We start from the raw sequence: 72089 nt of genomic DNA on the forward strand, positions 1-72089 counted from the left end.
GCCAATCGCTGAAGATGCAGACTCTATGATCGTCGTTAGTATGGCAGAGGCATGGTAGCGGAGCTGAGCTAGTAAATACAATGGTAATCATTTAACCCATGGGGAACAACCCAATTGACCAAGGGGCACTCCCTGATACTGGTTGGTCACTAGTTCGAGTTCCGTGCTGGTCTTTCCCAACAAAAGAAATTCCGAGTTTAAGTCCCACGCTGCATTTTTCACTGTTAACTCCAATGACAAGAATTGTTCATAATGACTTCTGTTTCTTGCTTTTGGTGATTAAAATAGTACGTTCTCAAGCTCGGAGAGGGAGCCGAAGCTCAATGCATTAGTGGATTTACATCTTTCGATATACCTGCTCCACGTGGACCACTTCTTGTTTCCTTTACTTGATCTCAATTATCCTAGAAATATTTGTTCAGTTGGCATTTTAACTGGGTGGAGGTTAAGAACTGTTATTTATCATTCTTGGGTAGAATTCTTATTCTTTGCAGGATCTTGGGAGATAGTTTCATGGGTAACTACCACACATTGTTCGACTATGGAAACATGAGGATTGGATTTGCTGAAGTAGCTTGATCAACTTTATTGAGTGGGTTCTGTCTCTATGGGCAGTAAGCGTTTCACGTATCCTCGTATATACATCCTTGTTCATCTTCCTTTCCTCCGTGTTTTTTTGGAGAAGATTGTCATCAGGGTTTTAAAATTGTCCTTGCTCGACTGTTAGGAGTATTGTCTTTGACATGCGTTATTTTATTTCGAGTTAACTTTTTTATGAAATAGTGAACCCCACAATTTATTTTCTCAAGAATTGATTTAAGTTGGTCTCGATTGGATTCTTCTCATATAGGTTTACAACATTTTGAGTAAACGTGAAAATCCAGGACAGCATGAGGTTATGCGCAAAATGAAAAATGAGTTCTTAGTAAACTGGGACGGTCTGCGTATGAAGGATAAAGAACGTGCACTTGTTCTTGCTGCTACCAATATGCCATTTGACCTTGACGAAGCTATTATAAGGAGGCTTCCTTGGAGGTAAACTCGTCTGGACACTTAAAGGTTCTATCATTTACCTTATTTTTTTAATGAAATGCTAGCTAACTACTCATGAAGAGAGTAGAACAGTGCTCTCTTTATCCCATTTATTTAACATAGCACCCATGTGTCCTCTGTCAATCATGTGCTTAGGTTTACTTCCTTAATATAAGGAGTTGTTACCTGTTATGTCTTAAAAAGCGTACTTTATGTAAGGAAATATGTGAACCACGGATATTAGTGTACACCAGTTGATTATTAACGTTTACATAGTTGTACACCTGTTTATTGTCAATGTGTACATAGTTGTACACCTATTTATTGTCAATGTGTACATAATTGTAAGCATGATTTTTAATGTGCACATAAATGTACACATGTTGACAAGGTTTTAAAAAGCGAAAGCTTGGGCGAAGCGCTCTCATACCAAAGCGTAAAGCGTCGCGAAAGCGTAAATCGAAAGTGAGCTTTTTGAAATATATATAAATAAGAAGTTATCAACCTAATAAAACAAAACTATGAAGTTCAGACATGATGAAAGGAACAACTAGACTAACTAAGCATATGGCATACTGATATTGCATAATCTACCCAAGAGCTATTTAAATATACTAGCCACGAATGTCTGCATCATTCATATCATCATGTAGATAGTCATCGTCATCATGATCGCCATGCCCTACAAATTATGTTTATTAGTATTTAGTTAGAAAGCGCGAAATAGGCCCTATTGGGATTCAAAGGCCGAGTTTTCACTTCCTAATATAAACCAATTCGTAAAGCGGCGCTCTAGAAGAGCCTTGGACCTGAAGCGCAAAAAAACGCCCAAAAGCGCGCCCCAAAAGCACCTTTTTAAACCATGCATGTTGACATAGCTTTATACAATCTGGTGTACAACCTGGTGCACATGATTTGTATTCCTAACTATAGGTCTGTCTTGATCAAGATGTTTTCTCCTTATGGAAGGATCGAGTCAGAGAAATTTTTATGGCACACTCGTGGTCCAAAGCGAGGAGAGCCACGAGGTTTCACTTTCATTCAGTTCAGTACCAAAGAGGTATATCATCCATTACTTTCAACTACTATAGATTGTTGTAGTGTGTAGTTCTTTCTGCGAAGATTGGAATGCTTAAATAACAATTTAGCATAGAGCGAGCACGTTCACATAAACTATAAACATGGTGTACAATCTGGTGCACGTGTGAAAAAATGACTTCATAAGCTTATTCTTGCATAAGAAATTGGGTGTACAAATTTTTGCACATGAGAAAAAGATTGACTTGATAAGTTTATAATGCATAGATGCCTACTGACGCACTATAGAAAGGCTTATGCACTTGATAAGCTTATGCTGCAGCTGCATAGATTTTTATCTTTAAGTGTAGTATCCTTTTTCTGGAATTTTATAGGTGTGATTGTTCATTCTCATGGATGTATGTCATGTTTGGTTATATGGACGTTGGATTTGCTAGGATTTCTGTAAAGGTGTACATGTCTGTACAATATCATACGTTTTTGTTTATATAGCATGTATACTTTAATGTACAACGTATATATTTTTTATTTATGTGTTTGTAATATGTAGGGTATCAACCATGTTTGAGAAGGTTGTGTATGCTATTCTGAACCATGGTGAACGTTCAGTCATATTTTGGTAGATGTGCATATTTTCTTCACTAAAATTCTCTGTGATGAATGCAGAGATTGTTTTGTTTGAATAAATGCGTTACTTTGTTATTCTTTTGTAGATTGTACATACTTGTACGTTGTATTCTCTACATGTGTCCTGTTCTGTAGACCCGAATAGATTGTGACTCTTTAAGTCAGTAACTGACTAACTTTTTTACTTTAATTGTTTGCTTGCTTTGCTTCTTATATGGTTGTTGGTGAAAGGTTTATCCCTTCTTTTTTAACCCGCGATTTCTTATGTTTATCGTTTTATCCTCGATGCAGGTTGACTGCTAAACCAACCTCTGCAAATCCGGCTATTATCTAACTAGAGCTTGGCGTGGTTGATATTTTTTTTTGGTCTGTATAGACTAGAGTGGCAGTCTGGCTATCATTGATATTGGATTTTCAGGATTTTTGCAGATGTGTACATAGATCTACACCATTGTAAATTTAAAAAAAAAAATGAAAATTATATAGTCATATGGGTACTCTTTTTGTAGCTCTCGGGAAGGGCTTTCCGAATATATAAAGTTTGTGAATTTTGGACAAACGATTCGAAAGATAAATTATTTTTAAGTTTTTTTTTATATTATATAAAATTGATGACATCATCATGAGTCATTTTGGACTAAATTGTACATATTTGTACTAAATTGTAAATCAGAAGGGTTACTTGTGTACTTTCCATTAAAAAGGACTTATTTGTACCTAGTTGAATGGGTTAGGACTAACTAGTATATTTGGATGGGATTTTGGACTAGACCATATTTCTCCCAAATGGAAATTGTTTCGCGTGGCCCACCTACTTATCAGAGGAACGATTTTTTAGGGCCATGATTTTTTGGGGGACGGTGATGTACTTAGCCACCTTCCCTACGCTTATAAGGAGTGTCCTAAAGTTAGAAAATGACTAACTTATCCTTTAGCCTTGTTTAAATTATAACTAACCTAATAACCACCCTTCTAAACCTACTTTACTTACCTAATTAAAATCTAATAATAAACACAAAAACATAATTTTTTCTACTAACCAAATTTCATTTTAAACTCTTCTCTTATCCTCTTATTTTTATTTATTTTTTCCATTTCATAATCATTTTAAATCTTAGAAATTTGATATTAGAGGTACTTATTTCAGACTAATTCATGTCTGCTTTATATATTTGTGATTGATAAACTGAGTAAGTAGTAATCCTAAAAATTAAAGTTGCAGAGAGAAGTTCGGCTAGGAATTTTGTAAAAAAAACTTTGTCGAACTAGCTGAACCTAATGGAAATGAAGAACAATTCGGCTGGTTCGCAAAAAAAAAAAAAAAATCCTGACCAAACTTTTAATTTTCTATCCGAACTTTAATTTCCTAGCCAAACTTTCTGATTTTCAAGCCGAACTTTTCTCTGAAATCCTATATATTATGTTCGGTTACGTCGTAATTATTTTTCTCCTAACCGATTTTTTCTTTGAAACCAACAAAAAATTAAATTTGAAGTATGACTGGGTAGTTTGAAGGTTCAGATTCAAAAAAAAGAAATAAAAGAATTGAGTTTTTCCAAAACTCTTATATTCTCCTTCTTCTTTTCTCTCAATAACTTAATTTAAAAAAAAATTATAGATTTAATCTTACACTAATCACTAATTAACTTAACTTAATCATTACACTAACTAATCACTACACGAACTTAATTAAGAAGGGTAATATTGGTATTAACATAAATACTTGAATAAATAATTTGATGTCAGTTTATTTCTAAATGTCTTACCAAAAATAAAATCATGGTCCCCTCAAAAAATAATGGCCCCAAAAAAAAATCGTTATATCAAAGGCGGAACAAATCGTGAGATTGAACCCTAAGTGAGCCTATCAGTTCACGATTAAGGCCAAGCACTATTGTGAGGGATTTCCCTTAGTTATCCCCTATTTGTCGCGAAATCCAACCATTGTGGTCTTTCGTGTAGCTTAAGTGTAGGGATATCTGTTAACTACATTTAAAAGTGGATCACGTCTGATTCAGGTAGTAGAGAAGGAAAATCACACAGAATTTCAGTTTTCGTGAAGAAACTGCTTTACGGAAACTCAGTTTATGTTTGAGAATTTTTAATTTTACTCTTTATTTTTCATTTTAACTCTTTTATTTTATTAAAATTCTTTATTTTCTATTATATCTCCATTTTTATTCTCTTCAAATTCCTTTTATTACCCATATATAATATTTATCTAAACGTGTGGAAAGAAAATTTGGAAAGAAAAAAAAAACGATAACTGAGTTTCTCTTGGGCACTATACTAAGGGATGGCACATCACCATAGTTAGGTAGCCTTGAGAAAAGTGTTAAGCGATCTAGTCTCTATCGAGCGGTAGAGACTCGACCCCCCGGTCGAGTTTGCACATGCAACTATCTAAACTCGACCTCCTGCGGTCGGTGATCTACTGTGTATAAATATCACCATTTTCTTCAGTTTTCATTCACAAAAAACAAAAAAAATTCTTTCCTTCTCTAGAGAACAAACCAGAGAGCTTTTTTTCTCAAAAATAATTTCCAACAAATAGATAAAGAAAAAGAAACAGAAAAGACAAAGGAAAATCTACTGCATATAGTGATATCGTCTGAGTCCAGGATAAAGAAAAAGAGTTCCCAAATGTTAGGCAACTAGTTGGACCTGGTGTATTATCTATGCATTTATCTAACTATCCCGAGAGAGTTGGTTTTCCTAAACTAAGAGGTGGGTGGTCTGAGATAACCGAAGTGTTTGGGTTCCTCCCTGAAGTTGTTAAACAATCCATGCGAAGATATCCTTGGCAGCGTTTATATTCATTAAAGGAAAAAACCACATGACTCAAGTTGTGCGAGTTGTAGTAGAATGTTGGTGGAACACTGCAAATACGTTATTTTTCAAGGATTTCGAGTGTGGTAAGTTCTATTTTTCCATTCAATAGTTTAATTTTTAGTTTAGATACAAACTTTAATTTTTAGAGATTCAAATTTTAGTTTTACATACAAGCCTTAATTTTATGACCATGTTGTTTTTAGGGTTCACATCGTTAGATTTGTATATGTTGACGGGAATAAAATGTATAGTAAGGGTGAAATAGTAAAATTTAACCAACTAAAGTGGACATCAGAAGGATTATGGAAACAACTACTTCCCTTGTACTCAAATGATACTGAAGGAAAACCATAATCCATACAATTATACTCATATGGATTAGGAGTGTCTGGCTTGAAGTCTTTTTTGAACCGTTATGCTTGCAAGGGGATACACAGAGTTGAAGATTATCCCGAGCTTGAACATATTTTTGTGTTATGTGGTGTTAGGCCAAGTTTTTTCCCCAATGCTAGCTCAGTGGCATTAATTGGTTTTCTCGACTCCTTAGATGATTTAACTAAAGCGCCAAATTATGATCGGGGCCTGCAGTTTTAGCTGAACTATATTTAAGTCTCGGTGAATGCTCGTATAAGGATAAAGATAGCTTGAATGGATTTTGGTTCGTATTGGAGGTTAGAACTACAATCCCTTTCTATTATTTGATTCATTATCGAATTAATTGTTAAATTAGCGATGGATGTACTAACACAACAATGTTCGTCAATGTTATTTTTCAGTATTGGAGGTATACTTACTTTAAGGTCTGCGAACCTGAGTTTCACGAAACACGATTAATCTTTCCAATCGTGTACAAGTACAAAGCTGATAATTGGGTTGGTCAAATTAGTGATGGTAAAAATGTCCCTGCTATTCAAAGAATGCAACAACTGTGAAGAACTAGTATCAACATTATGTCAATGTCGTATACTTCTATTGATGAGTACCATGGACCAATATCACAAAGCATGCTACAGTTAAGCCTTAAGCGACTTGTGTTTTACGGTCCTATTACGGGTCATGGTATTTGGTACTACAGAGAAAGACGTATATTTCAGCTACAAGGCAGAAAGGTAAAAGCAAACAACCCGTTTCCAACTTCAATAATTTCACAGGATGATTCGATCACGTTGATAAATAATGGACAACCTTGGGAAGAAGCTGAGATTTGATCCAAACCCCAGATGATAAATTTGATTAATACAGTTGGTTTCAAAAGGTATGCAAGCTAAATATTGTTGTTCATATACAAAACTTAGGTAGTGTTGACTTTTCAGCAATTGGCAATTTTCCACTTACAGACCTTCCATCCAACCTCCATCACCGATGGGCGAAGCATATACGTATCCTAGCAGTCAAATGGGGTCGTCAAATATGCCTCAAATATCTTGGGAAGTCTAGACTTTATCACGCGGTGGAGATATTGTTACAATTCCACTTAGTAATGAAGGTCTGCATACTACGGTGTGGTGGCATCACCAGAAGAGTATCAGAACCAGTTGAACACTTTAACGCTTATTTTCGATGAATTCCAAAGTTTTCACTTGAGACAGATGCAGATACAGAGGGAGAATTTGAGTTATGAAATGTCTGAGACTCCGTTAGGAACAATTTTTCAAATGGGTTTAGGTCGTGATGGCATTTCCGCTGGTGATAGCAGTGTGTAAGAAGTCGTGGAGGTTGTAGAAGTCGTCATTTTTCTCCAACTATGGTGGAAGAGACTCAGCTACCAATAGCAGAAGGAGCAATAACAGCATACGCGGAGATGACGGATATCGCAATTTTTACCCCAACAAGTACTTCAGCATTTCATCCATTTCAAGCACCTGCTCATCCAATTCAACCATCTACGGTACCATATCAAGGTTATGAATCGCTTGATGCTACTCAACCACCATTTCAGACTCAAACTGGTGAGTTTTCGGTGGATCAAACAGGGGAATATATGTTTGGAAATTGTTAGTTTGATAGATGTTAATCGTTAGTTTCAATTGTGGTTTAATGTAATTGCACTTTTGTTTGATAAATAAAAATCTTCTTTTAAAGTTTTCTACATAAGTTAAAAAAAAATTAAGAACTTAAAACATATAAATTAGATTAAATTTGGGCAACACTTTTAAGATTTCATAACAATTCCATATCGGAACTCCTTTCCGTTGTCCCGGAGCCATTCTGCACGACACCTTTTTTCAATGTCCAGCAAGGTTTCATCACTTCTCATGTTTCGAGACGCTTCCCTTATCATATAGCAATATACTTGTTAACATTCTTAGAAATTATGGAGAACCGAGCACTCAACAGCATCAAATCACGATTTCATGAGGTTCGTTATTTCTTCTTCAAATTTCTGTAAAACGCGTCCCCAAAACGGAATGGACTGCAATGCACCATCAACAATTGGATGATTAGTGATGAAAAAATAATATCTGAAGATTCATTCATCTTCTAACGTACTAAAATTGTGTTGATGTGCAGCTCTTGCACTTCTTGCTCTTTTTATTTCATTTTGCACATTAGCTCGGTGTTCAACTCTTTGATTTTCGGCAGCATGTTGCTCTACTATGAACTGAGCCATGTTCATATTTTGAAAAATTGGAAAAACTAGTAAAATAGGAAGAAGGTGTGTCTTGAAATGAAATTAGAATTGGGTATTTATAGACGGATGAATTTATTTCCGTTGGATTAAATCTAAGGGACAGTCTAGTTTCTACCGAGCGGTCGAATCTCAGTCGCTACCGGTCTAAACTAGACTGTTTGGTTTAGTCTTGACCGAGCGGCCGAGACTCGACCTCCCGGTAAAAACTTAACCTGGCCCGGCTAAATGATAAATTATCACTTAGCCAGGTCTGTTTATCACTTCTCCATACCCATAGTGGGTGCAAAAGTGGCAAACTCATACCTTTGCCATGCTCACGGCTAGAAGAGCTAACCCCCACCTTGACGTGGCTATAGGCTGTCAAGATGCCATGCAAAGGCACTGTAAGAGCTTCTCCAATGGAATGTGTGTGAAGAAAAAAGTCTTCATCCACATAGGATACACAACAATTTTTACAAAAAATCATCTCCAACCCATTGATGTGAAGATGATGTGGCAAAAAAAAAGTTAGACATCCTCTAGGTCAACCTCTAGTTTTAGACATTCACTTAGAGGAAATAATTAAAAACATTTTACCACCTTAGGGGAACTTAGTGATGATACTGTTTGTTTTTTCAAGCGTCTGAAAAATTGTTTAGTTAGCCATGACGCTGGTAGTGGTCTTGCTAGTTTTATTTTTCACAAATTAGGTGTTGCTATTCAAAAGGGGTTGGTGCTCAGCTTGTTGCTCGGCTACCAACTAAACCCTCTTCTGTTAAATGTTAAAGATCTAAATAAAATATTTAATAAAAATCATTAAAAACAAGAAAGAAAATAATTTTAACCAATTATATACCTACAAATAAGTAAAAGAATGATACAACATTTTATGGGTTGGAGAGACAAAATTTATTTTCTCATAATATCTAGGATTTCATACTTAAAAGATGTCTTAAAAATGATGCCACACATGAAAGATCCACGATCACGATTGAAGAAGCTCCAAGACTTGGTCATGGATTCAAAGAATCACGATTAAAATGGAAAAATATTCCATGGACACGTACTATTTTCCTAGCCGCAAAGTAATTTATCAAGCTGTCAACACGTAGATTGCAAACGGTCTTCAGTTCTTGACACAGGTGCAGTTACTTCGTTTCCTTTACTAAACTGAGCTCACCAGCACCACAAACCACCGCAAAGTTTCCTAATTAAGCAAAGAAATCCCTAACTAATCATTGCCACGTTTCACCATATTAGGGTTCTTTGTCTTTGTCTCTCATTGACACGACACATTACCATCTGAAAATACTTTAATATCCTTAAAAAAAACAAAATCCAAACAAATTTTTCGCTGAAATTAAGATCAAAAATTTAAAAATTCGCAAAAAAAAATGAAAAAAAAATAAATGGGAAAAAGACATCCCAGCTGGAAAACCCTAGAAGGAACTGGAACATACCGCATCTATATCTCGTTTTGTTGCTTACTTCAACCCCCCTCTTCTTATATTGCAGCAAAAAAATCCTGAACTTTTCGAATGTATCTGATGAATCACTGAACATTCACTTAGGGTTTAGGGTTTACGATTTCAGAAATCCAAAAAAAACTAAAAATCATCAGATCTGAAGAAAAAATATCATTGAAAAATGTCTCATAATCAACAACAAAGACAGCAGGAGCGGCAAAATTCGTCAGACGAGGATAACAATAGAAGAAGAGAAGGAAACAGTGACGAGATTTCATTTGAACAGTTTCTTGATGGATGGTTGGAAAGACAACAGCGTTACTTGGATGAACTAATGCACGCAAATGCTAATTCTAAGGAAATTCCTGAAGAAGAATTAAAATCTTTAATCTCAAGAGTTCTTGGTCACTATCAGCAATACTACGAAGCGAAATCTACCGCATCGCGCAGAGATGTGTTCGTGTTATTCTCACCGCCATGGTTTAGTACTTACGAACGTACGTTTCTATGGATCGCCGGATTCAAACCAGGGCTACTTCTAAGAATCTTGAATAAGGCGGTTAAAAATTTGTCTGAGGATCAGTGGAGTAGAGTAAAGAGAATAGATACGGAGACTAAAGTGGCGGAAAGAGAATTAAATCAAGAAATGGCATCGATCCAAGAACGAGTAGTATCGCCGGGATTAGTTGATTTAGCGAGACGAGGAGGAAGATTAATTGATGGAGAAACATTAGATAGAGATTCGGAATTTCAGAGCATGAAAGAAGCGATGGAAGCTGTAGTGGTTGCTGCTGATTATTTGAGAGTTACGGTAACAAGAAAACTAGTCGAGGTATTGAATCATGCTCAAGCAATAAGTTTCTTAACTGCTGCGACTCAACTTCAGGTAAGGATTCGTGTTTGGGGTTCGCAAATGGAACGGCGGAGAACAAACTGATTTTGCTGATTGAGTTTTTGACATTTTCCGCTGAAGGAAAGGAATATATAGCTGTCGCCAAAGTGGTTTTAGATTTTCCAAGGGTTCAGGGTTAGCTTAATTAGGATTAGTCGGTCAGTGACGGTGAGGCTGATATTTTATATATAAGCTTCTCTGCTTGGTTTTCTTTTCTTTTTTGGTGAGCTTTTTCTTTTGACATCAATGGTCAAGATATCTTATATGGCACTCCTACTTGTGGAAATCTGAAAATTGTGATATATTGATATTGCTAAACTGGAATAAGAAAAAGATTATTAATCTGTACCAGTTAATTCATGCTTGATGTTATGTTTTGATGGTTATGATATTATCACCAATTAAGTTGCCACATAGAATTTGATATCTCTCCTGTTTGAGCTGGTAGTGCTGGCAGTACTGGAGGTCGGTAAAGCGCAGCTCCAGATTGCGACGTAATTATGGATGATGAGGTGATTTATAAGGTCTTTTTTCTGTCACTCTTTTCTGCATGCTATATTTGTTTTTGGGTACCTACATATAAAATCTCAAACCCCCTTAAAACCATCGGTTCATATGGATATGTAAGGTAGTACGGAATGGGGTCATCACCATTCTTATGCAGGGTGGTGATAGGATGCTGATTAGTAGTGCTGGGCAATCGCTCGACTAAGTTTTTGTGGGATCTAATACATTATGAGTACCGAGGGATCATGGACCAAAGAGAAATCGTGACATCAGACAGAGATTTAACGTGGTTCGGTCAACTCGACCTACGTCCACGGACAAAAACCCGAAGAGAGAAATATTATTGATCACTAATTTTGATGTCACTGGGATGATTTACAATTACAATGGCACTCTTTATTTATAGAGTGAATATGTAAATAATTAATTAATCAAGATATTATCTTATTCTTGAGTATATCTTAATTAACTATAACATATCCTAATTAATTAGAATATAGTAAATTAATTAGATACTTTCCTCTATAGAAAATAAGCTAAATTACGCAAGATCTCCTATTCGCGTAAACTTAGCTCGATCTCTGTCAATCTTCTGTATTACTTGATCTACGTCGAACCTCTAGTAGCTTGAGTCTCGACTACTTTATTTTGACTTTTGACGTATGACTTGAGTCCTGGTCACTTTACCTTAACCGTTGACTTCATCTTGAGCTTGACCACCTCGATATATTCTAACACCCCCACCCCCACCCCCGCAAGTTGGACACGGAGAGAATCAAAGTGTTCATCTTGAATACTGACTTAACGAACACAACTTCAATCACGTATTAGGTGTTATCTATAAATTCTTCGATATCTTGATCACAATTGGAAGAAAGTGATAAAAAGTGTTCTCGTAGAAGTATATTTGATCATCTACGTCACTTCAACTGAAAAGAATCACTAGAATAGCAATGGACAACATTATTTTTATGAGTAACGACATCAAACATGAAATCAAAAAGAAAAACATTGATTGATGTGAAAAATAAAATTTGAATTTTGAAGCGGAAGTGGAAGCAACTTGAGCGGATCTCCCCGCTCTGATACCATAATTCTCGACAGTGAAACAGAAAGATAATTGATTTCGATCTGCCAATAAAATCAATTGCCAAATATGCGACTTAATTGATTTGACAACAAGATAATTAACGTATCCATAGGGATATCCAACAGTGGAATTTGAATATCATTGGTTCTGAAAAAGTGTAAAGATGAACACAGTGATTAATATTTTGTTGATGTTAAAATAAGATCTTGGATAAAGATCTAAAAGAGATATATTATATCATCGACCAGACGATAGCGATTTCGATCTTGGTGTTAGATCCATATAGTGATTAATGGATTCTAAATTGTGATAAATATATCCCAAACGATATTGGTGAATATTTTCATAAGAAATGAGATATTCTCGAAAATGGAATGATATTTCGGAATCGGATGAATATTTCTCAGAAAATATGGAAAGAATTGAGACGTGATACATACGTATTTTATTTAAGGAATATTGGCTCATAAAATCAGAGCAAGCAGCGAATTGTAAGATCTTGGAGATCCTGGATAATGATCAAAATGTAGATACATTAGATGAGTTTTCGTGAGTGAAAACTGATTTCGAAAGATTTTAAAGAAACCCAAGATAAATGGATCGTGAGTTAATGAATCAACCCTTAATATATCCCAAAAAAAAAATATGGGACAAGAGCATGATAGATTGATAGAGTCGTGGTTGATAACAACCAGTAACAAAAGATTAAAAAAAATGGTTTGACAACCAGTAAAAACCAAAAATACCAAAAATAACTCATTTGACTTAATGGATTCCCATTAGTCACGGTTATAGATGAGAGACAATATTAATGTGTGCTTGAATAATTTGTAACACCACAAATAGAAAGAATATTATCGAAAATAAATGAAGATTTCCGGCGTGATATTGACCAGAAGTATGAAAATAGGAGATGAATATTATAGAACCCACGAATCTTATATGCAAAAAAAGACGTGAACATTATACCATGTCTTTATTGTTTGATGACTTAAGAACAGAAAGAGCATTGATTAGTTTAGATGTAAACAAACTGTGAATACTGAAACAAATCCTCTTCAAAAGTTTGATACCCAATTCTGATAACAGGGAAAATAAAGTTTTGAACTTCCCCGTGATTTAAGATGCTAACCCTAAGAAATCTGGGAAGCAGTGAAAATATCAAGCACCATATAAACATCAAACTCAAAACAAAAAAGATGCTTATATGCGAAAAACGAAATTTTTAATTTTGTAGCGGAAGCGATTCGAGCGGATCTCCCTGCTCTGATACCATAATAAATTATGAGTATCGAGGGATCATGGACCAAAGAGAAATCGTGACATGAGACAGAGATTTAACGTGGTTCGATCAACTCGACCTACGTCCACGGACAAAAACCCGAAGGGAGAAATATTATTGATCACCAGTTTTGATGTCACTGGGATGATTTACAATTACAATGGCACTCTTTATTTATAGAGTGAATATGTAAATAATTAATTAATCAAGATATTATTTTATTCTTGAGTATATCTTAATTAACTATAACATATCCTAATTAATTAGAATATAGAAAATATAAGACATTAATTAGATACTTTCCTCTATAGAAAATAAGCTAAATTACGCAAGATCTCCTATTCGCGTAAACTTAGCTCTATTTCTGTCAATTTTCTGTATTGCTTGATCTACGTCGATCCTCTAGTAACTTGAGTCTCGACTACTTCATTTTGACCTTTGACGTATGACTTGAGTCTTGATCACTTTACCTTGATCGTTGACTTCATTTTGAGCATGACCACCTCCATATATTCTAACAGGATCATTGAGGTGTAATCTTTTCTCCATACACGAAGAGGTTATATATACTGATGTTGGATAAGTATGTTTTCCAATTGTTCATGGCCAATCAATTTCCCTTCCAACCCGATTGAACGAAGGACAATTCACCATGCTCTTTGTCCTGCTGTTTGGGTTCTTTTTCTGGCCACTGGTAGGTGTAACAAGCATAAATGGTGATTGGGATTCTAGGTATATGGATGTCCAAAAGTCAAGAAATGCCCTAACCCAAGTGGTTCGCGCTTTTAATTAGATGGGAATCTAGTCATTCAATAACGAATGAAGTTAAAATTATAGTTTGTTAACCATGTTTATTTGTTTGATATCTGGAGAAGACTCTCACACAGTGGTGACTATACATGGAATGCAAGCTCAAAATTTTCCCTGGTGAGTTCAGTGTGTAGTTTTTAGGCATTTACCAAAATATGTTCAGTTGGTCCTTAAGATGGATGGTTCTTTATTTTTTTTTAAGCATAAGATGGATGGTTCTAGTGTGGTTAACTTCTTCATTTTTCTTCCAACTGGCTAGGGTACTTTGGGAGAAAGCAAGCTGTGGGAATGGCTTCCAAGAAGAATCATACTCGAGACGGATGCGCAGTGTCCAATTCAGTTGGTTATCCTTCCATTTTGTTGGTATTTTAGGGGGTGAAATATTGGTACTTTCACCCTTTATTACATACCGGGAATGGCGGCTTCTCATAATCCGCTTGACGCCCAAGTGCTAAATTTGTTTTTTTTTTCCAGGTATGAACTTGCTACATACACTGTGGATCTCTCCTGTGGGCCCCACCACGTAGACTAGCGGGGCCTCATAAGGATGCGTCGTAGCCCTGTAGGCCCTACCATGGGGACTTGCAGGGGTTCCATTAGGCTGTGCTTTCCAGAATTTTTCTTCGGGTGACATCACGGTAAACCCAGAAGGTATAGGTTAACTTGGTAACAGTGGGACCCTAGAGGAAATTTGAGCATTGTGTTTACTTAACACGAGGCTCTTGAAGGTAATTAAGGGCCGCCGAGCTTCAGATGAAATGGGCACTTCCTACGCAGGTCAATATGGAAACCCAAAGTCTTAAAAGGATCCGAAAACACGAATTTTTCTACGGTTGAAGTGCTTTGATAACGTATCCACGTTCTAATAGATATACCAATTTAAGCCTTTTTTTTCTTGATCTGGGCATGTCATAAGTGCCTATGTTATGTTAATTTGGTTACGAAATTGATATTGGAGAAATGGTTTATGGAATTACCTTGTCACTGGACTATCATTTCTCATTTGCGCTAATCATCGAACATGCTACAACTTTTTCGGTTCTCCTACTGCTTTATATTTTCCGTTTCAATTCTCGGTCCCTTCTCCTTCTCCAGACATGTATAAACGATGGACTGAAGGATGAAAATCTCGCATTGGTTCTTCCACATCTCATTAGCATCGTAGTTATGGAAAGAAAGAGCTATTTGATTCCACATGCATATGTGATTCGTTTGGTTTTCAGAAGAAAATTGTCTGGTTAGTATTTTGATCCACCTAAAATTTGTCAGATTTTGGCCGAAATACAGAGCTAAAGAAAGAGAGGTACTACAAGGAAAGAAAATATGCAGAGAGACAGCAGCAGGTTTAGTAGTCAAGACTCATCAAATAAGACACAGGAGGACGTGCCAGGCCATTGGTGTTTTTGTAGTTTAGCCTGTCCAAAATCCCTTAAAAGGCGGTAACAAATTAAAGATATTTCCCAGCATTGGATGCGGCACAGTGAGTACTCGTGACACTCATACATTGTACTTGCCTTGTTACTGGAAGCAGCTACATCATCGTACTAGATTCTCAGCCACATAAAAATTTGGAATACATTGATTCAGTTGTTATCCTAAGAAAAACTCACACGCAGTATGCTAACTCTGCTTTGCTTACGTACGCCGGACGCTGGTGACTGCTATAGGTTGGCTGGAGGACGTACCTCTTTATAACTCACTATGGCACCATAAGCTGGTACTTGACTCGAGAAAAAAAGACTTATACCGTGGTTGGGTGCAAATCTTGTTTCTGACTTCTCCTCCTTTTTCTTCTGATTTCTACAATGGCGGAACCAGGGGTTGACTAATCCTGGGCCTAGCCCCCAAAGTTTTCACAAACCATGAAAACAGCCTTCATTTTATCCCTTATAAAGTGTTTAGTCTACAAGATATTTTGGATTTGGTCCATATCAGTCCCAATATATCTACATATTTTTTTAGCCCCCATTCTTAAAATTTTATGGCTCCGCCATTGGAATTCTGTTTGTCCAGAAGCATAAGTCCGAAACAGAATTATTTCGCTTCACAAAAAGTTAACTTGTCGATTGTTAAAAGCCGTTTTAAAGTTCTAAATCCAAATTGACTTCTTATCTTTTGACTTCTAGATGTCAAAAAGTAATTTCTAAGTATGCATCCAAACACGTTATTACTGATATCGAGATACTTTTTTTCTTCGAATGAAAAAGGTTATAGGTGAGTTTGATATTGTTGTGACTTTTAAAAAGTGTTTTTTTGTTGTGATGTGTTGTGCGTTGTTGTGTTGTGTTGGGTGAGTTTGATATTGGTGTGACTTTTATAAAAGTATTTTTCTGTTGTGATAGTTCTATACCCAATTGGTCATTGAAGAGATTGGCAATGTAACCGGAAACTGGCTCGAAAGTCGCCGGAAGGTCAATTCAGGAATCGAACAACTAACGGTCAACGTTCATGTCAAGGTCAAGGTCAACAGTCAGGTCCTGGTAAAAAGGGTCAACTTAGTGAATCGTTGATTCAGAACTGGTCTACTGGGTTGACTCAGTCAGATAAACTGAGTCAGAAAAATCATTGAGTCAGTCAGTGTTCAGTTCTAAACCGTTGCGCAAGCCATGGTGTTCTAATGCACCAGAATGGTGCATCATATCATCATTCTTTCCATTGCCAAATCAACATCAACTTATTTATTATCTCAACCAGGGTTTATCTATAATTAATATCAATTCAATAAGCTAAACTTACCTGCGACAAAAGTTTCCAGCTTTCACTGTGAAAATTCAACTCATAATGTTCATCTAACTTTCATTCTTACAATTCAGTCATGTACGAACATGATCATTTCATCTCACACCTCCAAGAACTCAACTATCACACAATACTTCATCTTGAATGTTCAGTAGAACAGTTTCTTTATGTTCATCATTCCATCCCACCATTCTAACTCAAGACTCGCACCACAGTTGCACAAGTCATTCTTCAAACTTCATCATCATTTATACCACCAAATACAGTTTACTCTAACACCACCAGATCAATACCATTACTACTCAACTCAACAAAACATTCATCCATGTTGAATTTCATTTTAACATCTCTGCAAAATCCTAACATTCATCTAAAAGAACTTCAATCCATTCAAGACTCAACATTGATATCCCTTTCCTCCTCCTTGTACTTACCAAATCATTACCACTTTCACTTCAGTTTACATCCACCTGTAACATCCACTTAGTACTCCAACAACTATGTACTTAAAGTTCATTATCATCAGCTTCCCCAACACAATTAGTTTTATCACCACCTGCAACAACATCAATACTACTATCCATGTCAGTTGAACAACCCAACTACATACCCATACACCCTGACTCAAATCTTGAGACCAGCTCTTGTTCTAAGTTGCAACTTCATCTCTTCACAGTTAAAGCCATTCCACCATCATATTCAATTAAACACCACCATAACTCAGTCACCTTCATATATGCAGTTCTAGTCCTTGACCACATCCGTAAACAATTCGACTTCAACCACCCATATAAGATTCCTAAAGTTCATACTCATTTGTGTAAAATAAATTTAAATAACAAAAACCCTAAATTGAACCTACCGTCTTCTTCTGAATTTAATCAGGACCGGAAACAACACACCATCAGCAATACCATCACCTTCTTATTAACATGTTCAAACCCTAGTTTCATCAACCACTTCAAATCATCAATTTCAAAACCCTAACTGTCAATCTCAAGTTATTCTTCAATCTTAACCTTGTACTTTGTTGTGTTGTGCTGTGAAAATAAAGCGGCATAACGTTTTGTACACTATAATTTAAAAGGCATTATGAAATTAACAAATTGTAAATTTTGTTTGGTAAATTGATATTTTAAAGTGCTGGTGATGTAGTTAATGACAAAAATAGACATGTTTTAAAAAATATTTTAAATTTATTTTCAAGCATAAATTAATTTTAAATACACTATTTATTTATTTTGACTCAAGAAGGGAAAAATTTATTAAAAAGACCACTCATCACTAAGTAAGTAATGAAGGTGAGAAGAAAAAAAAGTACAGTGTCAGCTTAAAAAGTTGTTACATCCAACAAGAAACCAATAAAAATCAAAAGAAGAAACAAGTCTGGAACAGACTAGTGAATTACAGCTTCCCAGTTATATAAAATCTTGTCCAAAGTGATGCCTTCAAATATGCTAGTACCCACACACCAATTGTAGATGAAAGATTTCACATTGTTCTTCAAATTCTCCACAGAGTTGTATTTACCATTGAACACCCTTGCATTTCTCTCTAACCAAACAGATTGCTCTTCAAATACACTATAATTATAAATTATAGTAAATTATAGTTAATTTTAAATACACTATAATTATAGTAAATTTCAATTCTAATATATTTAATAAAACACAAGTAATGTTTTTTTATATATTTTTTATAATTATTTTTATCAATTACTCTTTGCATTTCAAAAAGATAAGCTTGTTTGATTTTGCACAAAAAATAAGAAAACTAATTATTTGCGCCACTTTTTCAAGTTTTCTGCAAAGTTATCCTTGAAGAAAAAGTGGTCCCCTTGATATTTTAAAGAGAAAAAAAGAAGAGAGAAATGGTCTACCAATTTCTTAAGAGACTAGAAATAACCCGTGTCGTAACGGCATGGCATGAGGTTAATATAGAGTTCTAATAAATATCTAGAGATAACATGTGTCGTAAAGACACTGCTTTAATATTATATCTGACTCGTGTAGTTTTTATTTTTTTCCGGACTTTCAATCGTGTTCCTTTTGCAAGATAGTTTTCTATTTTGTTATAAGCGAAACTATTGTCTATAAATACATTGTAAAATTATTCATACACATTATCCAAAAACCAACCCAAAATCATTTGAGTAAAAGTATGTATGCATATCTCACTTATGAGTTATGAATAAAAATAAATAAATCTCATTTCCCATTAGATTCACCTTGTCACCACTAAATCCAATTAATACATATATGATATATTATGATTTCATTTAATGTTTTTTTGAATCTCTTGAGTTAAAAGGCGATGCACAAATTAAAGATTGATAAATCTAGATTCATAATGAGTGGGGTTACAAAAACGACGACAGTCTGATGTCTTTGGCTGGGATGAGACTGGAATGATCGGATGCAACGTTTGTCTCTCAAAATGTTATCCAACTGTACAAGCTCAAAAACCTCTTATGTTTTGTATTATAGATAGATATGTGGTCCCCAATATACGTAAAGTAGTAAAGTTGCAATATTTGACTTTCCATTAAAGAAAATCATCCTATCTTTTTGATATACATAAATTAGGAAATCAAGCCTATCTATTTGAACGGAGGCAGTAATAAAGAACTTACAATTATGATTTGCTTAAAAAAATATTTTTATTGTAATCATTATTGTATTATTATTTATTATTTCAAAAGTAAAAATGAAAAAATAAAAAATAGAGGAACAAAATAAAAGTTAGAAACTTAATGATAAGTGTACAATATTGTAGGGTAAAATTTTTCTTTATAATAAAATAATAATGTTAAAATAGAGAATCAATTTAATCAATAACTATGTGGGGCCATAACTTCTGCTTTTCCAACTTCTAAAAGCTAGTGCCGAGTATCTTTTAAAAATAGGTCTAAAATGCAAATACTTCTCTCCAAAAATACTTCAAAAAAAATTTACGAAACACAATTTCTGGTAAAGGTTCGTTACAGGTTTGTTACAAAATGCTTTTGATAGGAAAAAAAAAAAAATCCCAAACGGAGCTTATATTAAAGAAGAAAGGGCATAGACAAAATACATCAAGAGCTAAGATTTATTACATGAGAAAAATAGAATCCCAGTTGTACAAGATTAGATTAAAATCTACAAACTAAAAAGTCTCTAAATCACAACTTTGTAAAAAATAGTTTATTTAACTAAAATGACAATCTTAGCAGAATATTTATGTCTTGTACCATAAGATTCAATCATTTTTTTCTTTCCAAAGAGTCTAAATAACAGCATAGTGAAAGATATTCCAAACTTCTCTTCCTTTTCCTTTTAACACATTCCACTCCCAAGCTTCAAAGAAATGGAAGATAGTTGCGGGTGGGGGAAGGAATTATTTAATGCCTTGATAAACTGATCCCACATTTCAAAAGAATTAGTGCAATGTAACAATAGATGATCAGCATCCTTCACTTCATTGTTACAGAAAACACTCGTCGTTTGCAATATTAACACCTCTGCTCCTTAACACATTTCTTGTTGGAAGTCAATTATGAAATGCTGCCCATAGCATAAAGCTTACCTTGATTCAGTGGGATGTTCTTTTTTCAAAGAGAGTTTTGAAAGTCGCACTGAGGAAGGCTTCCAACAAGCCCTTCATAGCATTTTTTTTGTACTTAATTCATATATCATCTGTAGTTCATCTTCTTCTCCATTAAAGTTGGAGCACAATCCAAATCTCTTCTCAGTAAATCACATTCCAGCTTTCCATTAACATTAATTTAATGTTTGAAGTTGCAAAACCAACTATTTACTATTGAATCTGCCACAATAGCTTGTGTGTTTCTGCAAGCTTTGAATACTACTGGGAAAATATCCTTTAAATAACCTATATCAACCCATTTGTATATCCAGAATCTAATGGACCAACTATTCTCAACTGAAAATGAAGAAACTCTTGGATCTCTAGAATCACATTCACCACATTTTTCCAAAGAATTCTATAGTGGGAGGTACTATCTGTACTTGCCATAAGAATTCAATTATTGTCTTTAGACTTAATTAGGTGAAAAATCTTTCTCCACAGCCCATTATTACTTCTTGTGTATCTCCAAACCTATTTTGCTAACACAGTTCTTGATTTACTTTCCTAAGACTCCTCACACACAAACCACCATACCGTTTTGGAATCCAAATTTTATACCAAGCCATCTTCTTCTTCTTACCGTCTGCAACACCCCATAAGAAATTTCTCATCAGTTTCATCGTTCTTTTCTCAAAACTAATAGGTAAGTGAAATGATGACAAAAAATAAACCGACAAGCTATCTAAGCAACTCCTAGTCAAAAAAAATTTATCTTCTTTTGGAAAAAAAAATTTTTCAAAGTTGCCAACTTTAATTCCATCATCTCAATTACCACATCCAAAACTTAGGAGTTCCTTTAATGAGCAGCAATGGGAATTCCATAGTTTATTGGCAAGGATTCAGAACCAAGCTCCTTAGCCAATTCTACAATTACTTCATTTGATCCAACACCAACAATTGTGTTTATCTCTAATTGAGCTTCATTCCAGTAAGAGCTTCAAACATATATAGAATATTTAGAATTTTCCTGACCTTTTACACCTTTGAATCAATGAAAATTATTGTATCATCAGCAAACTGTAAATGAGATATCATAGTTCCATCATCTGCAATTCTTACCGCATCTTTAATCATTTTAGAGAAGATTACCACCAGAAGAAATATGTATGAAGATAAAGCATCGCCTTGTCTTAAACCCCCTATATGGTTTAAATTTCTTAGTTGAACCTTTATTCACTAGAACTGACATATGAGAAAAAGTTACACACTCATTTATCCAAGAAACCCATTTATCTCCAAAACCATGATTATTTAAAATTGTAAAAAGTGCTTGCCAATTTACATTGTCGAAAGCCTTTTTCATATCTATTTAATTTACATATAATACCAGGTTTTTTCTCCTTTTTTTTTTCTATCCACACACTCATTAGCAATCAAAACCCCATCCATTATTTGTTTGTCATGAATGAATGCTCCTTGATAATCACAAATAAGAGCTGACATAACAAGTGTTAAAGCACTGCTCGGTCGAAATCGCAAGCGTTGCTATCTCAAGCTTGTTTGTCAAGTTTAGTTTCCAAAACTATAAGTCTTGATTTCTAGTATACTTATAGCTAAGTCTCGGACTAGGATAGAAAGTGTAGTTGAGCTCTAGACTCCACGGCGTTCATCATGCAAAGACGAAGAACTACTCAAGGAACTAGTGGATCTTCATCGACTAAAAGGTATGTGGAGACTTGAACTTATCTATCACTCAAAAGTCTATCTACTATATCTCCTATCTTGAGACAAAAGTCGTATTGCTATATAGACTTCGATTATACACATTTGCTATTTTGAGCCGAGTTTATCTCGCTTATCTATTTCTCGAAATATGTGTTGGTAAGCTTTCGCTTTGGCCAAGTTCATCTTTACAAGTGACGAAAGTCATGTTGATTATTTCAATATCTTGAAAATCGCTTTGATGAAAAATAGTGTTGAATAACCTCTATTTAACATCCTCTAAGAATGTTTCAATGATTGAAATGAGAGTTTAGAATATATAACCTTGAACGGATATAAACATTGTATGTGAACTCATACTTGTGTAATTTCAAAATCCTTGAACTAAAGTATGCATACTTTACTGATTCAGGATGTCCAGAAGCAAAGTCCGCGTACCCGTACGCGGACTGCCGGAAGTTCACATCCCGTGAATTTCTGCTGGAGTTTATGAACTGAAACAAACTCAAACCGGGTACTTAAGTATGCGTACCGGTATGCATACTTGAGTGGGTTATCTTCTAAAAACGGTTTATTCTTGAACTAAAACTTATATAAACTAAGGAATGCATATTTGCAAACCGTGGCTATAATGTTCATGAATTGATTCGAGTGAATCAAAATCGTTTTTGTTTCGATTATGCCTTATATACTTATATGAGATTTAAGAAATTGAACAACTCTCTAACTAGTTCTTTTGAGTCATTTGAACTAGTTATGGTGAAGATGAATAAGGCTCATATGGCTAACCATTTGGTTAACTACTGTTGAACCAACTAGTTGTACACGTTTAGGTACGGTTACACAAACCTAAATGAACGTGCATTTCATTTTTGTATAACAATCTAAGTTCGATATAACGGTTGAAAGATATTATCTTGAATCTAATCAGGTTTTCATCTAACGGTGATTATTGAATTCTTTGTTACCAAGGTAGCATTGATTGCAAACCCTGATTTGGAGAGTATATAAAGGAGAACTCTAGTAACTGGGAAAACTAATACCCACACTTCATGTGTGATACTAGTTGTATAAGCTAGATTCGATTCTCCTTTAACTTAGGTTTCTACTGAGACCCTGTAGGTTAACGACTTGAAGACTTCATTATTGTGAATCCAGACCAAACTATTTTCTTTGTAGTTGCCTTATCTGATCTTGCGGTTTCTATCATGATTGAGTGCAATCGTAAGACTGTATTGAGATTAATTTCTCCGATAGGCAAGATAGAAAAGTAGTCACAAACATCTTCGTTTCATCGTTTGTGATTCCACAATATCTTTTTTTGCTAGTCGATTAAGATTATTGTGAGGTGATTGATATTTCTAGGTTGTTCTTCGGGAATATAAGTCTGGTACATCAATTGGTTCTGGTTCACCTTGATTTATCAAAAGACAGAACAAAACTCGTAGGTATTTCTGTGGGAGACAGATTTATCTATTCCTGTAGACTTTTCTGTGTGATACATATTTGTTTATTAAAGTCTTCGACTTTGGGTTGTAGCAACTCTTAGTTGTGGGTGAGATCATCTAAGGGAATCAAGTGTGTAGTACCCTGCTGGGATCAGAGACGTAAGGAGCGCAACTGTACCTTGGATCAGTGTGAGATTGATTGGGGTTCAACTACAGTCCAGACCGAAGTTAGTTTGTAGTAGGCTAGTGTCTGTAGCGGCTTAATATAGTGTGTGTTCAATATGGACTAGGTCCCGGGTTTTTTCTACATTTGTGGTTTCCTCGTTAAAAAAACTTTTGGTGTCTGTGTTATTTCTTTTCCGCATTATATTTTGTTATATAATTGAAATATCACAGGTTGTGGGTTGAATCAATCAATTGGTAAATCCGACCTTTGGTTGTTGATTGAAATTGAGTGATCCTTGAACTTTGGTCTTTGGTACCGTTCAAGTTAATTTCTCTTGTATTCAATTATGATCGCAAATTTCTATTTGCTTGAGTAAGTATTGAATCGAGAAATTGATATATGACTCTTTGACATACTTTTTATTAAGATTGAGTCTGACTGTCTAGTTGATTCTCTTAAAAGTATATTGGAGTTAGTCCATACAGATTGCTAAGAGAAATATTGGGTGAGGTTGTTAGACCCTCACTTTTTCAATTGGTATCAGAGTAGGCAAACACGTTTAAGACCTCACAATTCTGTGTTTGTAGCAATCTGATTATTATGGACGAGTTTATCTCTAATAACGTACCAGGTCAGAAATTACCATATGATTTTCAAAGCTTGAATCCACCTGAGAGAACTATCACATCTAAGTCAATATCTAAACATTATCTGAATGTAGAAACTGTTGATTGGGAAACACTCCTAGAAGAACAGTTGGATGAACTTTCTGATGAAGGTGATTCTAGATATTGATAGAGATGTTGATGAGGAAGTCTCAGAGTATGTTAAGTTTTTGGATTCATTAAAAATGAATAAGATTACAACTTCTCATGTCACACCTCTACTGACTCTTCTCTGTCGAGAAAACAAGAAATTGAAAAGGACTTACAAAGGTCTTTATGGTTGGAATCGCTCTTGCGAATCGATCCTCAAAGATACCGAGGAAAACCTAAGTATAAAGTCACTTGAATGTGATGGTGTTTATCAAAAATACTTCTTGTTAGAAGAGAAACTTGCAGAAATTGAAGCAAGGATTAATTCCCAGCAAGCAAGTTTTGATGACAGAGAAGGCGCGTATCTCGCTCGAGAAAAACACCTTGGGGCTGATTTAGTTGCTGCTCTTGATAAAGTCAATATGTTGGAAGATGATTTGAAAAAGTTCAATACTAGTTCAAGCAAATTAACCACTATGCTAGGAGCAAGTAAAAATCATCGTGATACACAAGGATTGGGATATAATGGAATAGATGCTCCAAGTATTAGCAAAGAGGTAAAATTTGTCAAGGCTAGCGATCCTTATCAACAAAAGGTTTCCACTGATGGCAAAAGTGAAATACCTTCACCAGCAGTTAAAGTTCGAAAGAGCAATGTATATCAACCTCCAAAGTCAGCACATATAGATCGAGGTAAGAACATTCCTTATGTTTGCCATTATTGCGGAAATAAAGGTCACCTGGAAAGGAGAGGTCGTTTTCATATAAGGAATGAGAAACTTCATGATGTTCTTGTTTGGGCATCACAAGAAGTTGTGAAACCAAGATCATATGCTAAGGCTAATCTCCTTAACATTACAGGTTGTAACTTTCCAACCTTTAGGCAAAGGAATCATTGATGTGATAAACCTAAATTTTCCTATAAACGTCATACGAATCCTTTTCACAATCGTAATGGTTATCAAAATGATAACTTCATAAAGACAAAGACAAGATCCGATGCTCCCAATTGGAGAAAGACTAACTTGCAAAAGAATAGTCAATCCAATTCTCTTTCGAGAAATCTTGAAGAGAGTAACGAGAAGAAGGTTCTGGTTGTTTCTAAACGCATTCATAAGAGGGTTCTAAAGAAAATCAATGATGCTTTGAGTGTGAATAGGAATGATATCCCAGTAAAAAATTCATGACTATTGAGAATGCAATATCCATGATTTTGGAACTTAAAGAGTTCTTTGGAAAGATGGGATGTGAAAGGTTCTAAAAGCGATATCTTTCATGATAATCCAAAAGTGAAACAAAATAATCCAAAAACTATAGATGGTGAAAAGTCCATAGTTCCGGAAAAGTTTGTTTCAGTCACTTGTGGTGAGCAAGATATTTTTCACCTCAACAAAACTTGATTGTGTTGTAAGTGCATCCTCACCAAGGAATGCCCTGTTATGTATACGGTGAGGAAAGAACGAAGATTGGGGCGCACAGATTATGTTTGGTAAGGCTGTAGAATTCGATTGGATTCATCTAAAAAGGTATGTCTATAAACTTGATAAAGATTTGTGCTTTTATTTATTTTCTTAGAGTACTTATAATAATCCACGTACCTTTCTTATCGTTCATTTCTAACTAACTTGATCTGTGTTTAAGGTTCTTAAATGTTTAGGTTTGAAAATAGTAGTTCGGGATGTTTGGACTTCATGGTACACATACCAAGTGTGCATACCATCATTAAAATCAAAATCCAGGGATTTTAGTACGCATACCCGTTTACATACTGCTCCAGGTGATTAATGATTTTTTGTGGGTTGTAGTAATGAGATTCAAACTCTCGGATTTGTGAAGGATAATTTTTTTATACTTAATACAAAAATAAATATATACAATAAAATATTAACAATGGTGAGAGGTACTGGGACTAATCATTCGGCCAATCTTCATAACATAGGGCTCAATGATTTATTCTCAAAAATAATCGCTCAAAACATATATGGACTCTTATTTTGCCAAAGTAGATTCTCAAAACATTGATTGTAAATGTTAAGCATGGAACATCGAATCACCTAAGCTAAGCATGACCCATCTAATCAAATAACACCCAATTTAATCAAATCATATTTCAATTAATTTTTAATGCAAAAGCCTTAAAAAGAATTAATAAAATTACCCATGTATGAAGCTCGGCCTCCTCCGTCGTCCCAATGTTGGGGTTTAACTCATCATAGTAAAAATGCTCTCAAAATAATTTATTATGGCTCAAAAATGGTTTACAAATGATGAGAATATGAGAAATACAATAAAACCAGAGAACTACGACCCTCAGTGACAAAATAAGACTGTTGAAGAGATGTCGCAAACGTTGTGGAGAATAAGACTGCCTGATTACGACCCACAGATGTTAGTCGTTACTACTGTAGAAAAACGACTGCTGTTGCAGGTCCGTTCTTCGTGTTCTTCATGTTCATCAGCAGCAGCAGCAGCAGAAATCGAGTTTGGGAAAACTCGAATTTCTTCTTCTCTGGCTCCCCTCAGCCCCCCAGACTCTCGACACCCCTGGTAGTCGACCCAAGGAGACTTTATATACTCACATGCACGCTGAAATCCCTCACAATAACTCCAAATAATTCTTCTTTACTCGGGCAGTGAAGAGAGAATATTTTGAGATATTTTCTTTCTCCACGCGTTTCCAGCTCTGATTCTTCCCTTGTTTAGACTTTATACGCATCAAACAATAGTTATAACTCTCCCAGATCATCTCAGCCATACGCAAACACAAGAAATCCCGTGAATAATTCTTCTCTGCACGTTCTCCCCTGTTTCCAGTTCGTGGCTTCCCTAGCTAATTCTAGCCAAATTTAATCGACCACAACACTTGAAATAGATTTCTAAATGTCCCAGTAACAATACCACAAATTTTTAGCGATTTAATCTCCCTATAACACCTTCATTTTGTTGATTGAAAATCTGCCAGAGAGTAAAAATATTTTCCCGCCAAAAAGTTTATTTGAATTTGAGAAGAAGGAAGGGTGTCCTCCTATCCTGAACTGGGATGCGAATAGCAGGTGTCCAACTGAGGTGCCCCTTAACTAGGGCTGCACATGGGTTCGGTGTTCATCGGTTTTTGGAAAAATTAAACCGAAACTGAACTACTCGGTTTCCAATAATGAAAACCAATGAAACCATTAATGTAGTTCGGTTTTGCTCGGTTCGGTTCCAACTCGGTTTTGTATAAAACCATTCGGTTTTTGGTTAACCAGCTAAGTCACTGAAATTTTTTATATCTGTCAGTCTCAGAAAAATGACGGGAAAATTTTTCTGAACCTGTCACTCAAGTTTCAAATACATCAAATATTCCAACTTCCAATACATATTGATAGAAACATTAAATTTTAAAGAGTCTAGTTTCTCCTTAATAACAAAAACGAAAAAAAATCAAAAAATCATAATCATAACTGACTACACATCTTTAGATGGAAAATCAACATAGAGATGTCATTCCTAAAAGGGTCGACAGGAAATAGTTTGTTACAGTGAATACACTTTGCATGTGTAGAAATTGGGTATTCCACAGGAGGTTGTAATGGTAACCTGCACGTACAAAAACTCGAGTTAAATATGAATTTCTCAATCATGATTAGTGCAATGGTACATAATGACAATGTAACTAAGAACATCAAGATTAGCAACCGCTATGGTAGAGAAGCACTAAATAATAAGCATTCGTTTAGCGGGAATTGAGGATGATCCTTTTACTGGAATATGCATTTCTAATGTGAATGTTACATTATCACCTCAACCAATGAAACTAAGTAAAGTAAAGTACCAAGATCCAAAACTCGAATCCCCCTCTCTAATTAGTCTCAAATTTCACACTAGTACCAAGATAATGTAAGGAAGATTAAACTGAAAAACAGTTTAATCTTCAAAGAAAAGTTTCCCAAACTAAAGCAAAAGTAGGTTTGACAAAAAAGAATAGATAGTAAATTTTGTGAAGGACTCAACAAAGGAAGAAAGAAACAAGTAACCTTTGCAGCTTTAAAGTAAAGCAACAAAACCCAACTTGGCTATGCATATGCTTAAACAAATCTAAGTTACAATAACTAGTACCATAAAAATCTGCATAACTAGCTATGCAGTTCATTGTTTCAACTTGGCTATGCATATGCTTAAACAAATCTAAGTTTTATTCTAAAAAAAATATCAACTGCTAAAACTACAAACTAGAGAAACTTACCGCTAACCCGTTAAATCATTTATAATCAACTTCACGATAACAAAGTTGAATCTTCTTCTTCTTCATCATCTATGTCAATGCGGATGAACTTATGAGTTGCAAGAGAACCTAAAAATTCTGCAAGAAATTACATCAATAAGTGACAAACAGTGAGTAGAGAAAATAACAAATCAGAATTTTAAAAAAGTGAGTAGAGAAAATACCTGAAACATCTTCAGCATCATCAGTTCCTAAGGTGTTTGGATCAAGATCAACCGGTGTCCGTAACCAGCTTTGCGTGCAAATCAACGCCTCAACTGTCTTAGGCAGCAGTGAACTTCGATATGAATCAATAACTCGCCTTCCTGTACTAAAGGCAGATTCCGAGGCAACATAAGAGACTGGTATGGCTAGTATATCTCTCGCCATGTGTGATAATACAGGATACCTTGTACTATTAGTCCTCCACCAACCTAAATTTTAAACTGAACACCGGTAGGGCTAATTCTCGGTTCACGTTTCTCCTCTAAATATAACTCCAACTCAGTTTTCCCCTCAACATTGTCATCCTCCTCATCTTGTCTTGCTCTCTCTGCTATTAGACTAACATACGCAGAATCTTCATCATCAGTAACCCCAGAAGATTGAGTAACATTATTACAATCACTTGTGGCGGTAGACATGTTTTCATCATTTGCATAGAGACACTTGTACTCTTCGAAAAGTTCTTGAAAATCAGTTTTCACATAAGTCGATAAGTGTTTACGTAATGACGGACCCGTGATATCTAAAGTATCAAGAATAAAATTTAAACCTTTCATTTTCTCACGTGGATCAAGCAAAACAGCAATGAACATGAGAGTGTTCATTTTCTCATATTCTCCCCAATACTTATTAAAATTGTCTAGCATTTTAATCCCCATACCAGATAGAAATGGATCTGAACTTCTTACCCATGTGTTCATTGTTCTATGAATGACACTTACGTTAAACAAGAACTCATGTGAAGTAACACGAGTACAGTAAGAAAACTTGACAGTCAAATCATAGAATACCTTTAAAAAATTTCCAAATGATCTTGCATTGGCCCAATCTTCCATATATGGAGCATGTATAGGATGCGGAGGAGGGGCCTTCTTCTTGCCTTTGTTATGAGCAATAGTACAAGCTTCTTCCATGTCAACATCATCACTAGCACCGGTAGAAGTAGAAAATACAGGAGGGATGGATCTTTCGTTGAAACAAAACTTCTTTTTGAAATCCTTATCTTCCCGTGCTAGCCTTTCAAAATCTTTCTGATATCTACAAGAAGCTTCCAACATCATGTAAGTGGAATTCCATCTTGTGTCCACATCTAAAACTAAACCTTTTCTGCAATCTATCTTTTCTTGTTTAGCACAATCCATAAACTTACTCAACCTAGCAGGAGAACTCATCACATGCTTCACCACTGCCCTTACTCTCTTAATAGCCATGTGATACTCTCCCAAGCCAGCATTCACAATAAGTCCAAGCACATGAGCAGCACATCTAACTTGCATAAACTTAGTATTCAGTACACTATTTGAACTAATCACTTGCTCCTTTAAATGACCATCCTCCCTTAGATAATCAATAGCTAAATCATTAGCACTAACATTGTCAAGCGTAATAGTAAAAATCCCAGGAAGTTCCCAATCTAACAAACATTCCTCTAACATCTTCCCAATTACCTCACCTGAATGACCTAAAATTTGGAAAAAGTTGATTACCAGTTTGTGCAGCTTCCAATCTTTATCAATAAAATGCGCAGTTACAACCATGTAGCTTTTATTTTGGGAATTTGAGGTCCATGTGTCAGTGGTGAGACAAACTCTCACATTGTTTTCCTTGAAGTAGTTCTTCATCTTCTCCTTTTCAGCTTCGTACAAATTTAATACACCCCGCGAAATGGTCATACGAGAAGGGATCTTGAATCTGGATTCAAGTACCCTACAAAGTTCCTTGAACCCTTCTCCTTCAACCACTCTAAACGGATGCTCATCTAAAATCACAAATAAAATCACTGCCTTTGTACATGCATCTTGATTAAAAGTTGCCGCAACCAATTTTCCTTCTTCTCCTAGCCTAGCCGGTTGAAAATCAAGAGTTTGCTGTCCTTTTTCCTCCTTGGGCTTCTTTTTACATATCTTCAAATGATTATTCATACCACCTGTCCCATACTTGGTACCCTGAGCTGCAATCTTTGTCTTACAGTGGCGACATTTTGCATATTTCGAAGGCTTGGGGTCCATATCAAAGTGGTTCCACACATCAGAACGTTTCTTTCCCTTTGGTTCTATCACTTGACTCACTTCTGTGTCATCTTCAGTTGCATCTTCAGGGGTTTTACGCTTATTGCTATGTGTTTCTGTCACTTTTATGACATCTTCAGTTGCATCTCCATCTGCACTAGCTCTCCAGCAACACTAGCATCTTTAGCAGCACTTGCACCTCCAGCTGAATTTGCACCTCCATCTAAACTTGCATTAGGTGGAGGTCGAGGTGGATGCTTATTAGAAGAAACAAAGGCAGTAGGTGTTGAACTGGATCCTCCTCGCATTGTCAAAAGGCAAGTCTGCAATGTGATAAACCATACATTTAATTTAAACCATACATTTAAGCAAAACCCACTGTGTAAATCAACCTAAATGACCTTAATTTGAAATCCCCAATTTTTTTCAATTTTACAAACCCTAATATCATAATTAAAATCATAAACATGACAACAATCACATAAACATGAACATGACAACAATCACAACCAAACTACTTGCAGAGATCCCTGTAAATCAAGAATAAAGGTACAAAAATCAAACAAAACAAAAAATTAAAAAAAAAAAACTTAATCAGTAATTTCAATAGCAGATTCAAAACCCCCAAATCTCCATTTCTAGTAAAAAAAATTAAAGGAATCTGAAACAAAACCCAGATCTACAAAGTTTCAAAAAGAAATCAAACTTGGAAGACACCAGAAGTAGGAGTAATCAAAGAGAAGTTGGATTGAACAGCACCAGAAGAATCACGAGAAAGAGCTTCCTGAACCAATTTCCTTTACAAATCATAAGCACAGATGCACAGTCGGTTGATTTGGAAATGGAACTGTGGAAGAGCTTTCTGATAATATCTACGAAAGAAGAGAAGACTCAGTCGAGTCGAGTGATGTAACTCATGTAAGTTATTAGGGTTAAATATCCCCATCCACGGCCTAAAATCATTTAATCCTATGGTCACTATTAATCGGTTAACCAATTGGTTATTGGTTCGGTTTTATTTCAAAACCTAAACCGAAACCGATACTGTCGGTTATCTGAAACTGACAACCATTAATGAACCATAGGAATATGGTTATGGTTCGGTTCGGTTAAAAAATTTCGGTTCCGGTTTCGGTTTTCGGTTATGGTTCGGTTTTGTGCAGCCCTACCCTTAACCAATAGTGAGAGTCCAAATAACAATTGTCCTTCAAGGTTGCCCCGGGCAACTTTTCGAGCTGATTTTTTCAAAAATGTTTTATTCCCAAAAATGCCTACAAATACATAAAACACAAAAATTAGTACAAAATCGAGAGACAATAATATATAATATTGAGATCAAATTAGACACAAAAATGTGTCTATCAAATACCCCCAAACTTATTATTTGCTAGTCCTCGAGCAAATTTATTCTAGAAAGGAAAAACATTTGAACCACTAGGTGGCCCCAGTGGCGGAGTGTTGTCTCCGGAGGGTTTACCAGAGGTGTACCCACAAAACCAATACTCCAGACCCTAGCTATTTACGCAAAATCTTGGAAAGCACTAAAGAACCTCCTTGGTTGGCATACTTATTAATTACAGGAGGAAGTACCCTGATGCGAAATTCCAATTACTATACACGAGTTTTTACTCAAGCATACTAAAATTCATATAAGTGACAGAGCTCTACTAAGGTAGTTTCACGATGGACATCATACTCGGAGTCAGACTAATCACATGAAAAGATTAAGAAGATGGAAAAAGAAAAATGTAGATGGTTGAAAAGTGAACGGTGTTTCCCATATCTGTCTGAAGGCCACTGCCAGAATGAACCTATCCTAATGGACTGAGATACCGGTATGACTAATATCAACACAACTGTCATATACAAGGGAACCAGTGGTCAATAAATTAAATCTATATCAACAAACTGGAAAATACAAGAGAACCAGCAGTTGACTACACATAACAATAACCATTTTTTTTTAACTTAACGGCATGAATAGATCTTTTTGATCCAAGCGCATGCTTCTTGTCAGCAGATTACACGATAGTTCCCACGGGTCCTGCATTCCACGCTTGCTTAGGCGACGGAAACAGGGAGAACACACGCATATTGCTATCCAAGTGTTAATACTTATTCCGATTGGTCTAACTGGTCCGGTCTTTTTTTTAGTAACTCAGTCACTCTAATTCACCCTAGCAATGGTAACAACTTGAATCGTGTGCCCCACCAAATCACTTGAAATAAAAGAAAACTAAAAATAGAAAGTGAAAAGGACTCGACGAGATATGGCGAAACTATCATGTTATTTCTAACACCTGAACTCTGTGCTTTTATGAATAGACTGTATAGACGTTTCCATCTAGTCAGATTGGTTCCTCAACTCCTAAAACAAAAAATGTTTCCATCCACTTAGATTGGTTAGTGCTATCCTTAATAGGCGTAAATTTCTAGGCTCTGGAGTTTATTTATTGCAACTTAAAACTAACAAAAAGTTTCTTCCCCAACCCCAAACTTAAATCTAACATTGTCCTCAATGTTCTAAAGATAAAATTAAAAGCATGAACAAGGAGAAACTGTTACCACTTGAAGAAAAAGAGTTAAGGAAATATATTACCATGTTGCATGAGATTGGGTTACCTCCCAAGAAGTGCTAAGTTTAAAGTCTTCAGACAGACTTAGAAAAGGATTGGTCAACTCGAACCATAAAGTAACAGTCGAAATAACTGTGGGTCTTCAAAACCAAAAAGAGCTGACCATAGGAAACTGCAGTGAACCAAGAAAATGGACAAGAATAGCATGCCCTTACCTAGTTTCCTGAAAAACTATCGCTAAATGCGGTTCAGGTTCTATGAAAGGGTCTAAATAGAATATTTTCATTGGATGCGTTTCTTCATAGATGGGATCCGAATCACTAGGTCTTAGAGTCTGTAAAAACTCAAATACGAACTTAGAATCACGAAGTAATAACCTAAATAATTGCGAATCCTCTAAGTCAATCTGGTTTGACTTACACAATTGACCACAGTGAGAGTAGTGGTCATTCTTAAGCAAATGTGTCGATTCTAATTTCCTAAAGCATTTAGGTCTAGTCTCACAACTTAATATTCAACACATTTGGAATATAAACGTTCCCACAGTTGGAAGAAAACTATTTGGTGGGAAAAAAAAGTCAATCTGGGGATCATAGCCTGGGCAAACCACATCCACCAGAGGATGGGTTTCTAACGACTGAACTCCTTCATGGACATCATTAGGCTCGGGAAAACGAGTATGTAGGTAATCTTGTAAAATGGTCGAGGCACAGATATAAAGTCCTAAGTGTAGGGACTTTCTGAGAGTTAAAGGTAAGGAACTAGGGAAGTGATAATCACCCCCAAACTTAGATTTTTCAGTCTCTCTAGATAGACCTCTAATTATTTCTTGAATTTCCGTATCTTCAGAGTCCTTAAAATATTAAAGAGATTCTTATAAGTTATTATCAGGTAGTGCATCTTTACTCATCTCTACGGGTCTATCTTCTTCTTCCAAGACTATTGTTTCTAAGTCGCTAGACTCTAAAACAGTATTTTCGAAATGAACCCGTTCCTCTAAACCACTATCGGCTTCGTAATCAAAAGGAAAAACTACATCGTCTAAAACGGTGGTATCCCTAATCAAATCCTCGTCCTTTTGAATAGGTGAATAATCATAAAAATTATTTGGATTTGAACTAGAAATAGTATAATCACTATACAGCTCAATTGGATTACTAGACTCCTGATCACTATGCCTACATATTTCAGATTCTTCATTACTGCTATCCTCATCATCATAGTACGAAGATGATTGAACCTTATCTAAATAAGTAGTGTCTTTTATTCTAACCTCGTCCTCTAAATTAGGCAAATATTCACTATTTACATCAAGGATAAATTGGAAACACTATTTTGGAAATTTAGATCTTTTAGAGAAGTTCTATTCTGGGTCTCTAAAAAAAGATTTTGGGCCGACTCGCATGAATTCCTTATGGTATCGTGTATAGAAGGTTCACTCATGGGTGCATTTTGTTTATTCATTTCTAACACAAACCTATTTGTATTCTCAGTTAATTGTTTGAGAGACTCTTCTAGAGGAAGAACAGGTTCAGAAGGATCATAATAGGGACTAGTTTTCAATAGTTTGATTGTATCCTCTAGAGACGAAGAACTAGTACTATAATATTCTTGCTCGTAAGACCGATGCATGTGCGGATAGTAATTGGGCTCACCAGGGTATGACCCATATCCTTCCAAAGGATGGCGTTCCCAACCACTATTCCCAACATGGTCATAAAAAGGATGATGTCCATATTCAAATTCAGGTCGATACTCATTGTATTGGCTTCATTCATACCAGTTCGACATTCCTAATTGCAAGGGAATTCTACACAACCACAAACAAGGCCGACTCGACTCCACCAAAACAAACCTAAAGATTTCTAGCAAACAAAAAGCATGATGGCTCCACTTAGATTGTTTCTAGACCAGCTTCTATCTTTCGAAAGGTAATTCGTTGCAATTTGAGCAAACCCCTCTGGAATCAATCCGAGTCAAAGTAAGTTGAACTGAGGCGAGGGAAGCTCAGTGGACCTTTGATACCCAAGGCCTCACCGCTATCAAAAGGCGGCACAGTCACGCATTCAACTCACATAAACCATCATGAACTTTGGAGTGTGCTTAAAGAGCAACCAATATTTTTCGAACGAGTTTCCTATTAAGCTCGTTACCCTATCGGTCTCGTTCTATTCCAAATTTTAATCTTGGGTTCGCGTTAGGTTTCGTTTTCCTAAGGCGGGCAAGAAGGGAGCGGTGATGAAATCCGAACCCTTATCTTGTATTGGCCAGGCCTTGCCCTTTACTAGGAATTTAAAAACAGTCCAAATTCGTCCTCAATCAATGAATCACCTTAAGGAATACAGTAACTCGCTTACAGGAGATTCGTGAGTGTTTCGATGGACTTACCTCCCGTACCAGACGGGGGATGAACCGTTGAAGTCTACTCGGGCCACGACTCCTATGTCATGTACGAACCCGAGGGGCCGAGACGATATAGTAATTGTCGTCCTTCCCTGCTTACAGTTTATATATAATTTTATTTTTTTTATATATATAACCCTTCCGTAGGGTTTAAAAAAAATAAATAAAAATAATGTCCCGATTATCCAGTCCAAAGAAAAGAAAAAAAAATAATAATAATAATTACAAAAAAAATGGAAAGTCTCTTAAAAAAATTCTCTCTCTTTTTTTTTTTTTTTTTTTTTTTTTTTTTTTTTTTTTTTTTTTTTTTTTTTTTTTTTTTTTTTTTTTTTCTTTTTCTCTCTTTTTTCTTCTTTTTTTTTCTTTGTCTTTTTTCCTTCTCTTTTAACTTTAAGCTTTGATTCCAAGGTCTTTAGTATCCAACTTCAAACCTGTAATACAAAGACACAACCAAAGAGACGTAAAAAGAACAAATGGAATAATAAATAATAAAAACCTAAAAATTCTACCTAAGCACAAATCCGCGTCGGCGGCGCCAAAATGATTAATGATTTTTTGTGGGTTGTAGTAATGAGGTTCAAACTTTCGGATTTGTGAAGGATAATTTTTTTAGACTTAATAAAAAAATAAATATATACAATAAAATATTAACAACGGTGAGAGGTACTGGGACTAATGATTCGGTCAATCTTCATAACATAGGGCTCAATGATTTATTCTCAACAATAATCGCTCAAAACATATATGGGCTCTTATTTTGCCAAAGTAGATTCTCAAAACATTGATTGTAAATGTTAAGCATGGAACATCAAATCACCTAAGCTAAGCATGACCCATCTAATCAAATAACACCCAATTTAATCAAATCATATTTCAATTAATTTTTAATGCAAAAATCTTAAAAAGAATTAGTAAAATTACCCATGTATGAAGCGCGGCCTCCTCCGTCGTCCCAGTGTTGGGGTTTAACTCATCATAGTAAAAATGCTCTCAAAATAATTTATTATGGCTCAAAAATGGTTTACAAATGATGAGAATATGAGAAATACAATAAAACCAGAGAACTACGACCATCAGTGACAAAATAAGACTGCTGAAGAGCTGTCGCAAACGCTGTGGAGAATAAGACTGCCTGATTACGACCCACAGGTGTTAGTCGTTACTACTGTAGAAAAACGACTGCTGTTGCAGGTCCGTTCTTCGTGTTCTTCATGTTCATCAGCAGCAGCAGCAACAGAAATCGAGTTTGGGAAAACTCGAATTTCTTCTTCTCTGGCTTTCCTCAACCCCCCAGACTCTCGGCACCCCTGGTAGTCGACCCAAGGAGACTTTATATACTCACATGCACGCTGAAATCCCTCACAATAACTCCAAATAATTCTTCTTTACTCGGGCAGTGAAGAGAGAATATTTTGAGATATTTTCTTTCTCCACGCGTTTCCAGCTCTGATTCTTCACTTGTTTAGACTTTATACGCATCAAACAATAGTTATAACTCTCCCAGATCATCTCAGCCATACGCAAACACAAGAAATCCCGTGAATAATTCTTCTCTTCACGTTCTCCGCTGTTTCCAGTTCGTGGCTTCCCTAGCCAATTCTAGCCAGATTTAATCGACCACAACACTTGAAATAGATTTATAAATGTCCCAGGGACAATACCACAAATTTTCAGCGATTTAATCTCCCTATAACACCTTCATTTTGTTGATTGAAAATCTGCTAGAGAGTAAAAATATTTTCCCGCCAAAAAGTTTATTTGAATTTGAGAAGAAGGAAGGGTGTCCCCCTATCCTGAACTGGGATGCGAATAGAAGGTGTCCAACTGAGGTGCCCCTTGACCAATAGTGAGAGTCCGAATAACAATTGTCCTTAAAGGTTGCCCCGGGCAACTTTTCGAGCTGATTTTTTCAAAAATGTTTTATTCCCAAAAATGCCTACAAATATATAAAACACAAAAATTAGTACAAAATTGAGAGACAACAATATATAATATTGAGATCAAATTAGACACAAAAATGTGTCTATCACCAGGTCATGAAAATTCGTTTGCAAACCCGTATGCATACTGGCCTGTAGACGTCAATATTCGGTAAACTCGTTTTGGACGCAACTTCTTCGTACGAACTCGGAATCACCTCATTATTTTTGAATTCTCTTCCTATTTGAATTCTCTTCAAAATGGTTATGATAATTCTTGGATTTGTATGAGTTAAGATTGTATTTGTCCCAACTCTTGTTTTTGAGTGTTTTGTTTCGTTTCGTCACACTTGTTCCACTTCTCTTGGACTTGGCACTTGGATTCTTGGAGTAATATTCTTCTATGCTCATTTGTAGCTTTTACAAGAATGTTGTTGGTGAATCACAAAGAAGGAAGTTCAAGAATGGGCAATAGTACGTATTGCTATGGGATTCTTGAATGTTCATAATCATCTTATGTGAACTATGATGCATGGTCTTTAATGACTTTGTATGTTCTTCTTTGTTAAGAAAATATTTTTATACGCCTTTGTTAGCCATTCTTGGTGTAAATCCGTACGAAAAGGATTGATTCTACCTTCTAAGGGCAAAGATTGATTTTGCAGTATTAATCCTTATTGTTTTTATATATTGCAACTTGTTATGGGATATGTGTGTTTGCGTCCTGAACTATGATTGTCCCATACGTGTTCAAAAGTTAACTCTATCATATGTCGGTATGCAAGTATTGATAAAAGATTGAATAAACTTTTGACAAACAAAAGTTAAGCCTATTATGTCATTATGCAAATATTGATGGAAGATAGGATGAACTTTTGTGTAAAAAGATTATGTATATTATATGTCATTGTGCAAATAGTGATGAAGAATAGAATGAATCTTTGTTTATTCCGCAGTATAGATCTTCCCGGATCCATATTTTATGTAAAATACTGCTGCGGCTCCGTAAGTTTTCTTATTTGAGCATTTCCGATTAAATTAATGATGATTTCTCTTGTGGTTAATTTAATTGAGATTTTTTGGATACAAAATTCATATTCTTATGTGATTTGTTAATGTCCAAAGAAATCCTTCTTTTCTTGTGAAAGTAAGGTCGCTCTTGTTGTTCTTTCGGGAATGACATTTTATGGGGGAGAATTCTTAATTGAACTTGTGCTTAATTGCCAATTCTTTATGGGGAGTGCGGCTGTGGAATATTATAGGGGTTATATTGTATCTTTATAAACTCCTTGATGAATGCATTTAGTTTCGGCTATATGATTGCATCTAAAAAATTGATATGTGCTTTCTTTTGGTCATAAAGTGTCTCTATGGAAATTTCATTAGGATCCCACTAGTTTTCGTACCTTTGCCCATTTTATTGACAAAAAGGGGGAGAATTAATGTGTAGTTCACACTACAAATACATATGGTTTTTCGGATCATTATGTAAGGGGGAGTGTTTTTCATGTGAGATGAAATATTGACTAATGGGGAGTGATACATATCACCATAGTATTGTTGTCGAAGTTGTGATACAGTTGAACTTTGATGTTGTGTAATAATACTATGACACTGTGTAACAATGATTGAGAGCTATTGTTTTCTCATTGTTATGGCTACAGATCTTCAACAACGATGATACTGCATTGAATATCTTTGGAATCATTGGAGTACTTGGAAGTGACGAAGATTTCGAGTAATGTTGAAGAACCAAGGAGATCATGCATGTGGAAGAGAAGCTGCAAAGTTTATTTATTTTGTATTCCATATGTATTGATAGTTTTGTCACTAAAATTGGCAAAGGGGGATATTGTTAGAGCATTGCTCGGTCGAACTCACAAGCGTTGCTATCTCAAGCTTGTTTGTCAAGTTTAGTTTCCAAAACTATAAGTCTTGATTTCTAGTCTACTTATAGCTAAGTCTCGGACTAGGATAGAAAGTGCAGTTGAGCTCTAGACTCCACGGCGTTCATCATACAAAGACGAAGAACTACTCAAGGAACTAGTGGATCTTCATCGACTAAAAGTGTAAGGACCCTCAAGCTCGTCAACGTTATTAGACCAGTCAAGAGACGACTAAGCCGCTAATAACTCGATTAACTAGAGACAAACATTAATTAATATAAATTAATGTAACAACGATTTAGATTCGAAACTAGTATCACTAGATAGATGTCGAAAAGTTACGCAAAATAGATTACTCGAACGTGTCAATCAGAAACCGGGCGAGGAGGATATCATCAAAATAGTTGAAAGGGAAAAATAGCAATTTTTCCTTAGACCGACCTGGCTGCCCTTATCCAAAACGTGGGTTCCTTAGTAATTTTCGTCATCACCAAACGTGTCAAAGAGAAATCATTTCTCTTATTCTTCTTATTTCTTCTTCTCTTTATTTCCTCTTTTTCTATTCTATTCTTCTTCGTTTTCTCTCTGGCGATTCTGAGAAACATTTCTGAAGTCGTGAAATCAAAAAGAAACTTAGGGGAAACAATTATCTAGTTTGATAGATGAAGAAGGGGTGATTTTTCTGTGAATATTTGAAGAAGAAGACGGTTTTGATAATGAATCGAAATCAGGTAATTTAGGTTTCAAATTGATTGATGTTTCTTTATGAAATCGTTTTGTTTTGATTAATTATAGAGCGGGTTTGTTGCTAATTAAAGTATAGATTTGTTGTATGAAGTTTAAGTTTGATTTTATAGAAACTAGGGTTTCTGTTCTTCCCTAAATTAAACCAGAGATTAGGGTTCTTGTAAATTAGGTGGTTGAGTCAGACTTTGAAGATGAAGAAGATGATTTGGTTTAGGGTGATTGAGGTTGGGATTTTAATTTAGATTTTTCGCTGAGAAGAAATAGAAGTCAGGGTTTGAGTTGTTATTTAGGATTCAACGGTTTGGTATTGGTAGAGATATGGATTGGTGAATTGGGTTTGTTGTTAGAGGTTTAAAATTATGGGTTTGTGACAAGAAGATGATGAAGATTGTTTTGAGGTCGGTGAAGTTTGGAAGTTAAAGTTGTAAGTGAATCACCGGGGGTGAAGAAAAATTAGATAGTGAGGGTTTGGTATTTGTGTTGGTACTAATCGAGTGATGTTGAATTGAGATACAGTTAGTATTGCAAGTGAAGTCTGTTGGTACTGTACTGGGTTGAAGTTATGGATTGATGGTGAATTTAATGAGAATAAGCTGAATTGAGGAAGAATTGATGGAAGCAATGGAAGAATGTATACAAGGAGGGATTGATGAATTACAGAGAATAAGACTAATAAGATGGTGATGATGGGAGTTGCAGTTGCTGTTGCTGTTAATTGAGATGTTAGTGGAGACGATGAAGAGCTGGCAGAGATGTTGGGTTCAAGAGAAGTGATTGCATGATTTCAGTGAAGATATAGATGTACAGATGGAATTGTGAACTGTGATATTTGTGTTAGCTTATGGTGGTGTTGTGGATGAACTCTTGAGGGTGGTGTTATGTTAAGGTGGAGAACTGATGAGTTGATGCAGAGACAATGAAGTTAAGAAGGTGGTGATACTAAGGGTATAGCAATTGGACTGTAATTACAGGAACTAAGTACTTGTGATGTTATTAAGTTGTAGGTGAAATTGTAGAAGGTGAGGAAACTGAACTTGTGTTGAATTCAAGATGTGGGGGATATTGAAATGATATTTCAGGTGGTTGTGGTTGTTGAGAAGAAGAACTGGTGGTGTTTGACTGTTGAGTTGAACTGCAGTGATGGGATTGGGAAAAAGCTGAGCATTAGTACTGGAGGAAACTCAGGTTGTAGGTGCAGGGTTACTTGAATTGAAGTTTAGAAAGTGTAAGGTTGATTTGATGTTGTTCTTGTTTAGAATAAGAGTGGAATGAAGTGTGTTAGAGTTTTGTTGTGTTGAGTGTTGTTTTTGTTGCACAATGATTATCATTAGAAGTTTGGCTTAGGCATTTGGCCTATTAGTCATCTGTGTTTAGCTGACTCTGGATATCTGACTGAGTTGAATCGGTTCGACTCAGAACTGGCATAGTGAGCCAAAATCAGACATGACAAATTGACTTTCCTTGACTTTTGACTTGACTTCGACCTTGACATTAGACGTTGACTGTTAATTGACCCCATGGACTGTTAGCGACCGTTAGCTGACTCGGTCCAGGCCTTAAGATAATGAGCCGAGTTTAGTGGACTTGGGCCTAGTTCAATGTATTCCTAGTTTGATGTTTTGGACCTTGTGGTCTGAATTAACATTTGGTCCCTTGTAGAAAGTTGTAGATACTCATAAGACATATCTAATGGAATATAGAACCAATCTGATTGGATTAGAAAACTCTCATATAAATTAAAGATATAGAATAATAAGATATAGAATCATAAACTCTCAGATAAACTAAAGATATAGAATAATAAGATATAGAGCCATAAATGGGCTTAGAATCATTAAATAGTTCACTTAGCTATAACTAGAGAATTGTATGAGATTATGTTATGAGCCTTTTGGCTAATTCTTAGAGTATTTGTGTGATTAACAGTTAGTCTATATTAACAACGAACGATTTCAAGGATGAACTAGTGGATTGTGGATTACAAGGTAGGCGTGGCTTGACATCAAATCAGGTGGGAATTCTGTAATCTTCTTGTAATCATTAAGCTTTCTTTGATATGCGAGCATGATGTATTATTCATGTATTCTGTATGTACAAATATTCCAATGAATGTAAATGTGTGTTTAATATGTGTTGTGTGAATCCCCAGCAAGGAGTGACCGTGTTTTCCCCATGGCTTCTTGTTAAGTTCTATGTAGGCCGGGGAAATCCGGTTGAATATTACGCACTTTACTTTCTTAGTAGACCGGGGAAAGCCGGTTGAATATTACGCATTTTTAATTTTACTATGTTAGCAGGTCGGGGTAAGCCGGTCGAATGTTATATAGTAGGCCGGGGTAAGCCGGTTGAATGTTATATATACTATTTTATTTTGGGGAATTCACTCATGTGCATATTATGTTTGTTTTGTCTAACTTTATGGTCTTGATGATAATATTCTGAATTATGATTTGGGCGGACACTTCATGTGGATGATGTTATTATTATTAATTGGGGTTGCCCTCGCGTCGTCTTCTCTAATGAGTTTGGCGAGGTTAGAGTAACACTTACTTCATGATGCATGACATGCCGAATTGTTATTTTCTTCTTGTTTCTTTAAATTTTCATTTCTTTAGAACCGTGAGCATGTTAGTTATTACCTGAAAGTTACATGTTACATTGGGCACCCCTTTGGAGATGATGTGTTCACTTCTTCCCACTTCAGTTTCAGTAATCAGAAGAAATGGTGCACGTGAAGATATCAGTTTTCGTAGCTTAAAGCTTGTAGTGACGTTTAGAGATATTATGAATCTTTTATTTATATGTATTTTTTATTTATTTTGTAAAACAACACATTATTGTATTCGTATCACCTGAGAGATTTACTCTTATATAATATCAAAGTGTTTGGGTTTGCTTCTGGTTTCGTTTATGTAACTACGGATCTTAAGTTTGGCAATCTAAATTTGAGGCTTCAATTAAGTTGTAATCATATTGGCTAAGCATGTGATTAGGTTGGGGCGTCACAAAAAGGTATGTGGAGACTTGAACTTATCTATCACTCAAAAGTCTATCTACTCAATCTCTTATCTTGAGACAAAAGTCGTATTTCTAAATAGACTTTGATTATACACATTTGCTATTTCGAGCCGAGTTTATCTCGCTTATCTATTTCTCGAAATATGTGTTGGTAAGCTTTCGCTTTGTCCAAGTTCATCTTTACAAGTGAGGAAAGTCATGTTGATTATTTCAATATCTTGAAAATCGCTTTGATGAAAAATAGTGTGTGAATAACCTCTATTTAACATCCTCTAAGAATGTTTCAATGATTGAAATGAGAGTTTAGAATATATAACCTTGAATGGATATAAACATTGTATGTGAACTCATACTTGTGTAAGTTCAAAATCCTTGAACTAAAGTATGCGTACTTTACTGATTCAGGATGTCCGGAAGCTAAGTCCGCGTACCCGTACGCGTACTGCCGGAAGTTCACATCCCGTGAATTTCTGCTGGATTTGTGAACTGAAAACAAACTCAAACCGGGTAGTTAAGTATGCATACCGGTATGCATACTTGAGTGGGTTATTTTCTAAAAACAGTTTATTCGTGAACTAAGACATATATAAACTAAGGAATGCATATTTGCAAACCGTGGCTATAATGTTCATGAATTGATTCGAGCGAATCAAAATAGCTTTTGTTTCAATTGTGTCATATATACTTCTATGAGATCTACGCAATTGAACAACTCTCTAACTAGTTCTTTTGAGTCATTTGAACTAGTTATGGTGAAGATGAATAAGGTTGATATGAAAGTGCTCATATGGCTAACTATTTGGTTATCTACTGTTGAACCAACTAGGTGTACACGTTTAGGTACGGTTACACAAACCTAAATGAACGTGCATTTCATTTTTGTATAACAAGCTAAGTTTGATCTAACGGTTCAAAGATATTAGCTTGAATCTAATCAAGTTTTCAGCTAACAGTGATTATTGAATGCTTTGTTACCAAGGTAGCATTGATTGCAAACCCTGATTTTGGAGACTATATAAAGGAGAACTCTAGCAACTGGGAAACCTAATCCCCACATATATTGTGTGATACTAGTTGCATAAGCTAGAGTCGATTCTCCTTTAACCTTAAGTTTCTACCGTGACCCTATAGGTTAATGACTTGAAGACTTCATTGGGATTGTGAAGCCATACCCAACTATTTTCTTCGTAGTTGCATGATCTGATTTATCAAAAGACGGAACAAAACTCGTAGGTATTTCTGTGGGAGGCATATTTATCTATTCATGTAGACTTTTCTGTGTGATACATATTTGTTTATTAAAGTCTTCGACTTTGGGTCGCAGCAACTCTTAGTTGTGGGTGAGATCGGCTAAGGGAACCAAGTGTGTAGTATCCTGTTGGGATCAGAGACGTAAGGAGTGCAACTGTACCTTGGATCAGTGTGAGATTGATTTGGGTTCAACTACAGTCCAGACCGAATTTAGTTTGTAGTAGTCTAGTGTATGTAGCGGCTTAATACAATGTGTGTTCAATCTAGACTAGGTCCCGGGGTTTTTCTGCAGTTGTGGTTTCCTCGTTAACAAAACTTCTGGTGTATGTGTTATTTCTTTTCCGCATTATATTTTGTTATATAATTGAAATATCACAGGTTGTGCGTTGAATCCGTCAATTGGTAAATCCAACCTTTGGTTGTTGATTGAAATTGATTGATCCTTGAACATTGGTCTTTGGTACCGTTCAAGTTAATTTCTCTTGTATTCAATTAGGCTCGCTGATTTCTATTTGCTTGAGTAAGTATTGAATCGAGAAATTGAGATATAACTCTTTGATATGCTTTTTATTAAGATTGGGTCTGACTGTCTAGTTGATTCTCTTAAAAGTATATTGGAGTTAGTCCATACTGATTGTTAAACGACATATTGGGTGAGGTTGTTAGACCCCCACTTTTTCAACAAGTTTCAATCTCTCAACAAACCTTTATAAAGAACTTTTTAAACTATACCAATGAGGCTAAGAGGCCTGAAGTCCTTTGATGCACATGAGTTCTCCTTCTTTGGTATCAAAGTGATAAAAGAGCAATTTGGCCTCCAATCTATAGATTCAAATCTGTGGATATAATAAAAACTTCTGAAGAATTCAATTGTAAATCCGTTAGAACCTGGAGATTCACTACCTCATATCATTCTGATAACACTCCAAATTCATTTCAGTGAAATCCTTTTTTAGAGCACAAACACCTCCTCCTTCACTTTAGGAAAATCAAGAGAGTCCGTATTAGAGAAAACAATCGAGTGTTGTGAGAAAATTTGAACATAGTAATTCCTTAGTTCTTCTTTTATAACAGTTTGATCAAAACAATCTACTTCATTTATCTGCAATTGGCAATTATATTTTTTTCCTTTCTTGCACTAGCTATTCTTTGAAAGTATCCAGTGTCATCATCCCCCACCTAAATTTATTATGTTTAGCCTTAAACTGTCACTTCATTTCTTCCATAACCTCCACATTTATGAGTCATAGCTAGCTTGCACTAAAACCTTTCTTCTTGAAGATATTGTTGTAAAGCTCCAGATTCTTCCAGCAAATTCAGATAATTTATTCTGTTTGTTAATCTTGACTTGTATGCTCCAGCTTTTTATGAAATATTTCATATTTTGTAGCTTTAAGAAGAAAACTGTACTAGCACTCCATGCAAAATGCATACAATTCCACTAAACCGCAACATTCTCCACAAAGTTCTTATATTCAGTCCAATTTCTTTTTACCTTAAGGTTTGATACTAACTGAAAAGTTAGTGACATGCATCCAAAATTAGGTTATCTTCTGAAATGGTTCTAGCCAGAGCTATCTGTAAAGCATTAGGAAATGCGTTTGGATCTTGGGATTCACTTTGAGTTCACGAACCTACTGGGTAAAGTTCACAAGCCCAAGTTGTAGTACCCAAGTCCTTTTATTTAAAATAATAAGGTGCGAGTCCAATCCAAATGGATTGAAAATATAGATGTATCAATATGAGGTGAGTAAAACCTAGTTACCGTTGTGTTTCAGTCACGAAACACTAGAAATTTGCTTGAGAAACTATGTTTCTCGCTGAGTGCGCCTGCCCATAGGGTCTACTGATACTAATATTTTGGTTTATGATAAAACTTGCGGCAAAAAGGACACATACAAAGGATGTGTGTCGAATTTGAGTTGGAAAGGGGGTATTTCAGACTTTTTTCCCACCTAGATAAGTTTTGCTACTGAATTCATTGGAATTCAGATATTTCTTTTCACTCTTAACCTGCTTTCCTTTCTTTCATTCTTTTTTTGATGCAAAACAAGGGATTTTATTAACTTAGTGAAACTGGAACAAAGAGATTCATATCCTCCAATATTGCACTTGCAATAAAACTTGGAGGATAATCATACCAAGTTTGAGAGATATTGTGAACTCTAGCATGTTTAGCCAGCCTATCTGCTGGCTTGTTTATTTTCCTATTTATACTATTAGAGATCCAGAATGGATGATTTTCAAGCTTAGTTTTTATGTCTTGTATCAATGTGTGGTTCTCCCAAGCAGCATGATGAATGCCTCCATTAACTGCCTTGATCACCAACTCTTCATCCATCTCGAATCTTGTGAATTGAACATCTAATTCTTCTGCACACTGCATTGCCTGCAGAAAGTCCCCTGCATTCTGTCGTTTCAGCACTCATGAGTCCATTGAAATAATTGCATCTTGCTTGGATGAAATCTCCTGCATAGGAACGACAGATTAGTGCCCATCCTGAGTAAGCAACATGATCAATAACTTTAAAAGATGCATCACAAAGAAAGATAAATAAGGGGATGGTGGTGGATTCCAGATAGGCATTGTGTGTTGCACACTGTTTTGACTATTATGATGTTGTTTCAACATATGCTTTCCTGTGGATTCATTCAACAGTTGAATGATCCGTATAACCTCAACTGGATTCGGTTTTTTATCCTCAAAAACATATTTGTATTGAGCTTTCCAGATCTCCCAAAGTGTGTTTGCCATAATAACTGTCCAATTCTCGATCAAATTATTGAACTCATTATCAAACCAACTTTGAATCCACTCTTTAACTGAAGAATTATTGCTAGGCATGCTCTTCTAGATCCCGATGTTGTAAACCATATGGCTCTGGAAAAAGGAAAATCCCACAACATGTGCTTTGTTATTTCGATGTCTTTCTTGCAAACTTTACACTCCTCACCCATGTAGTTAAGAACTCTTGTCATTCTTTCATTAGAAGGGACAATGTCAATCATACACTTCCACAAAAAGTTCTTTACTCTTGGTAGAGTAGGTACTTTCCAGATTTTCTTTAAGGTTTATTCTGCAGCTACATCAATGATAGGACCTCCACTTTCAGTTCCATCAATTTTGTATATGCTGACTTAACAGTAAAGTCACCATTCCTTGTAAAAGTCCATATAAGTTTGTCTTCCCCTTTCTGCGGTATTATCATCTGTAGTATCTTCATAGCATCCTGCTGGTTGAATATTTTTTACACCACTGTCACCTTCCATGACTTTGTATCATGATCAATGAGATCTGCAACTTTGTTGTAAGTATTTACGATTTCTAAATCCACAGCTGGAACAAGAGGTTCTTGTTTTCCTAAGATCCATATATCAGACCAAATGGAGATATTGTGTCCATTACCAACTAGCCAGAAGCTAAATTTGAAAATGAACTGCATACTCCCTTGAATACTCTGCCAATCCCAAGTTGAGTTTTTCTTCTTCTTTGCATGCAAGCATGTAGAAGTTGGAAAATATCTTTCTTTTAAGGCTTTAGCCCATAGCTTGTCTTCATTCTTTAATAATCTTCATGCTGCTTTTGCCAAGAGAGCTCTATTAAAGCATTTTAAATATCTAAACACCATACCTCCATTTAGCTTGGGCTTGTTAATAGTTGGCCAACCAATAAGATAGAAACCTCGAGATTATTCCTTTCCCCACCAAAAATTACGTTGAATACTATCTAGTTCCTTTATGATAGCATTTGGAACCTTGAAAATGCCCATGTGATGTGATGGCATGGTATTTAATACATGCTTCACAAGTATTGATCTTCCTGGCTGGTTAATGAACTTCCCTCTCCATTTGGTTAAACGATTTTTTGTGTTCACTACTAGACTTGCGAAAGAAGTAGTTTTTTTCCTGTTTAAGAAGAGTGGTATTCCCAGATACTTCTCCTCAAGGTTCATCTCCTCCAACTTCAAGATTCTTAGTAAGATTTTGCAGTTCCTTGGATGCATGTTTTTTGAGAAAAAACAGCAGATTTCTGAAAATTTATTTGTTGTCCTGATACGTTGCTGAATGACTTTATCACCTGAAGTAGGTTGGTGACATTGTGTATATAAGCCTTGGAAAAAACAAGTAAATCATCTGCGAAGAGCAGATGGGTGACTTGAGGGGACTTTCTCGAAATCTTGATACCCTGAATTCTACCATCCATCTCAGCTTTGGCTAATGCACGAGTGAAGACTTGCATTGTAAGTAAGAATATATATGGAGAGATGGGATCTCCCTACCGTATCCACCTTGTTGGTTTGAAAGCCTTTCCTGGAATGCCATTTAGAAGAATTTGAATGTCTGTAGTACTTATACATTCCTGGATGAAACTGTACCATTTAGAATTGAACCCTAATTGCTTCATTACTCTGTCAAGAAAAGGCCGCTCGACATGATCAAAAGCTTTAGACATATCGAGTTTAAGAGCCATGTAGCCTTTCTTCGTTTTGTTTCTCTTCATGCAATGAATAAGCTCATGAGCCAATCTGATGTTTTCACCAATTTGTCTACCTGGTACATATGCGGCTTGCTTGGGGGAAATGATCTTTTCTAGCTGCAGTTTTAGCCTGTTTGCCAAAATTTTCGAGATGATCTTGTATGTTGAGTTACACAAAGCTATTGGCCGATAATCACCTGGAGTTTGTGGTAGCTTGCATTTGGGTATAAGACATAATTTAGTCTTATTTATCATTCTGAGCAATCTTCTAATACGGAAGAAACTTTGTATCATGTTGATGACATCATCTTTTATCGTGCTCCAGTTTGCTTGAAAGAATCCCAGTGGAAATCCGTCTGGCCTTGGTGCTTTCCAAGGCTGCATTTGCTTCAATGTATTATAGATTTCATCCTCAGTAGGCATTCTTGTGAGAAACTCGTTATTTTCTTCAGTGGTATAGGGTGGCAAGAGATTGAGCAGCTCCTCATCTGTGTCTGGGCTAGAAATAGACTTTATATCCTTAAAATGTTCAGATAACAGTGATTCAAGTTGATCTTTGCCATTACACCATGTTCCTTCCGGCTTCTTTAGTGTTTCAATTCTGTTTATCGATCTTCTCATGTTTGCTTGAAGATGAAAGTGCTTAGTGTTTTGATCTACTTCATGGAAGAAAGTGTCTCTCGACTTCTGTTTGTAGAAAATCTCTTCACGCTGATGCCACTCTTCAATTTCTTTCTCAACTTCTTGCACGTCTTTAGTATTATCTAAACCATTGGGAGTAGGTTTTTGGAGTCATTTAATTGTTGCTGCAGATACTTGAGATTATCATGTATGTTGCCAAATTTGCTTCTATTCCAGAGTGACAAGTCCCTTCTTGTTTCAGATAATTTTTTATCTAGAACATACCCTTGAGATCCCCTATGATTCTTGGACCAATAAGATTGAATCTGAAGTTTACAGCTTGCATCTCTCAACCAGCATTCAAAGAACTTCCAGTTCTTTGCACTACAAAAAGTGTTAGGAAAAAGATCTAGCAGAATAGGCCAATGATCAGAAAATAAGAATGGCAAATGCTTCAGACAACAATCAGGAAAATTTAGTAACCAATCAGAGTTCATTAGAGCTCTATCTAATCTGGATTTTATTTTTCATGTACCATGTGAATTGCTAGTCCATGTAAATGGATTACCATGATAACCTAAATCACTTAAACCTGCTTCATGAATGATGTTGCTAGCTCTTGAGGAGAAAGAAGAAGATCCATTATTATTAACTCTTTCTTCTTCATGTAAGGTGAAATTCAAGTCACCAATGAGTATCCAAGTTGCGTTGATATCATAATTCATGTAAATATCTCTTATGAAATTCCATTGAACCTGTTTTTCTTGAGGATATGGGGATCCATAAACACAAGATAGCAACCATCTAGGTTTGGAAGGGTCACTGTGAACTAAGCAATGTATCATGCTTCAATCATGGTATATAATATCTATATCAAAACCATCTTTCCACATCAAGAAAATACCTCTAGATCTTCCTATGGAAGGTACATAAAATGAATTTGGGAAGTTTAAAGGTCTTATGAATCTGAGGATTTTATCACTATTGATTTTTGTTTCTTGTAAAAACACAATGTCTGGACTAAGCATTTTATTCAAATATAGCATGTAATTCCTAGTGTTTTTATTTGCAAAACCATTATAGTTCCAAGAAATTACTTTCATTTTGTAAGAAAGAGATGAACAAATGGAATATCAGTAAAATAAATAATTGAAATCAATAAAGTAAAACTGAGAGGTAGATACCTGCGCTGTGTTTCCTTGATAATCATTTGTAGTTTCAGAATGCATTACCTCTGGATTATCATAAATCATCTCTTGAGATGCGATATTGTTCATGTTACCAGTAGCTTCCATTCCTAGAGTATTAAGAGGTTGGACATGGATGTTATGAGGGTTCATGGATGGTTCTTGGTTCAGAGTTGAATTCCTCATTCTTTTGCGTCGTCTATTTTCTTATGAAGCTTCATCTCCTGCTAACTCTTCCGCGATTGTTGGTGACATACTTCTTGCATCATTTCCTTCACAAACAATACCCCCATTTTATAAGAGTTCCTCATATTATGTTGCTGTTAAGCTGTCCAGGTAGAGAAGCCAGTTCCATTCCATACACTTTTCACTTTGACTGTCAATGACCCAGCATCACAGATCTTTTTTGGTTGTAGTTCCCAATGGTAGCGAATCCAGACGTCTTCCCCACCTAAGGTTTTCCACCAACCTCCGCGATATAAAGGTTTTTTGAGATACATCTCTATTCTTTCTTTTACTGTATTTCCATATCTTGGCCTACAATTTTCTGGAGTAGTTGATATCTTCGTTCCCGAGAAACCAATAGCTTCATCAACAACTTTGACATTCAGATGTTCAATCTTTAGATACTTGAATTGAGCTGTGAACACTTGATGTGTGAAATCATAATATTTAGCAGACGTACCAACAAAAAAAAATTTAACGGCAAATAAAGCTTCACCGATTATCCAAGGACCATCTCTGATTACTTCGTCTTGTTCAGCTTCATTATTTAACCTCACAAACATGAGGTTGTGGCCCATGATACAGATCTCCTTATTTTTGTACTTCCTCCACTACGAGTTAATATATTCTCTGATTATTCTCATTCGTATCTTCTCTTTGTGTATAAGATTTCCTAAGATTGCATTAGACCATTCCTCCGCAGCTGCTGTGATATTTTAGGAGGATCCAACAACACTCCTTCTCTTTTTTGGTATTTCCAGGGATGCATTTCTCAGTTGTCTTAACAGGAGATTGATTTTGCTGGCTCGGCTATTTGAGCTAGTAGACATTGTTTTGATTTCTTGAATCTCTAGTTCTAAGATAGAGAACTTTCGATAACTGATGGTAGTATTGCCTTCTTCTTTTGCTGGGTAAAGAGTATATATATTCTTCCAAAAGATATTCTCAACTCTATTGTCGTATTGAAAATATCCTAAAAATGTTGAGAGGGAAGATTTATTGTGATCTTGGTAATAGATTGAATAATCCTCTTTTATGACATGGGTAATGTTTCCTAAGGGAGTTAAGAGGTTCCTAGATATGTGCATAATATATATGAGTGGATTTAAATGAGGAAACTCATGCATGTTGACGTAACTGATTGGCACTAAATAAGGAGAGTCTTGATATTGACTGAGCTTTTTAGGCTGAGTGTTAGGAGGGAATTGAAATTTTTGAATTTTTCCCTGGAACTTAATTTTGGTAAGGATATTTTGATGATCAAGAAGATCAATGATCTGGCTTCTTCTGTTATCTAACTGGACAAGAGGAGAAGTTATACTACTGGTTTGAATCATTATCGCAAAGAGAATGATCTGCACTACTGCTTTCCACACCATTGTTCTTGTTTCAGAAAAAGCCATTCTGAAAATTCCACCACTTGATACCACAAATGATTATCAAGGACTCACCTGCACAGGGAAAGAAATTACCTCCTCATGAAGAGAGACTAGATATCAAAACAGAGAAAGATGAATTGAAGATACAGAAGGAAAAACCTATAACTTAATAAAACATATGGTAAAGGAAAGAAAAGAAAAGTTATGTTGAATAGATAAGACTGCTAAACATGGGATAATTCCACAATGCCCAGTGAATCAAATTTCTCTAATATGAAAACACATGATGAATAAACAAATTAAACCAAGTGAATAAAGAAGCTAAAAGATTTAAATCATGGAAAAGATAAATTTAGTTAGAAAGATGAAACTGATTTTTTAAATGAGTTGACTCATAAAATCCCCGATCCTCAGACCTTCTCTTTCCTCATTCACACGTGCTTTCCTTTCTACAGCAAAATAACATCAATTTTGTCAGAAAATTTGGAATTTGAAGCTTGGTTCATATCTTTTGCTTCTCTAATTCAAGTTGGTTGCTTTGGATTTGTGTATTGCACAAAAGGTAGGGGATTTCTTCCTCTTTTCAGTTTCTTTCTCATCAAATATTTTTTTCAATTCTTATAATTTGGTAATATTGATGATTGAATTTTCTTTCAATCTGATTTGGGTTTGTTTTGATTAGGTTTTCAATTCTTATAATCCTTTGATTTCATTATTCCAATTTGATTCCAACTTGCCCTAATTTTCTTCCAACTTCATGATTAATTTAATTTGAATATGAAGTTTTTATTTCATCACTTTGTTGAATTGGGTATTTGGTATTCATCTTGTTCTTTTGGATCATCACTCTATCTTTGAAACAATCTCATGAACTTGTTTCAAAACTGAAATTCTGAACCTATGTTATTGTACTGTTTGGTCAAGAACTTTTCGCACAGGTATGTCCATCAAAATCTTCTCTTATTATTTTTATGTTTGAGAAGAATCTCCCAGATTTCTAACGAAACCAAGTTTGCTAAATTCCGTTGAGTGATGAATTTTACACAATTTTTGAATATAGACTGTCGAAACTGCAGTTTCTGAAAAACGTAAGTTCTGTCCAGTATTTTTGAGGTACTTTGACACAACTATAGAACTCATTAATTTTATATATAATTTTTGTATGAAATCTTATCTTTTACTCTTTAAAATGAGCCAAGAAACACTCGATTTCATTGAGCAATGAATTCTACAGAATTTTTGAAGAATAGTTTACGAAAGCTGATACTTCTGAAAATTCCTGCATTGTATTACACTTGCATTAGTAGTTATCATCAAGGTTTGAAAAATAGGTCACGGCTCAGGTCACGGCAAGGTTTGAAAAACGGCCGTTATTTCCGAAGAAACGCCCGTTAAAACGGTCACGCCTATGTAGTGTGTCCGTGAGGGTCGCCGACACCCGTATCTATATATTACCGATAAATAGGAAATAACGACGTTATTTAGACCCGTTATAATCGTTTTCACGCATGTTATAATCGTTTTTCTAAAATTGAATTTTATGTTTTTTCTTTCTAAATAACATTTTAACGCATGTTATAACGGTCACTCCCAGTGGCCGTGACCTGAGCCGTAATCTGTTTCTCAAACCTTGGGTCACGACCAATGGGCGTGACCGTTATAACGCGTTTTGACGGGTGTGAGCACGATTCTGGCAAAAAACGCGTCATTTAGGAAAAAATGCGTTTTTTATAAGTTATTCTAAAATAACGGGCGTTATAACGGTTAAATAGAAAACAAAAAAAGAATTATGGTTTGAACTTCATAGCTGAATGTTACAACGTGCGTGAAAACAGTTATAACGGGTCTAATAACATTGTTATAACGTTTTCCATATATTATAACTTTTTCTTTTATTTTTAAAATATTAATTGTAATTTTTTATTCTTCAATTTAAAATATAAAGAATTGTAAGAAAATATTTTATATTCTTTTTCTGAAAAAACGGTTGTAACTGACGTGAAAACGGTAAAAATAGTCTAAAAAACTTGTGTTAAAATGTTATTTAGAAGAAAAAAAATGTAAAATACAATTTTCAAAAAACAGTTATAATATGCGTGAAAACGGTTATACAAATAACACCGTATTTCCTATTTATCGGTATATATAGACAAGGCGACCCTCACGGACACGCTCCATAGGCGTGACCGTTTTAACGGCCATTTTTCGGAAATAACGGTCGTTTTTCAAACCTTGGTTATCATATCAATTGAATTTACTCGTTGCTGGTAATATTTGTTTGAAATGAGGCATTCTACAGTTTGTAAAGCTTCAAGAATTATTGGATTCTGACTTGCATTAAGTCCCATAAAAACTTTTGAGTATAATGGTCTTAAAATGGATTTGTTTCACAAACTCTTTTATTTGGTGTACTCGATCGTTCTGAGTTAATTCCTAACAACATAATGAGATACTTCCTTGTATTTTTGATCTTGTTTTATGCAGGGTAAGTTTTTTCATGGATTATGAAACTACAATTGTGATTGTTTGAACATTTCTCGTACATAATGACATTTGCAAATTGCTCATTAAATGTGTTGAGCACATTTTATGTTTGTAATTCTACTGCTGAGATTGTCGGGCCCTATAGGGGAAATCCATACTAATGGTGACCTACGGAAGATCGTCCAGGATGATAGAGTGGTTTTCTGATAAACCTCGACAACTAGTTGAACTCTCTCAGTAGAATAACTTGATATGTTTAAGCATTAGATGAATTCTATTGTCTATTGATTTATAAAGCCTTCGACATTTTGTTAAATGCGTGTTCAAAAACTTTGTGAAATATTTATTCTTTAATCCATTCAATAACTCATTTTAATCCTTACTTAGGCATTGCTTTCTTATACACATTCCACTGGGCTGTGGCTCACCAGTTTTCTTTTATTTTCCACAGAGTATGAGAACGGCTTGAGGCAGTAAGCTTGTGAAGGCTTGGTGCGTAGCGCTTTTGGGGTACAAAGCGAGCATGCTGACTTTGTTTTCGTATATATACTCATGTGTAATCTGGTTCGATTTGGAAAAGAACACGACACTATCGTTTCTTGTTGTTTTTGTTCTGAAATATGATGTGTTGTTAATTCATAAGAGTGTTTGGAAACTCGTCATGTCACTGTACAGTTGTATAAAATCCTTTTTTCACTCCTTTTGGGTACTTCAGCTAATATAAATGAACCATTTTCTTGGTACTGTATAATATTTGCATAATAATATAATATCGGCCTTATTTTCTTATTGAGTGTGATATATGTTCAAAAGGTTTGATGTTATATAACTTATTAATCTTTCGGTGGGATTGAGATAGCTCATTTCTTATTAACTCCTTAATGTGAATGAATATCTTTTTGTCTTGTTTAGTAAAAACTTATAACATACTTTTGTTTCAACTGATTTTACCCCACATGGCAGTTTGAGAGTTTTGGAACTTGTCGTTTGACTGAACTCCACAGTCAAAGGGAAGCAAAAAAATTTCGGGTTGTCAAAGTTGGTATCAGAGCAAACGTTTCGATTTGCTTTGGGATTTTCTTTTTCTTTTTTTTGCATATAGTGTTTTCCGTAATTTTTCTAGGTTATGGTTGGATTTCAAAGATCGAAGTGTTATTCTATTGTAGAATTTCTGAACTGGAGTTAACAATCTTTTATATTTTGGAATTTTGAGAAAAACAACCAGATGACATGATATGTATATGATTGGGCTTTTAGTAATGAGAAATTACTAACAAAACTAACCATGTGAGAATTTGATTTGTAGATGTCGAATATAGCGATTTCATCTCATTCTGGTCCAACTAAGAAGATGAAAGGGGGTAGTATGAGGACTAAGATTATAGAGCAGAATTTGGTGGAGTTGTCAGGTTTCATGAAGACTATGGATACTGCGATGGAAAGGAAGAACAAACCTAGTCAGGAGGTTGATGTGAGAAGATTTAATAAATTCTTAGGACCTGATGGCATATTTCATGGAACGGAAGAGCCAATAGTTGCTGAAAAATGGTTGTAGAGTATACTAAAGGAGTTCAAGGCTATGTTAGTTCCAGAAAAAGATAAAGTCAGATTCGCTACATATATGTTTCATGGAAATGCAGACAACTGGTGGGAATTTGTTCAAAGAATTGAGGATATGTCAAGGATGAGTTGGAAAAACTTTGTAAGATTATTTTTAGAATAATATTTTCCGCCTACCGCCAAATCTGCAAAGTATATGGAGTTTGCATTCTTACAGCAAGGAGATATGACAATAACTCAGTTTGACAAGAAGTTTGCGGAGCTAGAACGGTATGCATCACATCTTGTACCAACACAGGAGTTGAAGGCACGTAAGTTGGAGAGTGCTTTGAAGGCACCCATCCGAAATAGGGTGGTTACACATCATCATGTGACATATATAAAAGTCCTAAGAACTGCATTAGCTGTTGAAGCTATCTGGGTTCAAATACTGAAGGAAAGAGAAGAATCAGACAAGAAGAAAAAGGTGAAGCGAAACCCAAGCCTAAGCGGCCACGTACTGATTATGTCGCAAAGAAGGACAATGGGTCAGGGTCAAAGTGTTATAATTGTGGACAAGAGGGTCATTTCGCTAGAGGATGTCCTCTTCCATCTAAGACAAAGCCACAAAACAACAATCGACCACGTAATCAGTATGTTGGAGGTAGACCACAAAATTATCCACATAATCAGAATGTTGGCGGGAGACCACAAAATCAGTCACGTACCGTTACACCAGCGTTCCAGCCGAGGAAAATTAATGTGCAAGGAAAACTTAATTATGTTGCAGAGGTTAATGGAGGGGCAGAGAACACCGTCATCGAGGGTAACTTCTTAATTTTTAGTTCTCGTGCTAAGGTTTTGTTCGATACGGGTGGTATTCATTCCTTCAGTTAGCTGCATACTTAGGTTTAAATTATGATTCTTTGGGATTTAATTTGAGTGTATCCTCGCCACTTGGAAGTGTTGTTAGTATCATCAAGGTATGTAAGGATTGGGAGCTAACCCTTGGAAACCATAGAGTGTATATCAACCTTCTACCTATGCGAATGCAGGATTATGACGTTATTATAGGTATGGATTGGATGTCACAGAACCAGAAAATATTGCATTGTTCTGAAAAGAAAATTTCATTTCTGACAATGAATGAGAACCGTGTTTCTGTTCAAGGGGAGAGATGGAGATTATGACTCCATCACTTCCAGGTAAGAAGAGACGAGATGAGACAGAGGAACATATGGCATGTTTGGCGTTTTTAGAGGAGGAGGATGTTGTCAGTGAGGTAACGGAAGATGCTAAAGTTGTTCGAGAATTTTCAGATGTATTCCGAGAAGCATTACCAGGACTACCACCAAAGAGAGAGATCGATTTCGTGATCGAAGTACAACCTAGAATTACACCAATTTCTTTATCTCCTTATCATATGGTACCAACGTAAATGAAGGAATTACAAAAGAAACTTGATGTGTTATTTGAATTAGGATTCATCAGACCAAGCGCATCACCATGGAGAGCTCCAGTTTTGTTTGTTTTGAAGAAAGATGGGATAATGAGGATGTGTATAGATTATCGGAAGCTAAATCAAGTGACTATCAAGAATAAGTATCATTTACCGCGAATATATGATTTGTTTGATCAGTTGAAGGGAGAAATGTGTTTTTCTAAGATTGATCTTCGTATGGGGTATCATCAATTGAGAACACGAGAACATGATATTATGACAACAACATTTGGAACTTGTTATAGGCACTATGAGTTTCTTGTAATGACGTCTGGATTAACGAATACACCTGCATCTTTCATGGACTTGATGAATAAAGTTTCCAGGCTTTATCTCAATCAGTTTGTGGTAGTATTTATAGATGATGTTCTTATTTGTTCAAAGAGTGAATAGGAGCATGATAAGCATCTTCAGATTGTGTTGCGGACTTTGAGAGAACATAAGTTGTTTGCCAAAAGAAATAAATGTGACTTTTGGATATCAGAAGTGTTATTCTTGGGTCACGTAATTTCTGGTCAATGTATTATTGTATATCCAGAGAAGATAGCGGCAGTGGTTAAATGGAAATCACCGAAAAATTTATTTGAGGTTAGAAGTTTCTTGGGATTGGCAGGTTATTACAGACGGTTTGTGGACACTTATTCGTTTGACCAAGAAAGGTGTAAAGTTTGAATGGAGATATGAATGTGAGAAAGCATTTGAGGAGTTGAAACACAGATTGACATCAGCACCAATCTTAACCACACCTGAACCGGAACTTGGATATGTGATGCGTCGGGAATTGGTTTAGGAGGGTTTCTTATGCAGAAGGGAAAGATAATCGCCTATATATGCTTCGCGACAGTTGAAGACTCATGAGAAGACTTATCCTACTCATGACTTGGAGCTGGCAGCAGTGGTGTTTATACTTAAGCTGCGGAGGCATTATCTTTACGGGGACATTTTTTCTGTATTTTCTGATCACAAGAGTTTGAAGTATATGTTCACACAAAAAGACTTAAACATGAGGCATAGAAGATGGTTTGAACTCTTGAAGGATTATGAGTTTACTTTGTGTTATCATCCGGGAAAGGGAAATGTAGTAGCAGATGTACTTAGTAGAAAGAAACATGGTTCAATAGCTTCATTGAGGATGATAGAAGATTTGAGAAATTTGGATCTTGTTGTTGACCTTGATGATGAGAAGGAATTTTTATATCACTTGGCAATAGTACCTGAGATTTTGAAGAAGATAATTGAAGATCAATCAACTGATATCAGTCTACAAGAAGTAAGAGGAAAATTAATGAAAATGCGGGGGTCTAACAACCACAATCAACAATTCGTTTGGTAATCTGAGAGGACTTACTCCAATACACTTTCTAGAGAATCAACTAGACAGTCAGACTCAATCTAGAATAAAGTATATCAAAGAGTTTAATATCTCTAACTCTTAATTCAATCCGCAATCAGCAAATAGAAATCTGCGATCCCGATTGAATATAAGAGGAATTACTTGAACGGTACCAAAGACCAATGCTCAAGTGCCAATCAATGTAAATCAACAACCCAAGGTTGGATATTCTAATTGATTGATCTTAATGCACAACCTGTGATATTTCAATTATATAAAAAAATATAATGCGGAAAAGAAATAACACATACACCAGAATTTTGTTAACGAGGAAACCGCAAATGCATAAAAACCCCGGGACCTAGTCCAGATTGAACACCGCACTGTATTAAGCCGCTACAGACACTAGTCTACTACCAATTAACTTAGGACTGGACTGTAGTTGAACCCTAATCAATCTCGCACTGATTCAAGGTACAGTTGCGCTCCTTACGTCTCTGATCCCAGCAGGATACTACACACTTGATTCCCTTAGCTGATCTCACCCACAACCAAGAGTTGCTACGACACAAAGTCGAAGACTTGATAGACAAATATGTCTCACACAGAAAAGTCTATAGAATTGAATAAATTTTTCTCCCACAGAGATACCCAAGAGTTTTTGTTCCGTCTTTTGATAAATCAAGGTGAACATGAACCAATTGATAAAACGGACTTATATTTCCGAAGAACAGCCTAGTATTATCAATCACCTCACAATAAACTTAATTGACTAGCAAAACAAGTTATTGTGGAATCACAAACGATGAGACGAAGTTTGTTTGTGATTACTTTTCTATCTTGCCTATCGGAGATATAAAATCTCGAGCCAATTATTTCAATTGCACTCAACACGATAGAAACAGAAAGATCAGATCAGGAAACTACAAATATAATAGTTGGGTCTGGCTTCACAATCCCAATGAAGTCTTCAAGTCGTTAACCTACAGGGTCTCGAGAAGAAATATAAGGTTAAAGGAGAATCAACTCTAGTTATGCAACTAGTAACACACAGGAGGTGTGGGGATTAGGTTTCCTAGTTCCTAGAGTTCTCCCTTATATAGTTTTTAAATCAGGGTTTGCAATCTAAGTTACCTTGGGAACAAAGCATTCAATAATCACCGTTAGATGAAAAACCTGATTCAACCAAGCTAATATATTTCAACCATTAGATCTAACTTACCTTGTTACACAAATGAAATGTACCCTCATTTAGGTTTATGTAACCGTACCCAAACATGTACACCATGTTGGTTCACAAATAGTTAACCGAGGTTAGCCATATGATTACTCTCATATCAACCTTATTCACCTTGACCATAACTAGTTCAAATGACTCAAATGAAACTAGTTAAAGCGTTGTTCAATTTTTTAGAAAACATAATTGAAATCAAATTGGTTATATTCACTTGAATCAATCATGAACATTATAGCCACGGTATGCAAAGATTGCATTCCTTATGATTTAAAAGTTTAAGTTCATGAACTGACCGATTTGACAAAGTAACCAGCTTAAGTATGTGTATGGGTAAGCGTACTTAAGCAACCAGATTTGAGTCTGTTAAGTTTCCAAACTCAGCAGAAATTTTTGGTTCGAAAACTTCCGCCAGTATGCGTACAGGTACGCATACTTAAGGTGACTAGTTAAGAGTTTTCCAAAACCAAACTCAGCAGAAATTCTCGGTTCGAGAACTTCGGCCAGTATGCGTACGGTACGCATACTTGTGGATGGGGGAAAACGATTTGCTGGTTTTTACGGAATTGAAGAGTCAACCGTGTGGAGACTCCTTGAACCGAGCGAAATGTTGAACCTTACACAGATGCACTGCAAGAAGGGAGTGCTTTAAGTTCGAGAGATCAATCTGTAAGACCCCGGCCTAAACCAAGAACAATGGTCGTTCTAGAGTCAATTCAGTCACAAGAGAGGATGGGTTGATCTGTAGGAGGGAAGCTGAGAAATGCGTGAGATCAATGGTGATCTGATATTGTAGGTTTGTTGTGAATTCAGCGTAAAAATGCCCTGAATGATTGAATTTTTCTCAATTTAGAGTAATTTCTGTGAGTTCGTGTAGACGAAAGATTGTCTGTATGAACTTTGATGAGAAATTGCTCGTCTTGGCGAATGTTGTTCGAGTGTTCGAAAACTTGTTCTTTCAATCAGGATTCAGGGACATTTTATAATGCCGGAGTTGAAAACACCATGATCCCATGAAGTGTGACAGTTGCTGGAATCAGAGAATGGGAAATGGGGAAATCGTGTTAAAACCAATTACTCATCGTGCAGAGACTTGGTTAACTTTCCACCCACTACTTTGCTAACTCTTCCAACTGATTGCACGACTTGCTCGCATTCTCATCATGGGTGAACACACGTGTCGTAGACCACCAGACCAAAACCCTAGTTAATATCTCCCCATGTGACACGATTGAAATCTCGTGATTGTGGAGTCAGTTGCTGACTTTATGGGACGATGAGTCCATGTAGCGCTGAGTTGTACATGATTAGCAAATGTTCTGAAACTCATGAATTTAACGTGTCTGCTGAGACGAGGTATAATTATAACCTAAGACGAGCAAAACTGTGTTGCTAAATTGTTGAATATTGATAGTTGAACCAATATTGCTGGTTCGATCGAATATTGCTAGTTCGAGCAAATATTGCTAGTTTGAACAAATATTGCTCCTTTGATGAATTGTTGGTAGCTGTACCAAATAAAATATTAATTTAAGTTACTGACTGCTGGGTCGAGCAAAATAAATATGAATGTTAATCATGGAATCAACATAAAATTATCATAGTGTTCGAATCTGCTCAGAATCACGTTTCTGCAGAGCTCTGGATTCAAAACTCTAATTTTACTGAGATGATGATTTACTGCAAATCTCATAGGACCGGCTACATGGGATGACGGGTTCACCATATAACGCCCAGATGCTCGAATGAGCAAAAATACCAATGTCTCTTGAGGACTAGTTGGTGAAAGAATGATTAAATGTTGGTTTAATCATGTACTGAAATAATGCTCGTGTGAGCGACAAATCATAAAACCTGATGTAGAAAATATGAGGTACCGGCCAAGAGGTCATCAGACCGGCTCTTGGTGGCCATGGGACCAGTAGATGGTCGTTTGAGTGAACTTCCAATTGTTTGGAAAGAGTTTGAACCTAATATGAGAAACTGAGCAAATTAGGTTAAAATCATTAAAACATGCGGGACCAGCTGTTTGCAAGACTCAGGGTCACCCTTGGTCGGTCAAAGGGATGTTCCCGTGTCATCATGATGTCCGCGCTTCAGTCCTGAGAATTTTGATATTTTCTGGTGCACGTTTGAGCAACATTTGGAGAAAATATGCAAAATCCATGGTTTTGCTGAAACTGGGAAAAATACATGAGATGATGAAAATAATAAATAAAACAAGGAATTACAAGGTGTGGGACCGGCCACGGCTAGGGCATGGCCGGCCGGCTGACACGCGGTCCCACATGCTTTTCCCATTTTTATGTGATTTTATGTATTTTTCTCTGATTTAAGGGAAATTCCATGAAACTGGAGAGTTTGGTGAAATTAGGGAACTTCCATGAGATGAGAGACATAAATTAAAATATAAAATAGGGAATAGGAGTGTGGGACCGGTCAATGGCCGTGGCATGGCCGGTCGGCCAATGGGCGCGGGTCCCAAGACACTCTTCCCAATTTTACTAAGTTTTGATGATTTTAGATAATTTTCATAAAATCAAAGGGATTTGTTGAAAACCAAGATATTTTGTTGAAATCAGAGAGTTTTCATGAAATCAGGAAACAAAACACCAAATAATAATAAAATAATGGGCGTGTGGGACCGGCTAGGGCATGGACGGCCGGCTAGAGCTCGGTCCCACAAGTTTTCCTAATTTTCCATGATTTTAGAGAAAATACATGAAATTAGGTAATTTTAGGGAAATTCATAAAATCAAGGAATTTTCATAATTTGAGAAGAAATAATAAAATAATAGGACGTGAGGTGTGGGACCGGCCACGAGCAAGGCATGACCGGCCGGCTGGCGGTCCAATGACACCTTTCCTTAATTTTATTATTTTTGATAAAATCATGTGATTTAGATAAAAAAATACATGAAATTAGGTAATTTTCATGATTTTAGGGAAAATTCATGAAATCAAGGAATTTTCATAATTTGAGAGAAATAATAAAATAATGGAGACGTGAGGTGTGGGACCGGCCACGGCCAAGGAATGGCCGGCTGGTGCTCGGTCCCGCGACACCTTTCCTTAATTTTATTATTTTTGATAAAATCATGTGATTTAGATAAAAATACATGAAATTAGGTAATTTTCATGATTTTAGGGAAAATTCATGAAATCAAGGAATTTTCATAATTTGAGAGAAATAATAAAATAATGGAGTCGTGAGGTGTGGGACTGGACACGACCAAGGCATGGCAGGCTGGTGCTCGGTCCCGCGACACCTTTCCTTAATTTTATTATTTTTGATAAAATCATGTGATTTAGATAACTTCTTTGAAATAAAGGAAATTTGCTCGAACGAGAGAATTTTCGTGAGATTAGCGAAAAATAATAAAATGTGATAAAATATAAAATTGGGCGCGGGACTAGTCACGGCATGACCGACCGGCTGATGAGCCCAGTCCCCTGGCGCCTTTGCTAATATATTATTATTATTTTTCTTCCTATTTTACATAGGTTCCTCGTTCATTCATATTTTTTGAAATGCTCGTTCGTGCATTCAAAATGTTGGTCTGTGCATTATTTGTTAAGTACACTTGCACCATTTTTGCCAGGGCTTATTCGATGCTCAGATGCCTGTTTCATTGAATATTTATCACTAACCCGTGGAATTATGTTGGGAAGAACCATGAATTGAAGTGACGAAATATAACAAAGAATCGTAGAATATTGCTGGATATTCAGACGATGGTTCGTAGAATATTGTTGGATATTCAGACGATTAACTGATGGCTCATAGAATATTACTGGATATTCAGACGATTTAAGACAATTAATTGATGGCTCTATACTAGAAGGGCTTCCTGTCTAGGAGCATTAATCATCCGAGGGTTGAGCAATATGAACTTGCTGGAGTGTCATATTCCTCTTGCATAGTCGGGGAAAACCTGGTTACATCCCGAAGACGTTGTCGCTCTATACTAGCAGGCATGCTGTCTAGGAGCCGCCCAATCTTTCGATTATATACAGTATGAGATGTGTCGTGGCCTCAATTGAGAGACTACACATCTACATCTTCTCTGAGAAACTTTCTTCATCAGAGGTGGCATGAGCTTTCATGCATAGAGACATGAGTCTCGATACTCATCCGATTGCCGGATCCGGAGTAATTACTGAAATTTCTCAGTATTCATGAGATGTGCCGTGGCCTCAGCTGAGAGGCTACACATCTACATGTACTCTGAGAGACAGCCTTCTCAGTCAGAGATTTATGGCATGAGCTTTCATGCTTAGAGACATGAGTCTCAATACTCATCCGATTTCCGGATCCGGAGTAATTACTGAAATTGCTCAGTATGCATGAGATGTGCCATGGCCTCAGATGGGAGACTACACATCTACACCTTCCCTGAGAGACTTTCTCGATCAGAGGTTTTATGGCATGAGCTTTCATGCTTTATTGAGAGATATGATCCTCAATACTTATCCGATTGCCGGATCCGGAGTAATTACTGAAATTGCTCAGTATTCATGAGATGTGTCGTGGTCTCAGCTGAGAGACTACACATCCACATCTTCTCTGAGAAATTTCTCAATCATAGGTTTTATGAACTTTCACGCTTTAATGAGAGACGTGGGTCTCAATACTCATCCGATTGCCGGATCCGGAGTATACTTTTACAATTTTACCCTTTGTCGAAAATCCACCATCTACAATACTTAACCTGTCTCCTTCACTAATTTCGTATACACACATATGCATACTCTTGGCTCCCGGTTTATGGATTTATACACTAATGTGCGAACACACTATATATGCTTATATCCAAAGATGGTTACATTGTCAACCCTTTATTTCAATCATTGAAACATTCTTCTATAATGACAATAGCCGTTTTCACATACTATTAGCATCAAAGAAATTTTCAATATATTGAAATAATCATTATCGAAACATTCCAAGCCTACATCAAATGATTGTATCACTCAAACCATGTAAAATGTTACTCGACAACTTTCTCATGATATAAGATGAACTTGGTCGAAGAGAAAGCTTACCAACACATATTTCTAGAAATATGTAAGCGAGATATATTCAGCTCCAAATCTCAAATGTGTATAGAGAAAACTATATCGTAACACGACATATGTCTCAATATAGGAGATAGTAAAAATAGACTTTCCAAGTGATATATGAGTTCAATTCTCCACATACCTTTTGTCGAAGAATTTCCACAAGATCCTCTTATTAGTTCCTCGTCTTCAAGAGATGAACGTCGAGAGATCTAAGCTCAACTACACTATCTATGTCCTAGTCCGAGGCATCTATAAATAGGCTAGAAATCAAGACTCATAGTTTTGATCACTAACATTGACAAACATGGTTGAGATAGCATCGCATGCGAATTAGACAGAGCAATGCTCTAACAATCTCCCCCTTTGTCAATTTTACTGACAAAACTATCAATACATATGGATTACAAAATAAATAAAAATTGAAGCTTCATGTCCACATGCTTGATCTCCTTGGCATCTTCAACGCGACTCGAAATCTTCGTCACTTCCAAGTACTCCATGATCCTAAAGTTTGTAAGTTTAGTATCACAGTTGTTGAAGATCCGTAGCTATAACAATGAGAAAACAAGATGCTCTCAATCATTGTTATACAGTCATAGTATTATTACACAGCATCAAAGTTCAATTGTATCACAACTTTGACAACAATACTATGGTGATATTAATCACTCCCCCTTAGTAAATACTTTATCTCAACATGAAAACCACTCCCCCTTACATAATGATCCGTAAACCATATATATTTGTAGTATCACACTACACATTAATTCTCCCCTTTTTGTCAATATAAATTGGCGAAGGTACGAAAACTAGTGGGATCCTCATGAAATTTCCACGGAGATACTTCATGACTAAAAGAGAATACCATACCAACTTATTTAGATGTCATCATAAATCCAAAGCTAAATGCATCCATCAAGGAGTTAATAAAGATACAAGATAACCCCTAATATTCCACAACCGCACTCCCCACAAAGATTTGGCAATTAAGCACAAGTTCAAAGAACTCTTCCCCATAAAATGTCATCCCCGAAGGAACAACAAAGGTGACCTTACTTTCACAAGAAAAGAAGGGTTTCTTTGGACAACCAAATCACATGTAAACATGAATTTGTATCCAAAAAAATTCAATTAAATTAACCACAAGAGAACCCATGATTAATCCAACTGATCAGTACAACTAAATTAACCCATAATTAATTTCATCGATTTACACAACCAAACTAACCACAAGATAGTGATCAATTCAATTGTCCATGCTCGAACACAAGAAAAACTTATGGAGCAACACAGTATATGCACAAAAAATGTGGATCGGAGATCGACCAAATACTGCGGAATAGACAAGGATTCATTCTATTTTCCATACTATTTGCACAATGACATATAATAGACTTAATCCTTGTAAACAAAAGTTTTATCCTTTCTTTTTATCGAAAACATGACATAAAAGGCTTTAACTTTTGTAATGTTGAAAGTTCATTCTATCTTCTATCAATACATTCATACTGACATAATAGAGATAACTTTTGAACAAGTATTAAAACTTCTCATGGATGCAATACTTTTAGCATGAAGAAGAAACATTCAAATCTAAAAAAAAGTTATTACAACCCTTAGAGTATCACTTAACAAAAGATGTTTATCAACAGAAAAAGAAGGAACTAAGTTTGATTGCGATTATATTTCTCAGCAATCTTACAAACATGTTCAGTTAATTCAGGATGAATTCCCAACACGTAGCTCAGTTATTCCTGTAGGCACTCCATTCTTTCATTAAGAATATTGTCTTCAGAAGTGATTGGCTTATTCATCTTGTTGATGTCTGTCTGGGATAGAGGAGAAGCATAACCAGTGTAGGTGCTAATAGGTTTAACCTTAAATTGACTGCATATTCTAATGATAAGACATGGGAACCCAAGATTCTTTTTTGCGAAACCATATGAATCATTTGACGAATAATCAGACCACAGAAATCAATCTCTTCACCAGAGATAAGACAGGAAACCATCTCAGCAAGGGTTCTGCTCCATAGATTCTTATCAAGTGTACTGGGAATCAGATTTTCAACAGCCAATTTACTGAAGACTTTCAAATGAAAGATAATGTTGTCAACAGACAACTTGCCCCCAGACCACGATTCACTTATATTTAAAAGCAATTCGGATAGTTGACCATGAGTTGGTCTGTGATTCTCAGTTTGAGGAATTGCAAATGAGTGATCTAGTGATAAATTCAACAAATATGCAATCACTTCACGATTTACCTCGAATGTTATCCCTCCAACCATCGTCTTGAAGCAACAACTGATTTTGTTTGCAGCATGCAGGTTAGCATAAAACTGGCAAGTCATCTCAGGATAAGAAGACCCATGACCATCATGAATATAACCCCACTCATGATGGTTCATAAACTTGTGAAACTTAGGTTCGCTAACAGTACGATCATATACCCTTTCTATGACAAACTTCCCTTTAAGAAACTTGACATATTTATTCCTAGCAAGGAGACTAGTAAATCTAATTTGAAGAGCAGGGTCATAAAAAGGCTGTAAAACGTCTAAACCAATTTCATCATCTTCAAACTCATTATCACTATCTAAGTTTCGATTGGGTTGAGAACTTGAACTTTCACCACGGCTTAACCTTTTCCTAGAGGCCATTTTTGAACAAAAACACAACAGAGAGGATGAACAACTTACTTGGTTCGTGAACTGTTGTTGAAGGTGGAGTTCCAATACGGGAGAGCAAAGTGAGGAACGTTCTTGACCCAATATGCAAAAACTTCTTCTGATTCTAAAGGTACAAACCAATCAAAAATTGGTCACGAATCAAGAAGGATGAGAACGATTGGTATATGAACAGATGGGTTTCTCAATCGTATTCGAACTGTGAGAGAAGGTGAAAAGAACGAAGTAGAGAAGAAAACTTTCTTTTTTAATGTGACAAACGGTGAACTTGAGCTGGTTCGAGTGCGTTCTGGAATTAAAACGTACGGGAACTAAGTTCAAGTAGAGTCATCCACGCGTGTGCAAGAGGGACTTGTTTGGAAAACCAAAAAGTATTTGGAGTATAAACTCAACAAATAATCCTCTTGAGTTGAGACATGTGGACACAAGGACACAGTGGATTAGTTTTGGATGCCATGACACCATGAGAGAGTTTATTTCCAGCAACTCTTACAACCTCCAAAAATGAGTGAAACCCATAACATTTTTCTTCTAAGTTTATCAAGGAATTTCAAGAGAGCCGAAAGTAAATTGAGTTTTTTGTTTTCATGTTTCCAACTTATAAGGAACAGCTTCAGCAGATAGTTTTTAGTACAGTAGAGGGAAACTCTTTTGACAAAAAGAGACATCCTGACTTCTTTAAAAGAGATGGTACTACTACTATACGAAGTATCAGGGATTGAGCAATGAATTGATTAATGCTTTTAGGTGATATACTCAGATGTCTGAGATTTAAACTCCTCTTGTAACACGTCTAGTTCGTTACCAATAATTGGTTTACACAGACGAGGAGTATTGCTCTCACTGATTAACAAATCAATATCAACTTCAACATAAATATTATTCATCATAACCTGATTTAGCTTGTCAAGAGAATCTTGTTCTTTCTGGAGATATGACTCAACATCAGAAGATAAGCTTTCAAGTTTCTTTTCAATTCCTGAAAAAACTTCAAGGGATTTTAGACCTAGTGGAGGTTTGGATAGAATTTCTTCTATGGATTTAATTAAATCAGACATGGAAGCAACTTCTGGAATCCCTGGATCTGGTGGTGCATTTATTGAGATAGCACTTATGTCCATATCAGATCGCTACAAACACATACTGGTAAGGTACTTAACGTGTTTGCCTGCTCTGATACCAATAAAAATGCGGGGGTCTAACAACCACACCCAACAATTCGTTTGCCAATCTGAGAGGACTTAGTCCAATACACTTTCTAGAGAATCAACTAGACAATCAGACTCAATCTAGAATAAAGGATATCAAAGAGTTTAATATCTCTAACTCTTAATTCAATCCGCAATCAGAAAATAGAAATCTGCGAGCCCGATTGAATATAAGAGGAGTTACTTGAACGGTACCAAAGACCAATGTTCAAGTGTCAATCAATGTAAATCAACAACCCAAGGTTGGATATTCTAATTGATTGATCTTAACGCACAACCTGTGATATTTCAATTATATAACAAAATATAATGCGGAAAAGAAATAACACAGACACCAGAATTTTGTTAACGAGGAAACCACAAATGCAGAAAAACCCCGGGACCTAGTCCAGATTGGACACCATACTGTATTAAGCCGCTACAGACACTATCCTACTACCAATTAACTTCGGACTGGACTGTATTTGAATCCCTAATCAATCTCACACTGATTCAAGGTACAGTTGCGCTCATTACGCCTCTGATCCCAGCAGGATACTACGCACTTGATTCCCTTAGCTGATCTCACCCACAACCAAGAGTTGCTACGACCCAAAGTCGGAGACTTGATAGACAAATCTGTCTCACACAGAAAAGTCTATAGAATTGAATAAATATGTCTCCCACAGAAATACCCAAGAGTTTTTGTTCCGGCTTTTGATAAATCAAGGTGAACATGAACCAATTAATAAACCGGACTTATATTCCCGAAGAACATCCTAGTATTATCAGTTACCTCACAATAAACTTAATCGAATAGCGAAACAAGTTATTTTGGAATCACGAATGATGGGACGAAGTTTGTTTGTGGTTACTTTTCTATCTTGCCTATCGGAGATATAAAATCTCGAGCCAATTATTTCAATTGCACTCAACACGATAGAAACAACAAGATAAGGTCACGCAACTACAAATATAATAGTTGGGTCTGGCTTCACAATCCCAATGAAGTCTTCAAGTCGTTAACCTACAGGGTATCGAGAAGAAACCTAAGGTTAAAGGAAAATCGACTCTAGTTATGCAACTTGTAACACACAGGAGGTGTGGGGATTAGGTTTCCTAGTTGCTAGAGTTCTCCCTTATATAGATTTCAAATCAGGGTTTGCAATCTAGGTTACCTTGGTAACAAAGCATTCAATAATCACTGTTAGATGAAAAACCTGATTCAACCAAGCTAATATCTTTCAACCTTAGATCGAACTTAGCTTGTTACACACAAATGAAATGTACCCTCATTTAGGTTTATGTAACCATACCCAAACGTGTACACCATGTTGGTTCACAAATAGTTAACCGAGGTTATCCATATGACTACTCTCATATCAACCTTATTCACCTTAACCATAACTAGTTCAAATGACTCAAATGAAGCTAGTTAAAGAGTTGTTCAATTGTTTAGAAAACACAATTGAAATCAAATCAGTTTGATTCACTTGAATCAATCATGAACATTATAGCCACGGTTTGCAAAGATTGCATTCCTTATGATTTAAAAGTTTAATTCCATGAACTAACCGATTTGACAAAGTAACCAGCTTAAGTATGCGTACGGGTATGTGTACTTAAGCAACCGGATTTGAGTTTGTTAAGTTTCCAAACTCAGCAGAAATTTTTGGCTCGAAAACTTCCGCCAGTATGCGTACGGGTACACATACTTAAGGTGACTAGTTAAGAGTTTTCCAAAACCAAACTCAGTAGAAATTCTCGGTTCGTGAACTTCCGCCAGTATGCGTACGGGTACGCATACTTAACCTGTCTCCTTCACCAATTTCGTATACACACATATGCATACTCTTGGCTCTCGGTTTATGGATTTATACACTAATGTGCGAACGCACTATATATGCTTATATCCAAAAATGGTTACGTTATGAACCCTTTATTTCAATCATTGAAACATTCTTCTATATGACAATAGCCGTATTCACACACTATTAGCATCAAAGTAATTTTCAAGATATTGAAATAATTATTATCGAAACATTCCAACCCTACATCAAATGATTGTATCATACAAACCATGTAAGATCTAACTCGGAAATTTTCTCATGATATAAGATGAACTTTGTCGAAGCGAAATCTTACCAACACATATTTCGAGAAATATGTAAGCGAGATATATTCAGCTCGAAATCTCAAATGTGTATAGAGAAAACTATATCGTAACACGACTTATGTCTCAATATAGGAGATAGTAGAAATAGACTTTCCAAGTGATAGATGAGTTCAAGTCTCCACATACCTTTTT

General features: G+C 35.9%; 1 protein-coding gene and 1 long non-coding RNA gene across 3 annotated transcripts; both read left to right on the forward strand.

Moving 5' to 3' along the window:
- The first annotated feature begins 9663 nt into the window (after window positions 1-9663).
- LOC113308534 (protein DOG1-like 4) lies at window positions 9664-10814 on the forward strand. Its single transcript, XM_026556987.1, has one exon. The coding sequence runs from the start codon at window positions 9788-9790 to the stop codon at window positions 10541-10543; it is 756 nt and encodes a 251-aa protein (XP_026412772.1). The 5' UTR covers window positions 9664-9787; the 3' UTR covers window positions 10544-10814.
- Window positions 10815-40407: 29593 nt separating this feature from the next.
- Window positions 40408-43476, forward strand: LOC113308444. 2 transcript variants are annotated; one of them, XR_003339795.1, is made up of 3 exons: window positions 40408-40576; window positions 42519-42603; window positions 43297-43476. It is a non-coding gene; the product is annotated as an uncharacterized LOC113308444 (long non-coding RNA). The 2 variants fall into 2 exon arrangements; XR_003339794.1 differs by lacking the exon at window positions 43297-43476 and having other exon boundaries at window positions 42519-42969.
- The last annotated feature ends 28613 nt before the right edge of the window (window positions 43477-72089 follow it).

Source organism: Papaver somniferum, chromosome 9 (genome assembly GCF_003573695.1).
Source record: "Papaver somniferum cultivar HN1 chromosome 9, ASM357369v1, whole genome shotgun sequence".
NCBI classification, from domain to species: domain Eukaryota; kingdom Viridiplantae; phylum Streptophyta; class Magnoliopsida; order Ranunculales; family Papaveraceae; genus Papaver; species Papaver somniferum.

Excerpts from the sequence above, each read along its gene's own strand:
- LOC113308534 (XM_026556987.1), top strand. The coding sequence starts at position 9,788 with ATGTCTCATAATCAACAACAAAGACAGCAGGAGCGGCAAAATTCGTCA.